We start from the raw sequence: 69,420 nt of genomic DNA on the forward strand, positions 1-69,420 counted from the left end.
TAGTCTCCTGATTTGTTCATTTTAGCCACTCTGACTGGCGTGAGGTGGTTTTGATTTGTATTTCCCTGATGAGGAGTGACGTTGAGCATCTATTCATGTGCCTGTTAGCCATCTGGATGTCTTCTTTGAATGAAGTGTCTATTCATGAATAGAAGGGTCTATTCACATCCTCTGCCCATTTCTTCACTGGATTGTTTGTTTTTCGGGTGTGGAGTTTGGTGAGTTCTTTATAGATTTTGGATACTAGCCCTTTGTCCAATATGTCACTTGCTTGATTCTCATTGGACTGGAGAGAGATACCCAGAAAGTCCACAGGGAGCCCCGTGAGAAGTCCACAAACCCAGCCTCCAAAGGGCTAGCAGTACAGTCTCGTCCTTGATGGGATTCTGAAATTGCCCTGGACTCCGAGATCTGAGACGCAGACAAGGAGGAGGGTGGGGGTGGCCCGCGGGTCCTGCCTCGAAGAACTCACAGTTAGGTTTGGAAATGAGACAGACGCACAGACAAGGGTTAGAGAATTACACTAGTACTAAGGGCTTGCCGGACACCTGTGGTTACCCAGAGGGAGTATGGCCCTCCGGATCCATCTGGATCTGGCCCTAAAGGGTTAGCGGCATTTAGGAAAGGCATTCAAGGTGGGGGTAGCAACCAGGGCAAAAGAGGAGGGAAGGAAAGGAGGAGCGTCCTGAAGTTGCAGGCAAAAGCTCATGAGGCCCCCGCTCCCAGAACTTCCTACACGATTTCTCCATTTCTCCGGGTTTGGTAGCCCCGTCTTGGGGACAGCCAGCAGAGGGCAGCGTGATGCCACAGCCCGGGGAGCACAAAGCCGCTAAACTGGGCAAGGGAGGCCGCGCCCACATCCACGTTCCAAAGTAAGTCTGGCCGCTTCTCTCTTGGGTTCAACTTGGAGCTGAGTCAAGTTCCAGAGAAGGGAGTCTGGCCACACATTTGCAGGGAGGACTGAGATTCAGTCATTCATTTGTTCATTCATTTGTTCGTTCAACGGCCACTGAATGTGTTTGCGGTTTCCAGCCCTTCCACAGGTCCTGGGACCGCAGGGGTGGATGATACGGTATTGCGACAGTCACAGTGGTGGCAAGAAGAAATGTTTGCGCGGTGCTGACTGCAGGCCAGGGCCTCCCTAAAGTGCCTTACTTGTATCAGGTCATTTATCCCTCACAGCAACTCTGTGAGCTGGATACTATTTTTATCCCGGTTTCACCAAGAAGAGGACTTAAAGGCACAGCATGTACGTGACTCGCCCAGGGTCACACGGCCACAGAGTGGTAGAGCCAGGGTTTGAATCCAGGCCATCTGGATCCAGAGTCTTCCTAATGGCTTTGCTGCACAGATATAACTTGAACAAGTACATGGCTGAGGTGAGTTCAGTGACTATGATTGGTAACAAGAAAATAAAAGGGAGCATTGTAATGGTGACGGGGGTTGAGGCAATCTTAGATTCAGTGGTCAGATAAGGACTTAGGTGGAGAGATAGTGGTGACAAAGGATCCAAGACCTGGCAGGGGAGGAGGATCATATTAGCATGTAGACAATCTCTGCTGAGTCCTAGGGGTCCCAGCACATAGCTCAGGGCCACTCGTGGACCATTTTTGTCCGGGACCAAGCACCCACACGCCTCAACCAGAGCCCTAGGAACCCCCAGAGCCAATGCTCCTCAGTGAGGGGTGTGCAGAGAGAGGCCTGGATGCAGGCTAGGGGGAGCCCCCTAACAGCTGGATGCTGGGTCTTTCAAGAACTGGGTCTGTTGGCTTCTATTTGATATTCACACACTCGCACAGGCACAAAAATACGTATAAATACCCCCAAATCCATGTACACACAATTCCCCATTCGGTCTCACCTGCCCAGTGCCTTGCCTTCTCTGAGCTCCCTAGAGCTGTTCCAGGCCCAGACCCACTCCCTAAAGTCACACCCTGGAAAGTGAGACCCTGGAAATGCATAGGGAAGGATTGGGGTCAGAAGTTGCTTTTCACTAGTGGGGCATCGATCACTGAAGGAGATTATTTGGACTCTGACAATATGCAGTTAAGCAGGACGTCTGTCACTTCATGAAGGGCCTGCAAGGAATGGAGAATCCCTGGCTTCCTGGCTCCAGCCCTCCGTGCAAAGTTGAGGTACAGGCAGAAAGCGCTGTAGTGATGATACTTCTTGGGCCAGTGAGTTTCATGCAGATCACCTAGGGATCTTGAGAAAATGACAGATGTCTGGAACTTTGATTCACCGGATCCAGAGTGGAGCTGAGATGCCATGATTTTGTCAAGCATTCCAGGCAGTTCCGCTGGTCACTACCCTGAAAAGCTGCACGAAGTGGCACGAACACTCTGTCTTGCAGGACAGGGCACGCTGGACCTTGGGTTGGCGCTGGCCAGCCTAGCCCAAGGCATTGGTTTAGCAAATAAATGGCTACTTGCATCCCACTTCTTTAGAGCATGACCCCTGTGTTTGGCTGGATAAAGCACTGTTCCACAGTTGGGGACACTGTCTCCTCCCCCACACAGGCTGCTACCGGGGTGGGGAGCCCTCCTTCCCAAACTCCTTGCCCGGAGCTCCTCCTACCTTTCCAGCACTTCACCAGCCACTCAGGGTCACAGGACAGCATCGCTTTGCAAAATCCACTTCCCAACATCTCCAGCTCAGGCCCCACAGTGACATTCAATCCTTCCTGGTTAATGAGAAAAAGGAAAAACAAAAAAACAAACAAAAAAAAAACCCGATTCCCGGCAGGCTCCAAACCACAGATCAGTTACACAATCATGAGCAAATAACCTTCCAGGTCAGAGGCTGTCTCCATGACATGTGGTCTGACTGACCCCTGGTGCTGGTCGATCTCTGACAGCCACAGAGAAGGGAGGCAGGCTGGTCCCAGGCAGGAAGGGGATTTGACGAATGTGAAAGCCTGGTCTTCGGCTGGTACCCCAAGTCCCCAGCTTTGGCTTGGGCGTGGCTAAAAGTGAGAACAGCAGAGCGGTAGGACTCTGAAGAAGGACTGTCCTACAGGCCCTGCAATTCCTGGATCTGGAACTCAGGCCGAAGCCTGGGCCTTGAATGTTGTGAACTTTTGTAGTTGTTTTCATTCTGGCCCAGGAAACAAGTCACAGTTACGTTGGTTGTGTCCAGTCTTCCACAGGAGACCATTGACTTACAGATGTAATTTAAATTCAAAGTTCCCGTCCTGAAAGCAAGGTGTATTTGTCCTTCTAACTTACTCAGACTGGCTTTCAATGGACTTGAGACATGGGTGGTAAGTGTTTAGGCTACAATTCCTTTGGACAAAATTGATTGACAGGTAGCAAAAGCTGAAAACAGTTCTCAGGCCCTACGGCTTTGAGCTCAAAATAGGCCCTGCAGATCTGAACCTCTGTGTAACCTTTGATTCATCCAACTTTCCAGGGAAGAAGCCATTACAGACCAATTTACAGATAGGAAGACTGAGGGCCACTCGATGCGTTAGTCAGGGAGCTGACCTCAAACCGCAAGCTCCCGGTTCCAAATCCTGAACCTCCCACCCACCAAGCGCCTCTCCTTTAGCCCTAACAGGGCACACAGAGAGTCAGGCCTCTTTCCTCCCCCAGGCGTGACCCCGGGGTCAGGGCCCCGGCTCCCCAGAGGTGTGAATACCAGCTTCGTTTCCAGGAACACTCTGATGTATGACCTTCAGGTTTGTGCTCCTGGCGTGAGTCAGCAAAGGAAGATTGCAGCTTGGAGAAGTCTCCCAGTTCCCTGGTCCAAAAAAACCCAGCCTGGGAAACGCGATGGCAGCGAACAGACATCAGAACCGACAACAGGGCTCGAGAGGAACGTGCTGCCTGAAGCCTGTAAGGTCTGTCCTTGGAGCGCCTCGGTTCATTCTGTCCCTCGTGTGAGAGAGATCAACGACTGCATGCTCCTTAGTAAAGGAGACTGCCTGTCCTCAGCCCTTGAATGAGAGAGACCGTCTGGCGAGTCACCGCAAATCCATAATTTCCCTCTTGTTCCAGGTCCTGGGAAGCCTGGAGAACTGCGGTTTCTATCTTTGGACTCTCATGAGAATCCTAGATCTTTTTTTTTTTTTTTTTTTTTTTTTATCAGTGTTTAAACGTTTATATCTTTTTGAGGGAGAGAGGCAGAGAGAGAGGGGAACAGAGGATCCGAGAATCAGGCTCTGTGCTGACAGCAGAGGGCCTGACCAGGGGCTCGAACTGACGGAACCTCGAGATCATGACCTGAGCCAAAGTTGGACGTTCAACCGACTGAGCCACCCAGGTGCCCTGAGAATCCTGTATCTTTAGACCAACTCCAACTCCTCTGAGCTAACTTGCACGGCACCCCGCTGCCAGCTGATGGGGTACAGGGAGCTGGGGCTTCAGTTCTAGATCAAGGGAAGCAGGGCAGCAAGGGGTTACCTTTAGAGAGGAGCTCTGAAGAGACGATCAGTTTCTAGATCAGGGAAGAACAGGCGAGGAAGAATCCTAAACGGGATGGAAGAATCTGAGCTTGTCCTGTAGATTTTTATTGCCTTTCCCTGAACTAAGGAGGCAATCAATCGGTAGACCCTGGGGAACAATCCGTGTGAAGTACGTGACTATACATTCTACCACTTTCCAGCTGGACACCACTGGCCTTTATGCACAGTGTAAACAAAGGGTAGACACGATCCCCACCCCCCTACATAAAATAGAAGGAATTACCTAATGGTTACCTGTCCGTTTTCTCATTTTTGTCTCAGCCATGAGAAAATCCGGGTGTGACTTTCATGCCTGCTGATGGGAATTCTCTTGTTTGGAGCTGTTCTATGCGTATCTTCTTTCCTTCTCAAAAGTTTCTGGTCTTTCCTTTTTCTAGTTGCCATACCTGTGGTTCCACATGTGCCTCTAAACTGTAAGCACTCCCCGTTCTTTTGGTAAGCAGTGTGGATTTGCACTGAAAATAGAGACCTTGTCTGCTCTACACCACGAGAATATTCTTCTCGGTGCCCCCGGGTACAGTGTCTGAAGAAGCGCCTTACTAAAAATTCAGTGAAGAGCTAACCCTTAGAGGCAAGGACCCAGGTCCTGCCACCCTCCCCCTGCCAGTGCCAATGAGGCAGTAAGTCCCCTCCCAGTGATCCCCCCTCCCCCCCCGCCCTGATGGTCCTGCTCGCCTGGGAGAGAACCCTACCCTCTATTCACTTCTCAGTGTCCAATCCTCTCATCTATTTGGTAATTCTTTGCTGTACCCGTTCAACAAATACTCATCCAACACTTACTAAATATGAAGTGCTCTCTCTTGGCAATTCAGATACAAAGAAAGCTCACTTTTACATAAATATTTCAGTAGGTTAAAGTGGCCCTTGGTCCATTCGTGAAATATTTTCTGATCTCATTTTGTGAATGGCATACATTGAAGCTGGAATTCGCTTTCCTTCCCCAGTTTGCTGCATGGGCTCCATATAACCTCAGCTCCACCTACCCCGAGGTTGCTGGAAACCAGTCCTGGTCATGAGCAGCGTTGCTGGCCAACAGGGCAACAGAACCCTGCTCGGAGGGGGGTTTTACTTGCTGACTGGGTGCCTCTGCATAATCCGACAGGGTGGCACCCGTGATCTGGATGACACTGCACAGTTTGACAGGGTGTGAAACTCACCTTTGGGGAGTTTTCCTCTTGTCTCCATAATAATGGATAGTGTGGACCCGTGTTAAGGCGAGGATGTCACAGAAGGAAGGGGGTGCTGAACATGAAGGGATTGAGACCTGCCCTGTGGAGAGGGACACAGCCTGCCTGGCCATCGCCTCCTCCGTGATGCTGGCATATGTCACAATGTCAAATCATTGTCCTAAAAGTAAACAGGGAGGGAAGGCTTCCCTTTGTCCTCAAGATCACCCTAGTGATGATAGGGAGGCCACGGCCAGTTGGGCAGGGTGAAGGGACTCCTGGTCTAATCCTTGTTACCGATGTGGGACACCGCCGGACATTACACTCTGGTGGTGAAAGATTTCCTGGTGCAACTCACGGTCAACTAAAAACAGCACCGGGGGCACCTGGGTGGTTCAGTCCGTTGAGCGTCCAACTTCAGCTCAGGTCATGATTTTGCAGTTCGTGGGTTCCAGCCCCGCATCAGGCTCTGTGCTGACACCTCAGAACCTGGAGCCTGCTTCGGATTCTGTGTCTCCCTCCCACTCTCTCTCTCTCTCAAAAATAAATAAACATTAAAAAATAAAAATAAAAACAGCACCCACGTCAGACGGGGCTGGCCTAGCCATGGGAAGGCACGTAGGGCAGGAGAGCTTGGCAACATGCCATAGTGGCAAGGTGTGGGGGAGAAGGAGCTGGGTCTCCCGGAGGCTGAGGTCTACTGCTCTGATGCAGACTGGCCTCCACTGGCCTCCCTGGGAGGCTGTGGTGTCCTCACTGCAGAAGGAAGGGTGTGATTTGGCCCTTTCCATGGCTGACTCTGACCCGATGCTGTGCTCTTAGGCAGGACAGAGGGTGTCCTTCACTACAGACTGGACCAGAAACCCTCGAGCCCGGCTGTCAACTTCTTGTCACTTCCTCATCCCCATAAGCACATCCCTTTATTTCCCTCCGTCCCCCTGAAGGAATGAGTCAACACCGTGGTGTGCAGTGGGGAAATGGGCCATGAATTCTCTTTCGGAGCAGCAGAGAGCTCAGTGGGAAGCCAAGGAGGCGACCTCCTCCTCAGGCTGGGAATTCACAGACGGCCAGGAAGGAGGAAGAGCAGGAAATGTCATTCCAGAGCCCGTCCTGGAGGAGGATCACACAATCCTCCCCTGAGCCGTGGTCGTTAGGCTCATCCCTCTTCCAGTTGCTGTAGGCAAGCCTCCCTCCCGTCACGTACATAAACCGGCCTTCAGTCACTTCGTCCGTGATGCCCAAGAAGGCAGGGCTGCCGGCCATATCCTGGATGGCTTTATTCTCCTCAGCGTTCTTCGGCGTGGCCACGGTGCCCTGGAGCTCGGCGCACTGGGCCTTCACTTTGAAAAAAGGCATTCTTCCACCGTTGGTCACGTAGAACTTCTTCCCAGGTGTTTTGCCCAAGGAGAAGGCTTGCACTGAAATCACAATGGAAGGGATGGGTTGACTGGGCTTGGAGCTCGGCCCGAGAAACTAGGCGAAAAGCCCTTCCCTGGGAACTCCGGACTCAGAGAAATAGTCCCGTGTTCAACCATGGAGTCAGATCCTAGTAAGGGAGCACTCCTCAGCTGCAGAGCAAGCCCCCGGCAGAAAGCTTGCACTCTCCCGGGACATCCCGCCCACGAGAGGAACGTCTGTATAAACCGTCCCAGTACAGGGGACATAGGGAAGGGTGTTTGGGCCACCCTGCCAGGCTCGGGCACCAGACGTGGATGGACTGCCATCTGAGACCAGGGATTGCTGGACAAAGAGCCAGGATTCTGGAGGCGCAGAACTTCACGTGCAATCCTTCCTCTGTTACTTCCTAGCTGTGTGACAGCGAGTGAATTACCTACACTTCCCGGACCTATTGTTCCTCACCTGTAAACAGAATGGGTATAATATGCACAAATAGGGCCACTGGGAGGATTGAATGAAACCATATTACGAGATAATGCTAACCTAGCGCAGGCCGCGGTGTGTGGTAAGTGTTCGTAAATGTTAGCTTTCGGGCGCCTGGGTGGCTCAGTCAGTTAATTGTCCCACTTCAGCTCAGGTCATGATGTCATGGTTTGTGGGTTCGAGCCCCGTATCAGGCTCTGGGATGCCAGCTCGGAGCCTGGAGCCTGCTTCGGATTCTGTGTCTCCCTCTCTCTCTCTGCCCCTCCCCTGCTCAAGCTCTTTTTCTCTCTCTCTCTGTCTCTCTCTCTCAAATATAAATAAAAACATTAAAAAAAAATTTAAAAAAAAAATTTTTTTTTTTCAACGTTTTTATTTATTTTTGGGGCAGAGAGAGACAGAGCATGAACGGGGGAGGGGCAGAGAGAGAGGGAGACACAGAATCGGAAACAGGCTCCAGGCTCCGAGCCATCAGCCCAGAGCCTGACGCGGGGCTCGAACTCACGGACCGCGAGATCGTGACCTGGCTGAAGTCGGACGCTTAACCGACTGCGCCACCCAGGGGCCCCCAAAATTTTTTTTTTTAAATGGTAGCTCTCGTCTACCCTCCCCGAAACCTAGGGCACTCTGAAGAAAAAGGTGACAGCCAAGAACACACGGGGGGCAGAAAACAAGCTTACGCTTTTTGACATGGTCCAGTTCCGATTTCAGTCTCCTCATCTCTGCCTCCAGGTTAGCCAGCTTAGTCTCCACAACTACAAAGCAATAGGGAGAAGGGTATTTATTGGGAAGAGGAACCCTAAATTGGAGAGGAGAGTATTTTGCCAAAGCGGAGTGGGGGAGGAGAAAGCTTTACTGAAGAGTATGCTTATTCTAAAAAATAAGAAAACAAAAAGAAGCAAAAAACCCCTGCATTCCTGCCTTCTGAGATATACTTAGTAGCTCTTGTAAACTGTGACTCAGAACAAACAATAGTAATAATAATAATAGTGATAATAATAATAATCAAAACTTGTAGGGCGCCTGGGTGGCTCAGTTGGTTAAGCCATCTGACTTTGGCCCAGGTCATGATCTCATGGTTCGTGGGTTCGAGCCCCGCGTTGGGCTCTGTGCTGACAGCTCGGAGCCTGGAGCTTGCTTCAGATTTTGTATCTCCCTCACTCTCTGCCCCTCCACCACTTATACTCTGTCTCTCAAAAATAAATAGACATTTAAAAAACCTTGTAAATTATTAGGGCTCTGGATCCTGTTGTTCACATATTGCTTAAAATGTTGCAGTATTATCGTTGTTTACAAGAAAAAACCCAACTCGTTATTCTCCTTTTTGATAACTTTTTCTTTTTTAAAAAAATTTTTTTTCAACGTTTATTTATTTTTGGGACAGAGAGAGACAGAGCATGAACGGGGGAGGGGCAGAGAGAGAGGGAGACACAGAATCGGAAACAGGCTCCAGGCTCTAAGCCATCAGCCCAGAGCCTGACGCGGGGCTCGAACTCACGGACCGCGAGATCGTGACCTGGCTGAAGTCGGACGCTTAACTGACTGCGCCACCCAGGCGCCCCTGATAACTTTTTCTTAATCATTCTCTTTCATTTCTTATTCTAGGCAAACTTCTTTTTTTTAATTTTTTTAAATATTTATTTATTTCTGAGAGAGAGAGAGAGAGAGAGAGAAAGAGAAAGACAGAGCATGAGTGGGGGAGGGGCAGAGACAGAGGGAGACACAGAATCCGAAGCAGGTTCCAGGCTCTGAGCTGTTAGCACAGAGCCCGATGCGGGGCCCGAACCCACAGACCGTGAGATCGTGACCCGAGCCAAAGTCCTACACTTAACCGACTGAGCTACCCAGGTGCCCCTAGGAAAACCTCTTAATACTTTTATAATTTTGATGGGCCAGCTGGCAGATATTAACAAGAGGTCATCATTTTACTTTTGTTGTCACCAAATTTACTTGATTTTACCCTGAACGGGGGTTGCCACCACATTCCCCGGGATTCAGGGGTCCTAGGATACCCACCGTTTCCACGCCACGCTTTTGACGATAGACATAAACCCCACTCTCGAGAGGACATTGTTCCTGCCTCTCAGCCTGGAGCTGCTTGCAGACTACATCCGCTGAGGAAGAGGCAGGCCCGTGTCCCACAGAGGCCTGGGGTTGGAGGGGGGTGACCCGGCAGGATTGGGAAGGCTGCACTCAGGCAGCACGTTCACAGAAACGCGTGTGCTGGATGGGCAGGAGTCGAGCGTCTTCCGATGGGGCAGCAGGAAATGGGCCACCTCCCACCTGGCCCAGGAGTCCCCAGGGTCTGGGGTTCCCTAGGCCCACACTGTGCTGGGGTGAGCTCCTTACCTGAATTGTCTCCACGGTCTCCTTTGGCGCCCTTTACTCCTGGAGCCCCAGGAGGCCCTGTGTTTCCTGGAGGCCCCATTTTCCCCGGAGGGCCCTGCAAGCCTCTGAGCCCCTGCCCTGTTGTAAGAGGAAAGAAAAGTGATCCAGGGGCTGTGGCTCATTCCCTTTTTCCAGAAGTTCAGTTCGATTTACAATGACCCCAGAAAACCTCCAGTGAACCAGTGGTGACCCAAGAAAAAAGATCTTCCTGCATTCCAGGGGACAGCCTGTCCTCCGGGCCAGCTCCCTGAACAGGCAGGACACCTGCTGTCTGCAAATAACCATGCATCACCCCATGGATTCTGGGGTGGAAACGTGGAATCCTAGAGAACCAGAGAAGCATCTTTGCTTTGGAGAGAATGACCTTTCACAGGAATGATTCTGAGTGAGTCACTACCCAGCAGGATGACAGGTGAGCCTCGTCCTGTCTCCGCTGGGTCCCTTACGGGGAACAGTCTGGTGTTGGGGGTAAAGATTTAAGCGGCCCGTCCTGTACCTGGTTCCCCCTTTTCTCCCTTGGGTCCATCTCGTCCATCTCTGCCTGGGATGCCACAGGCGATCGCTGAGCAGGTCTTCAGGGCATCCTCGGAGATTTTTATTTCTGAGCTGGATGCTGTCAGCATACACAGAAGGAGGACAGGAAGTGATGAAGACGGGAACATGGTCCTCACCTCAGAGTGGAGAAAGTCAAGGAAAATAATTCTGTCTCATCTTGTTCAGTCAACCTTTGCTATCACCTCTGGTGCGCTGGACCCTGTGTTGGGGGCAGCAGACCCAGAGGGGACTAGTATAGCCCTCGGCTCTGACTTACTCTCACACCACAGGGGAAACACACAAGTAAAAAGTCGTAGAGGTGCTAAAACAAAGGTAATGTGACAGAGTCATATACACAAGAGTAACACAACAGGGGCCCATTCTCCCTGGGGCTCCAGTGCCCCTGTGGGTTCAAGCCTGGGTAACTTAGGCCACCCTGTGCACGAGGGCCCATGGGATCTGGAAATCACAAACTAGCCCCGCTCCCAGTGGCCTGGCAAAGGCAGAGAGCTGATCGCCTGGCAGAGAGCTTTGACTCTCTTTCTTGACTCCCTTGAGGAGTCTTGAGGGCCAAGGGAACCTCAGTTTCCCTCTTCTTCCCCTTCCCATGGGCCCTAAAGTTAGACAAACTGCAGCAGATGACATGAGGCAGGACCCGGTTTATGACATCCGTTCTCTCATTTCATGTAAAAAGTCCGTCTTTCACTCCAGGCCCCATCCGCCCTCAGGATCGTGTACAGCTGTTTCCCCCACAGCTTGTCAATCATCTTGTAGCAAGTGTGTCTTTTGTGACAGGCACTTGGTGGGGGCTCAGGACCCAGAGTGCCCTGAGGCAGGGTTCTGACCCTCAGAACAGAACCTCTCTCGGTCCTCGATCCTGGCCAGATGAGACGGATTTTCTCCTTCCCTTGGCTTGAGGTTTTCCACTGAGAGGTCACGTTTGCCAGCCAGAACCCAGGCTCCTAAAATTTCTGTTGACGCTGGAGCTGGCATGCTGTCCGGTCTGTTCCTTCTCCTGGCAGGGTCCTCTGCATGCTGCCCAGACGCCTCCCCAGCTCTGTGCCCTGATCCCACCGCCAGATTCTCATCCAGCTTTTGCTCAAGCTGGCCCCCTTTCCAGGAAACCTTGGCAGCCGCTGGGCTGCCCATGGGCCTCTCGAGGCTCTAATCCCAGTGTCCCCGGGCCTTGTTCCCTAACTCCTGAATCTGCCCTTGCCTTCCCTGGCCTGTCAGCCGCCTTAACCCTTCCCTTCCTCCAGGACTCAGTGAGAAGTAATAAGTTGGAGGAGAACTTTTTTTTCTTTTTTTCTTTTAAATTTTTTTTAATGTTTTTATTTATTTTTGAGACAGAGAGAAACAGAGCATGAGCAGGGGAGGGGCAGAAGAGAGAGGGAGACACAGAACCCAAAGCAGGCTCCAGGCCATCAGCACAAAGCCTGACGCGGGGCTCGAACTCACGGAGGGTGAGATCATGACCTGAACTGAAGTCAGATGCTTAACCGACTGAGCCACCCAGGTGCCCCTGGAGGAGAACTTTCTTGATCATATTCTTCTCCTCCTTTCCGCTTTCTATCTTTTTTTCTTTCTTTCTTTTTTTTTTAACTTCCCCTAATTACGCTGGAGGCCAAAGTCAAGGCTTAAACATGTTGCTGGCGGACACACCCCACTTCCATTCTTCTCTTTGGCTGGAAAGACCACCCTTTAGTTCACAGAAGGTCAAGTGGACCCTGGAAGGATTCAAATGCCCCAGGTCAGCTGGAGATAGAGGCCCCGAGTGGACCTGAACCCCCCACCAAAGTCCCTGCCCGGACCTCACACGATCAAGTCGAGTGGCCAGACCCCTGGCCCGGGGCCTTTACCTCTGTCCTCCAGGAATGACTTACTAGGGCCTCCTCAAAGCACTGAGGCTATGGCAGGGAAGCAGGTCCTCCAGCCCAGGGACGTCAGGCCCAATTAACCTGGTGACCAGGGACAGTGCCGGACTGGCCTTCAACCCCAGATTAATAAACAACTGTCCTTAGAGCCGCTGTGCACTGGGCAGCTCTCCAGGGCTGCTGGTGGGGTCGGAGGCTCAGCACTGGACAGCTCACCATTTTAATACCCTAAAGTCCTCCCTCCGTTGCCCCCTCCCATGCGCCCACCCCCACAGCTCCACCACTCTGACTCTCCAGACTCAGAGTCTAGCCGCTGGTTTCCTCCAGATATTCATTTCTAGAAGAGACACCGTTAGACGCTCTACCAAGCATGTGACCTCACGCATATGCACACGCACGTACACACACACCTACGTGAACAGGCGCACACCTCTGTGTCAGCTGCTCTGACGAGTTCACCCTTCCATTTGTGTTAGGTTTACTGCGGTGGGGGGTGGGGGTAACCACTGAGTCCCCTCATGCCTCCCTTTAAATGTCATCTTTGGGGGCGCCTGGGTGGCTCAGTCGGTTAAGGGTCCAGCTTCGGCTCAGGTCATGATCTCACGGTCTGTGAGTTCGAGCCCCGCGTCGGGCTCTGGGCTGACAGCCCTGAGCCTGGATTCTGCTTCGGATTCTGTGTCTCCCTCTCTCTCTGCCCTTCCCCCTGTTCACACTCTCTCTCAAGTCTGAATAAACGTTAAAAAAAATTTTAAGAAAAAAAAAATGTCATCTTTGGATGAGGCACCCATGTCACAGAGGGAGCCACAGGGGAGGAAGCATTTGTAAATCACTCAAGTTCAAAGTTGAATGCGGGCACTTGCACTGCTGTTCCAGCCTAGGACACTTCCCTCTACCTCTGCATGACTGTTTGTTGTCATTCACATTTCAGATTAAATACTATCTCTGGAGCAAGGGCTTTCCTTTACCATTTAATTTTAAGTGGCCACTCTATCGTGTCTTCCTGGTTTAATTCTCTGTCTATAATTTCTCTCCCCGTAAAACTGTCTTGTTTGCTTAATTGTATACTCCTGGACCACCGCACTCCTTTAGAACAAGAACTTCTCCAGAACGGGGCTGTGGTTCTCAGCTGTTGTGGCCCCACCCAGAAGGGTGCCTGGGAGCAGAGAGAGTGCTGGATAAACAATTACAGATGAACGAGTCCTTCCGCATCACCTCCTCAAAGCAGCCTGCCCGACTGCTCTCCAGCCATGGCTCACGTCAGTGCCCACTTTCCCAGATACCTTCCTGGCTTGCCTCCCAGGGCGCATCCCAGGGCTGGGCACACAGGAAGAGTCCCCTGAGAGAGTCCCCTGGGAGGAGCAGAGACCCCTGAGCAGGAGCAGGCACCAGACCAATCCACGGTTCCTCCGTGCTTGGGTTTCCAGTAGCGTCAGCTTCTTATCTCCCGAGCCTGATCAAGTGGCCTTTTTCAAGTCCCTGACCTGACCTTTGATTCCCGCCCTCCCCGCAAACTTACACTCACTCTTTGAAACACTTAGCCTTACCAAACAGCTTGAGAGGTTTGCTTTTTCCCTGGTGAGGAGTCAGGGCGGGGCCACTTCCTTTTGACTCTGCCTTGTGATTGGTGTTCTGGCTTCTCAAGGGTCTTCAGCTCTGTGTACTCCCAGATTCCTGGGGCCCATTGTACAGAAGACCCCTCTCAGGGCTGTGTTTCCTGGTGCCATTGACACAACTTTGAAGGGCCCCGAGCTCAGAGGACAAAGACTATTCCACCCATGCAGCAAATGGGCAGACCTCCCAGCAAGGTGGGAATTTAAAACCGAGAGAATTACATAAAACCAGAACCCTACATGCTCCAGACTAGAGGAAAGGTGGCTTGGGAAGCAGGGGGAGAGAACACGAGTGGAGGAGGGAGGGATGAGCAGAGGGACAATGAGAAAGCCTTAACTCCGGTGGGGAAGGTCTTCCCTTGAAGATGCATATTCTTATGTCTGTCTTCTTGTAGGTCCGTGTTTTTTTTTTTAATTTTTTTTTCAACGTTTATTTATTTTTGGGACAGAGAGAGACAGAGCATGAACGGGGGAGGGCAGAGAGAGAAGGAAACACAGAATCGGAAACAGGCTCCAGGCTCCGAGCCATCAGCCCAGAGCCTGACGCGGGGCTCGAACTTGCAGACCGCGAGATGGTGACCTGGCTGACGTCGGACGCTTAACCGACTGCGCCACCCAGGCGCCCCTAGGTCCGTGTTTTAATGTATGCTATTATTATTATTCTGCTATGATGACGATGATGATTTTTTAAGGTTTATTTATTTTGGGGGGAAGAGAATGAGTGGGGGAGGGGCAGAGAGAGAGGTAGAGAGAGAATCCTAAGCAGAGCCCCACTCAAGGGCTCCAATCTCACAGCCTGAGCGGAAATCAAGAGTCGGACGCTTAACTGACTGAACCACCCAGGTGCCCCCATGATTATTATTGAATTTTGTTATTAAGGCCAAGACGAAACATAATTTTTCATCTTGAGTTTCAAGATGAGTTTCAGCTCATCACAACCTGGTGCACCATAGGGACGTGCATCCTGGGCACCTCAGGATTTTCTCAGTTGGAGATCAGGTAAGTTTGAGTTCACTTTGTGAAAATCACCCAACACAGTAGGAAATAAGCAGAAAGAAAGCTGCCTGGTACAACAAGCCTCAAAGCTAGTCCTCCAAGTATGGTTGACTCTGTGTTACAGATAAATTGATATTTTTCATTTTTTATTATTTTTAAGTTTTACTTATTTATTTTGAGAGAAAGAGCGAGCAAGGAAAGGACAGAGAGAGAAAGAGAGATTCCCAAGCAGGCTCTGCACTGTCGGCACAGGGCCCGATGTGGGGCTCGAACCCAAGAACCATGAGATCATGACCTGACCTGAAATCAAGAGTCGGACGTTCAACTGTCCGCGCTACCCAGGTGCCCTGATGAATTGATATTTTTAAAAAGATGGTGAAATAAAAGAAAAGAAGAAAAGAAAAGAAAAGAAAAGAAAGGAAGGGAAGGAAGGAAGGAAGGGAGGAAGGAAGGAGGAAGGAAGAAGGAAGGAAGAAGGAAGGAAGGAAGGAGAAGGAAGGAAGGAAAGAAGGAAGGAAGGAAGGAAGGAGGAAGGAAGAGGGAGGAAGAGGAAGGAAGGAAAGAAGGAAGGAAGGAAGGAAGGAAGGAAGGAGAAAGAAAAATTTAAATAATGAAATCAATGAAGTAGAATAAAGAAATCACTCTGAAGCTAATAATACAATTTTTAAAAACAATTCTTTGCAAAAACACAATAAATAATCTTGGCAAATCTGACCATGGTAGTTTGGATTATTGTTCCTGCTATTTTACTTCTCCGTGTCATAGAATTCTATATCCATGCCCTTGGCCATGGTATTTTGCAGAGCCTCCACTGGGGTATGTAGAGTCCCCTACATCCCAACCCCTGTGATATTTGGCTCGGCCGTGTGAGGGTGAGCAGACACAAAGGAGCGGTGCTTTAAATGCATGTGTAGGTTGAATACGGCCTCTTCTTGGCTTTTCCAATCATGGGAAGAATATGTCCCCGCTACCACTAATATCAGAATAATTAGGTGATGTGGAGCACACACAAACCCACCTGAAAGCCAGAAGTAAGTATTAAAGTCCAGCCCTGCATCACTGGTTAATAGCACAGTCTCTGGAATCTGACTTCCTGTATTCATGGCCCAGGTCCTCCTTGAACTGGCCGCATGACCTTTGGCAAAGCACTTTAACCTCTGTGTGCCCCAATATTCTTATTTGTAAATTGGGGATAACAACAGCATCTCCATAGTAGGGTCGATGAGGATTACATGAGTTAACCCAAGTGTAGAATCTGGCACCAAGTAAGTGTGATGAGAGTATCAGCCACTAATTTGACCAAGTAAGGTGTATCCCAGGAATGGAAGGATGGTTCAATATCAAAAAACAAATCCATGTAACTCACTAATTTAATATATAACAAGTTTGATTGAGAGTCTTAATGCAGACGTGTACAATCTGGAAGCTTGAAGCTCACCCTGTTCTCAAAACTAACACATGGTCGGGGCGCCTGGGTGGCGCAGTCGGTTAAGCGTCCGACTTCAGCCAGGTCACGATCTCGCGGTCCGTGAGTTCGAGCCCCGCGTCAGGCTCTGGGCTGATGGCTCGGAGCCTGGAGCCTGTTTCCAATTCTGTGTCTCCCTCTCTCTCTGCCCCTCCCCTGTTCATGCTCTGTCTCTCTCTGTCCCCCCCAAAAAAATAAATAAAAAAACGTTGAAAAAAAAAAAAAACAAAAAAAACTAACACATGGTCTTACAATTTTTCATACTTTTTTTCCCCTAGATGCCAGCAATGCAAACTTTCTAGGGCTGATTTATTTTATTTTATTTTATTTTACTTTATTTTATTTTATTTTATTTTATTTTGGGGGAGAGGGGAGAGAGAGAGAGAGAGAGAGAGAGAGAGAGAGAGAATCCCAAGCAGGCTCCACACTCAGTGTGGAGCCCGATGTGGGGCTTGATCCCACGACCTGGGGATCATGACCTGAGCCGAAATCAAGAGTCAGATGCTCAACCAACTGAGCAACCTAGGTGCCCTCATAGGGCTGATTTAAGACCCAGTCCAAATGATTATCGGCCTCCAGTTTTGTCACTGGGATCTCCATTTCACCTGTGATTCATCACCACGCTGGGCAGAGGGTGTTGGCCAGGCTTGAGGCTGGGGTTTCTTGAAGTGAAGGGTGGGCAGTGGCCTTCTCTCTTGCTTCTCTGAGCAGGTAGGAGGTGGAGAGAATGATGGTGCCAGAGGTGGTCAATAGCCACTCGCGGGAGGAACCACATGTCAGTGGGGACACTGCTGCTTCTTAGCCCGCCCCTGACTGCTTGTTAGATCCCTTTGTATGACTGATTCCCAATGACAGTTCCTCTCAGAAGCTGGGTCTTCAAGAAAGGACTCTGTGAGAGCCTCCAGCTGTGTGCTCCCTACCCTTAACATCAGGTCAGTGGATATTTCACTTCAGAGGTTCTTGTTCTTCGTGTTCCCAGGGGCAACCTGCTCATAAGTAGAGTTTAAACCTGGCTTGCTTCCATGACACTGACATTCATACAGGCCCTGGGAAACCCCATCCAGGTGGTGGCAATCCACATTGCCCTGGAACACTCCTGCTCACGGGTCCGTTCTCCCCTCCATCTCCCCGTGCCCCAGCCGGGTCAGCACATCAGCGACTGTAGAACCGGGAAATTTCCCCCTTCGCATTCCAGGGAAGGCGAAGCAATTTGGGCATCCCTACTCGCTAAGATTAGGACGCTAGGAGAGTCCCCTCCCCACGCCTATGGAAGGGATAGTTTCCACTATGGAAGTAGGTATGGCATCCAAGGTGGGTCGGCCTCCTTTCCCCTCTTTAGTCCTTCTTATACTGACCAAAAGGAGGAGAATCACCAAACCACCCATGGTGAGCCCTCTCAGGTTCCATGGTGCCATTCCTGGGATGTCTCTCCAACCTTAAATGGTGAGGCACGTAAAACCTCTTATTTTCATCTGTGGGCTCTAGATGCCAGTACCCAGGTGGTGTGGGAAATGACTTAACCGCAATAAATGACTTTCAATGTTAACAGATTAAGTGAACACATGCTATTATTAATGGTTTTCCGTATACACTTAGTGCCCCCAAAAGATATTTATCGTTGAGCATCTTCAACAATGTATGGGGGCTCTTGGCCCATACAGAAGATTAAAATGATGTTCAAGACATATAAATATTATAAGGAACAGGCAGAATTTCTGTCATCTGTAACAACATTCATAGAATTTACAAAATATAAGATAATTATATCAAAAATATTAAGGGCAAAATGAGAATCCAAAAAGATGTTTGTATATAAGATCAACAAAAAATCAATGGCTTCCTTATAAACCAGGGATACTTACTTTAAAGTGGTAAAAAATAATACAGTAACCATAGCAAATAAAACCATAAAGTAAATAAAAATAACACTAAGAAGAAAGGAGAAGACCTCAATTGCCAGAGGCTTAGATTGTTCGTCTATAACATAGCAAAAATACGCTTCCCTTTTTTGCTTTTTTGAATTTTGGGGAAGCCCCAATAATTCGTATGCTGGGCCCTAAGCCCACGTGGCAGGGTGGCCCGATGAAAACTTAACATTTAAGAAAGATGAGAAATATTTGTACTCATTTCCACCCGGGCTGGTGGGGTTTGATCCACAGCTCTCTTTTGCCCAAGAAAAGATGCAGTGAGCGAGAGCATTTGAAGATGTAAAGGTAGGAGAAGGGGGGACCTTTCTGGAGATGGGGCACATACGTGTCTCCTGCCCCCTCAAGCAAGTAGAGACGCAGTCTGATTCCCACACATCCCTGGGGCACGGGGACATGGTCCCTTTTCATGTAGACCTGAGGCTGAGGTGGCTCACAGAGGCTGGGACAGAGCCCCGAACGCCATCATCTTTGGGCTATGGAAAACATCCAGGTGGCTAAGCGGAAAATGGAAGGCATGATATTACCACCCACCAAGGGACCATGAGGACTCAGGTCCGGCATTATCTTGACACCAGCCCTCAATGATGATGCCCATATGTTCTTCCAGGTGTTTTTTTGTAGCTCACCATACGCTCGTACCATATGTGTGTACAACATATAGCTGCACCAGTTGGAAGCAGGTCACCTCTCCCATCCAACAAAGAAGGCATTTACCTGAGACCCCAACGGTCCATTTTTCAGGCAAGTGGGGGCTTGGAACCAGAGTTCATTTGATTTACAAAAATACAGAAATGTGTTGTTTCTTTTTCTTTCTTTCTTTCTTTCTTTCTTTCTTTTTTTTTTTTGAGAGAGAGAGAGGGCACAGGTGAGTGAGGGGCAGAGAGAGAGAAGGAAGGAGAGAGAGAGAAGCAGGGCTCACCTGAAATGGGGTTCATGTTCACCCAATTAAGGGCTCGAGCACACCCAGGGAGAGACTCTACGTCACCAACCGTGGGATCATGACCCGAGCTGAAGTAAGATGCTTAATGACAGAGCCACCCGAGCACCCGGAAACGTGTTATTTCTTGAAACCAAAGCAATGAAAACTCACATTAACGCAGTCATGATTTATTACACGGAAATCGCCTCTGTCCGGCAAGAGGTGACGTGGTTGTGAGCATAAACTTCAGGTCCAGGTAGATAGGTGTGAATCCAGCCTCTGCCACTTGCCCCAAGTAATAAAACTCAAAACACTTAACTTCTCTAAGTTTCAGGGTCCTTGTATAAAAATGGGGAAAATAAGGCTGGGCCTATGGTGTTGGGTAAAGATGAAATCATACTCCAAAAGATGTGTTAGAAGTGCTTGGCAAGTTTCTGGGTACCCAGACTCGGCACATACACTATTTACGTGCTCGATAAATAGCTCGTGGTGTGGGTGGTGTGAGCAACTTATGGAGACCCAAAACGGTGTGGGGATATGTTCGTCGGCAGGAAGGAGCTTGGATTATGTCTGGGGTCAGGGATGAGATCTTCCCTAGTGGTGTAAACCGGCTGCTTTTAGGTCAGGGAGTTGAGCAGGCAACCCAAGACTCAAGGAAGTGGATAATCCGTGCCAATCGTCAGGGTTAGGTTGGCCTCCACCACGCTGGGACACCACCTTGCCCTCTGACCTCACGGAGACAGAGACCGGATAATCCCAAATGGGTCCTTAGCTCCCGCATTTGGAATTCCCCAGAATTCCACCTGTCTCTATCATTATGCTTGACCAGAACTGCTAAATCTTGATGAGGCTGGGCAGGTGGTAGTCTGCAGAGTTAAGAGTAGGGGAAGCCAGGAAGCAGCCACCTTCTGTGTGATTTTGGAGGGAACTTCCATCCCGGGGCCTCACTGTTGCCATCTAGAAATGAAGGGACTGGACAAGAAGAGGAAGAAGGAGGTCTCCGTCTCTTCCAAAGGGCAAAGTTAGGAGTGGGGCCCAGAATGCATTACCGGGAAGGGCTCAGGGGGAGCGTCAGACTGATTCATGATGTGGGTGGGGATTCAGGGCCTGTCGGGGGAGTGGAGTGGCTAAGCATGCCTCCTGCCCTGACAGTCACAAATACAATTTTGTTGAAAAGGAGCATCTCAGAGATCAGGTGCATCTTCAGGATGGAGGCCGAAAGGCAAGGCCGGGCCCTATCTACTCTGTGGCCTGGGCGCCCGCTCAAAACTCACAGATGGCCAGGCGGTACTGCAGGCAGTTTTTGTTATTCCACTGCCCGTCTGTGTACATCTCCACGCACTTCTCTTTGCCCCCACCCCTGGGCTCCCCTGGGTACCAGTTGGTGTAATTCACGGGGGCCCCATCCAGGTAGCGGAAGTCTCCAGGGCTGGGGCCCTCCTCCAGGCCCAGGTAGGCGTAAGTGTTGTGCTTCCTCACGATGCTGGCGATGGCTTCGTTCTCTTCTGGGCTCGTCGGGACAGCAACGCGGCCACCTGCTCTGGCACATGACTCTCTAATGACATCAAAATTAACCGACTGCCCATTGGTGGAGAAGACCTTTTCTCCCACTACCAGCATGGACTCCTGCAAACTTAGGACTGGAGCAGAAGAACCGAGTCAGGCCACAGACCGCTCTGGATCTAAGTCCCTTCCCTCACTCGGGCTCTCGGCCTTCACGCCCTCTCTGCCTCTCCTCCCTCCACCAACCCCAGTCTTTCCAAATTCCCCTCCATGCTCTCATCATCCCATTCATTTGTTCACCCATTTAACACCTACTTATTTTCCACCCATTTAACAACTGCATTTTCCTGGGGCTCGACAGAAAGCAACATGGGCAGAGACCTTGCACTCCCCTGACATAGGGGACTGATCTGTGTCTACCTCTGGCTTTCTGAGTCATTCAAAGACATCAGGAAAGGGAAAGTTTCATTCTTTTCCCCCAAGACCTGCATATCCATGCCTGTTTGTCAAGTCTCTAGGGTCTGGGGGCACCTGGGTGGTTCCTTCTGTTAAGCCTCCAGCTCTTGATTTTGGCTCAGGTCATGATCTCACAGTTCGTGGGATCGAGCCCCGAGTTGGGCTCTGCACTGACAGCATGGAGCCTGCTTGGGATTCTCTCCCTCTCCCTCTCTCTCTCTGCCTCTTCCTTGCTTGCTCATGCATCCTCTCTCTGTCCCTCTCTCTCTCAAAATAAATAAATAAACTTAAAAAAAAGGCTCTAGGGTCTGGAGCCTGATGCTGGGCAGCAGAGGAACTTATGGGAGACCCTCTGTGCTAGAGTCCCTGGGGAGCCCCCTTACCTCCCATGGCCTGCTGGATCTGATGTCTCAAGTCACGGAGCGTGGTTTGGAGCTCCTCATCTAGAGAAGCTGGAAGCCCTGTCAAGAGATTCCCACCCAAGATGAGGGCGAGCCAACAAAGAGCCCCCCCCACTAGCTGCCAAGCAGGCACGCTGCCAGCTGCAAGCCTGGCATTCTGCCCTTTGCTTGTCCGTACCCACCACTCAGGCCCTGGAGTATGGGTCCACACACGCTGCATCCTTTGACGCAGCCCTGCACCTGCTGGACCCCTCCCTGCGCGTCTTTCCTGCCTGTCCTTTAATGGCTCTGTCTGCCCACTCCTATGGATTTTTCCGGTTTGGACGCAAGCTCCCTTCCCTCACCCTCCACCAAAAGCAAACCTGGCTCTTTCTGCGGCCTCCTGATTGACCTTGGTCACCGCTCTGAGCTTTGGAGTTCCGCTCTGTGTGGGGGGCTCCCATTCATTCACCTCATCTGCCTGGACCCCACCTGGCTCCCTACACCTTTCACAATGCCCCCCAGTGCCTCAGCCCTAGGAAGTGCCTTCCCTGCCTCCCATGCTGTCCCCACCCCACCCCTCACGCCCTGCCTGTCCCAATGTGTGGAGCGCTCTCGGCACCCACAGTCCCTCCCTGTGGCGCACTACTTAGGCATCTCTGGCTCCTCTCCTCGGCCTCATCTTCTCTTACTTAGGTTGAGCGCCATGACTTTCGGGGACCTCCACGGTTCTGTCTGATCCCCATCATCCCGCATGTAGCTGGTCACGTGGGCGCAGTGCCCGTGTGGATGCGGCCCGCTCACCTGGAGGGCCTCTCTCGCCAGGCTCCCCCTGTACTCCAGGCTCTCCAGCGACGCCAGGGGCTCCGGTCAGCCCATTAGGCCCGGAGCAGGCTGGTGTTCCTCCAGGCGGGCCCATCGGGCCTGGAAAGAGAAGGGGACACTGATCTGTCGTATCCACCACCCACAGCCGGGCTGGGGCTGATGTGAAGTGACCTCCCTTATCAGCCGAGCTGACTCACCTGTCACCTCATAGGCAGTTTGAGGGTAGACTCTTCAGGGCTGCTCTAGTCTAAGGCCCCCCAGGGACCGCCCACCATGCCCACCATCCGGCCCACCGTTGGACCCAGCCCAGAGCCCTGGACGGGTGGGCCTCCTGAAGGCAGGTCACTGTCCCTCGGCTGAGGCTCGGCCTCTCACTCAGTACCTGGAGGCCCAGGGTCTCCTTTGATGCCGTCTCTCCCATCTCTGCCTGGCAGGCCGTGGGATCCAGGAGTGCCAGGGATGCCAGGACTTCCGATACAGACCTCCTTCACCTTGTACTCAGTGCCGGAAGCCATCAGCAAGGCCAGAGTGAGGACCAAAGAGGACAGCAACATGGCTTCTGTTGCAGAAAGAAAGGGCCCCTGGCCCATCTGAAGCATTTGCAAAGGTTTCCCCTTTGCTGGGCTTTGTCAAGATTCAGGCACAGGGCCAGGCCCGAGGGCTCGGGCAGGTACAGACAGGACTTTGAGAAAGACCCCAACTATCCTTGGAAACCCCCGGCCTCCTCTGCAGTCTCATGCCTCACCTCTCGGGCTGGAGGCCGTGTGGCACCTGGGCTGGTGGGGAGGGCCTGGGCTGTCAGGGGGCCTGGCCTCTAATGCAATCTCCGGTCATACCTCGCTGTGTGACCGCAGGAACTCGTGTCACCTGTCTTGACTTCTGCTAAAACTTCTGTGCCCTGGAGACAATCCTGACCTGTCCCTCTCAGGCTTTGGGGTTCACTCCCTCTGTTCCTATACTCTCAGCTACCCTCTTGCGGGGTCTAAGGGGCCATGTTCCTGAGGATAAACAATAGATGACCAGTGTCGATGATAGGACATCCCATGCCCCCCCCCCGCCCCGCCGCTGCTGGGGAGTCCCCTTCTCCTTGGCAGGCTGCCCTCTCCCTCGCTGGCAGGGAGTTTCCAGGGACAGTGGATCTGGCCGAGGAGCATGGCAGAGTATAAGGATATTCTCAAGCCCATCTTCCTGCATCCACAGTTATGATTCTGGGAACAACTCCCCGTGGTGCATGCGGAGGCCCCCTTCTTCCCAGGCTGACCCTTAGTTACGCTTGTGATTGCTGGGCTGGCTCTCATGGCCTGTAACCCGTGCACTGGGTAAGACGGGATGGGGCTAAACTTACCCATCCAACAGAGCCCACGGGGATCTCTGCCTTCAGGTCAGAGTGGAGAGGTGGGCAGCACCATTTATACGGATGCAGGCTACCAGGCTTCCTCTCCACCCCAGAGAGGCTCCTGTCACAAGGGCCTCTATTTGGGGAAGGGCCAGTCAGGAAGCGGCCATCTTGTTTACACAGCAACATTCCCTCTCAGGGCACTCAGGCTGGAGGGGCACTTAGAAAACTGGCTAAAGAGAAACTTCAGGCCCGTAAGCAGGGAAATGTCTCATGGGGTGGGACTCTGACTTCCCCAGGAGTGAAAGGGGAGAACACTTACATAGGCACCGGCGGGGGCACGCGGCAAAGGGAGCCTTCTCCCTCCTGGGCCTCGGCCCCGTCCTGGCTGGTGACACATTCGTAGAATCACCACCACCATCCCCCAGATGCCCACCAGCAGGAGACGACATACGAGGGTTGTACTCTTTTCCCAGGGGAGCAAAGACCTACAGGAATGTCTCCATGTGACTCCTTCCCGGGGCCATTCTGGTTCCAAAGCCTCTTCAGCTCTTGGGAGGGGGCCATTTGGTTCCAGGCAGTACAGAGGCCATGGCTTAAGAAGAGGGTGGTCAGGTGGAGCTAGGACAAAGTGTATGTCATGGGACACGCCTCACCACCGAGCGGCCCATACACATCCCCTACTCCCCACCCCAGCCTCACAGCTCCTGCTTCTGGAGCCCATGGCTAAGTCAGTGGGCACATGGATCAGAGTCGCAGGCAAACCCTTTCCATGTTCCCCTTTCCTCTGTCCTGGCAGGCTCAGCTGTGGGGAGGCAGGGCCGTGCCTGGAAGTCACAGGAGAGCAGCAGTTTCTGGTTTTGGCCACGGGTGATGTCTGGTAACCTGCAATGGAGATTAAGTGATAGAGGAGCATATGAAGCCGTAAGTGATGAGATCCCCGATCCAAGGCACCCGATCAGCAGGGAATCTCTACCTGTAGGGGTGCTAACAATGGGGAGCCAAGGCAAGAAAAAAATCACCGTGCTTCCTTGTAAGCGGTTTGAGAAATCTCGGGGTCTTTGGGAAGAGTGCGAGAACAGCCGGAGCTCCCCCGGAGCCCTGCGGCTGCCTGCTGTGCGGTCCCACTGCGGGTGCTGGCTGGCGGGATGGGGGAGCTGGAGCCAGCACAGGGCTGGGAGGGGAAAACAGTTCAGTTCCGTCGAGAGGACCTCAACGCGGTTTGGGTGAGGCACGACTGTTCTGCAGGTGAAGGAACAGGAACAGGGGTCTTGTGGGGTAGAAATACAAGGACTTGGGGGAGGCAGCGGGGCTGTCCAGGGCCACGTCGGGGAGGGTGGGGATTTACAAGTCAGACGCACCTGCGTTGCAGTTTGGGCCAGCCACGTATCATCCATGTGGCCTTGGTCGTGTTACATAACTTTATCCATGTGGCCTTGGTCGTGTTACATAACTTTATCCACGTGGCCTTGGTCGTGTTATATAACTCTTTGAGCCTTGATTTGCTTTCTTAAATTATTATTTTGTCGCAATAGCAAGCTTACAGAAAAACTGCAGGGACTGTACTATTTTTTTTTTTTTTTTTTCCTGAGCCCATGAGAACAGGTTGCCAACAGGACACTCCATCATCCTGGTCTTTAATTTGCCTTTCACACAGACAGGTTTGCCTCTACAACCTCGATGTAGTCATCAAGGTCAAGAAATCCACACGGTTGCAAATACCGTTTTTAAAATATTTAAATATTATTTCATCCTTTAAGTCATTTGTGCCGCCTGATGCCGATATTTTAAAATGCGGCATCCAAAAGTCTCATAAAATGATCCGTCGTTACCTCATTCTTCGTCTCATTACCTGGGCCCTGACCCTTCCCCTTCTGCAACTTTCTGACAGAGAATGCTCCAAGTTCCCCAAACTGGGGGTGCTTTTCCTGTGTCTCTTTGATCATGATTTCTCTCCTGTCTGGAGCGTTCTGAATGCCTTTCTGCCACAAAAAAAAGAGAGAGAGGCAGAGAGAGAGAAGAAGGGAGGAAGGGAGGGAGGGAGGGAGGGAGGGAGGGAGGAAGGGAGGGAAGGAGGAAGGGAAGAAGGGAGGAAGGGAGGGAAGAAGGGAGGAAGGGAAGAAGGGAGGAAGGGAGGGAGGGAGGGAGGGAGGAAGGGAAGAAGGGAGGGAAGAAGGGAGGAAGGGAAGAAGGGAGGGGGGAGTAAGGGAGGGAGGGAGGGAAGAAGGGAGGCAGGGAGGAAGGGAGGGAGGGAGGGAAGAAGGAAAAGAAAAATTAACACTGATAACCATAACTCCACATAACCTTCAGGCCCTGCACAAAATTTGCCAAATGTGCCCCAGTAGTGTCCTTTATGGCAAAAGTTTCCAGTTTGAGATTGCGTGTTCCATTTAGTATTCATGTCTCATCTCCTGAAATCTGAAACAGTGTCAAAATCTTTCCTTAACTTCCAGGACCTTGACACTTTTTGGTGATAACAGGTTAGTTGAGGATGTCTCTCGGTTTCTGTTTTTCTGATGTATTGCCTCAGGATTAGAGTCAGGTCCTGCAACACCGGCAGGAACATCAGAAAACGATGCTGTGTTCTAGCAAGTGCCCCGGTTTCAACTCAGCTCGGTAACGACAACGTCACTCGGATCATGTGGTTAAGATGGTGTGGGCCAGACTTTCCCCCCATACCGTTAGCTCTGTCTCTCTTTTTTTTAATTTTTTTTTTAACGTTTATTTATTTTTGAGACAGAGAGAGACAGAGCATGAACGGGGGAGGGGCAGAGAGAGAGGGAGACACAGAATCGGAAACAGGCTCCAGGCTCTGAGCCATCAGCCCAGAGCCCAATGCGGGGCTCGAACTCACGGACCGTGAAATCGTGACCTGAGCTGAAGTCGGAGGCTTAACCGACTGAGCCACTAATACCCCTTTTGTGGAAACTACTCCAGTACTGCGTAAAGATCCCACTCCTCAAACTTGCCCGTTTTATTTCACGTATGTATTCATCTCAGCGTGGAGTCATGCTTGAGGCACACCAAACACAGGCCAGACGGAGGAGGATGGGGAGGCTGTCACCTCAGGACCCAGGTGATAGGGGGGTGCGTTATCCGTAGAGAATTTAAAAACATTATTTACCGAGAATGTGTCAGCACGTTGCTAATAATGATGTCATCACCCAAACTGTCCTCCCCCTTAAAACACATTTGTTTCTCTTGGTTCTGAGCCCTGTTCCGGGACCCCCTCTTTGTGAGGACACTCTCTTCACCCTGCCGGGGCCTGGCGGCCCATACGAAGCCACCTTCACTCCACCCTGTCCTCCCCGTGACAGGACACCTTCCTGTGCGGTCATCTCCTCACTCACCGTGGTTGGAGCCAGAAAGTGAACTCTTCCGGAAGGATGAGCCAACCCCTGAGGTCTGGGCGAGCAGTTCCAGGCAGATGTGACACCTCTACTGACTTACTGCTCAGGAAACTCCTCACCACCCCGTCCTCTCCCGCTGCCTGGGTTCTAGTTGAGTAAGGAGTCCGTAGGGCTGCCTGGAGCCAGCTATCATTTTGGATCATCCATCACTAAAGTTCTCTGAGATGTACAGAAGTAAATCCTCACTTGAGAATTCCTTCAGCTGAGGCTGAAGGAGGTTTTGTGAATTTTCTAGGTCTGTTTTTTTTTTTTTTAATGTTTTACTTATTTTTGAGAGAGAGCATGAGTGGAGGAGGAGCAGAGAGATTGGGAGACAGAGGATCAAAGGCAGGCTCTGCACTGACAGCAGAGAGTCTGATGCGGGGTTTGAACTCAAGGGGAACCATCATAAGGTGACCTGAGCCAAAGTCGGATGCTTACTAACTGAGCCACCCAGGCGCCCCCTAGCGGTCAGTCTGGATCATCACAAAAAGTCTCTGAGATCTACAGGAAGTAAATCCTCACTTGAGAATTAAGTCAGCTGAGGTTGAAGGAGGTTTCCTGAATTTCCTGGGGCACCCCCACAGGGTTATTACCCACCTCTCTTTTCATCCATTTTAAATCCTCTGCCATAATATTCTCACAGAGGGATGGGCTTATTTTCCTTGTACCTACAGGCAAAGAGATCGAGAAGCTAATTTACTAGCTAACCATATAGGTCAAGGTCTAATCTCAGGAATCCAGGGGACAGCTCAACAACATGAAGGAAAAGAGAATTCAGGCTATTGTTTCCTGAGATCGTCAACCCATCGCACACACGCACACACACAAACACACACACACACACACACACACACACATTGGTGCCTTGCCAATAAATGTCATTTCATTTAAAAAAAGAATTTACATAATAAATGAATCTATTTCTATCACCTAAAAATTCCACTTTGTTTAAAAATTCACATTACTTGTTTTTTTTCTTCACACTCTGTCAGCATAGCCTTTCATCCTCCTCTCCACCATCAGCATTTTTAATACAATTTTGTGTGCCTTCTGAACTCTGGAGAAGCACATCATGTTTTAGGCTTTTTTTTTTTTTTTTGGCCTTTATTGGAATATACTTGACATATAACCTTGTGCGAGCTTAGGTGTTGAGACACTCACATGTTGTGAAATGATTGCCCCTGTAGCCCGGGCTAACACCTTCATCCCCTCACATATTTGCCATTTCTTTTTTGTGGTGACAACATTTTTTAAAACATTTATTTATTTTTGAGAGACAGAGCATGAACAGGGGAGGGGCAGAGAGAGAGGGAAACACAGAATCTGAAGCAGGCTCCAGGCTCCGAGCTGTCAGCACAGAGCCCAACGCGTGGCTCGAACCCACGAACCATGAGATCGTGACCTGAGCTGATGTCAAACGCTTAACCAGCCGAGCCACCCAGGCACCCTGGAGACATATAACTTTTTAATATAAGTGTGTCACATGCAACATTTGGGACTTAGACTAAGAAATTATTTGTGTTTATCTGACGTTTCCGTTTAATTGGGCATCCTGTGTTGTACCTGGCAAACCCTGCCTGTAGAAGCTTGGGTGTGATCCACCTTCTGTGGGCGTGTCCCGATTCAGCATGCGATCAAGAGTCCTTATCATCCCCCAGGACACACAGCCAAGAGGGGTCTGCTGCTGAAAGAGAGAGAGAGAGACAGGGAGAAATGCTGATGATTGACTCTTTCCTTCTAAACGATGAACTGAGCCCCTCGTGGGATCCAGGTCTGGCACTGAATACCTGTCATCTGCAGTGGACAGAAAGGGGCACGCTTGGGGTCCCTTGGAGAGGGCAGGGTACACACGGACACAGGCTGCCCTGTACGAATTCCACCCTTTGTAACTGCTGGAAAGGAAACCCCTATTATGTCAACAGCAAGAGATAGGACTGGGCTTAATATATTAGTATGTTCAAGATCTAAGAAGTGACTTTAGGCTGACTTGGAAGGGCGAGGGGCCCCATGCAAAGAGGCCTGGGTCTTGGGAGGGGCGGCTGTGGGCAGGCTAAGCGGGCGGATATGCGACACGCGTGTGGGCCACACAGGAGGAAGCTAAGTGTCCGGAGGAAGAAGATAGCATTAGGGGACCCACTTTAGGAGGGGTGTCTGGAAAGGAGTCCCCTCAGAACAGGTGACACTTCAGCTGAAGCCTGCGGGGCGAGAGGCAGGTGGCCATTTGAATGGAGCGCAAGAGCATCCCTGGCAAAAAACAACGTGCGGGGCGCCTGGCTGGCTCAGTCCATTAAGCAGCCAACTTGATTTCAGCTCAGGTCATGATCCCGGGGTCATGGGATCAAGCTCCACATCGGGCTCTGTACTGAGCATGGAGCCTGCTTAGAATTCTTTCTAAATAAGTAAATAAATAAATAAGAAAGAAAGAAAGAGAAAGAAAGAAAGAAAGAAAGAGAATGATATATGCAAAGGACCTAGAACAGGAATAAGGAATTCCTAGAACAGGAATAAGCGTGGCTGGGGTGTGGTGGGAGAGGGGAAGAAGAACCCAGAATGAAGGCAGAGAGAGAGATGGGCACTGGCCAGTGCAGGGGGGGCCTTGGATTTTATTCAGAAGGAGAACTGAGTTTACTGTGTCAGATATGAGAGCAATCAGATTCATGCTTCTTTTATTTTTATTCATTTAAAAAAATAATGTTTTATTTATTTGTTAGAGACAGAGAGAGACAGACAGAATACGAGTGGGGGACAGGGGCGTCGAGAGAGAGGGAGACACAGAATCTGAAGCAGGCTCCAGGCTCTAAGCTGTCAGCACAGAGCCCAACGCGGGGCTTGAACTCACGAACCATGAGATCATGACCCGAGCCGAAGTCAGACGCTTAACCGACTGAGCCACCCAGGCGCCCTCCTCCATGCTTATTTAAGAAAAAAATTTTTGGAGGGGGGCACCTGGGTGGCTCAGTCGGTTACACATCCGACTTCAGCTCAGGGCATGATCTCGCGGTCTGTGAGTTGGAGCCCCTCGTCGGGCTCTGTGCTGACAGCGCAGACCCTGGAACCTGTTTCAGATTCTGTGTCTCCCTCTCTCTCTCTGACCCTCCCCCACTCATGCTCTGTCTCTCTCTGTCTCAAAAATAAATAAATGTTTAAAAAAATTAAAAAAATTTTTTTCACATTTATTTATTTTCGAGAGACAGAGTGAGAGAAAGCGTGAGTGGGGTAGGGGCAGAGAGAGAAGGAGACACAGAAGCAGGCTCCAAGCTCTGAGCAAGAGGTCAGCACAGAGCCTGATGCGGGGCTCGAACCCACAAACCGTGAGATCGTGACCTGAGCCGGAGTCGGACGCTCAACCGACTGAGCCACCCAGGCACCCCTACATGCTTATTTTAAATTACTCTGCCTCTATCCGGTTCATCCGAGACCTCCCGAGGACGAATCAGGGGGCCGTGCCCCTGCCTCCTGTCGTGGGCCTTCGGCATCACCTCACGTCAGGCCGTGCCCCCTTTCCTGGAAGCTCTGCCCTCACCTCACTCCTGGGCACAGACTCCTCACACCTGGCCACCACTCAGGATGTTCACGGGGGTGGGTCTGACGCCCGGCCGGAGGCCCCTCCTCCACTGCCACCCTCCGGAGCCCGCTGGCCGCAGTGACAGGTGGTTAGCATCTCGTGGCTGCTCTGGCCACACCCTTGGGGTCGCGTCCCAAGGACCTACTTTCAAGGATATCACCTCTCTTTTTGCTGTACTCGCAGTTCAAGGAACTGTAGGAAACTGTCAAGCGAGGGCCACACAGTGGATTTCGAGAAGGCTTGACCATTTCCGCCATTCGCATCCCAGGCCCGTGCCACCCCTCCTCCTAGACCAGATGGACTTCACCGGTATTTCCCGAGTGCCTGCCTGGTACCAGCCTGGGTGCGAATGCCCACGGTGAGGAAGGGGCGGCAGAACAGGACACGGGCAAGGACTCAGGAGGCAGGTGCACAGGGCAGGGCAGGCTCTGGAGGAGACAGGGGCCCTTCGGCAGGACCCTAAGCCTCATGGAGACGCAGACTCTCACCTATAAAGTGGCGATAGCAAGCCTACCCATCTCATTGGGCTGAAGAGGTGATAAGTGGTGGTAATTCACACCGAGGCCTGGCGGAAGGACCGGTGTGGGGACATCTGCCCGCACCTACAAGGTGTCAGGGACCCACACACCGGCTCAGGGTTCACCTTCCTCCGGGGGGAAGCAGGGCTTTCTTGGCGTCTGTATTATCCCTAACGAGGATCTTCTGGGACCATGCTGTGTGTCATGCCAGAGGGCCTTGGGGTCGGGGCCAGAGCCGGCAGTCAGTGACCCAGGGGTTCTACAAACAAACAAAGACTCCAGCCTCCGATCAGCACTTACCCGAAGCAACTTTAAGCGAAGACATCTTGGTTTTCTGGGGAATGGTGTTAATATAAAAAGTATGAATAAGAATATAAATAGAAAAAACTGGATTTGTGCTTCACAGGTGGCCGGAGCCAGAGGAACTGAGCCCCCCCCCCCCCCCCCCCCGCCACACACACACACCGAGGGCAGGCCTGGTCTCTGCTAGAACCGGGACTCTAATTCCGAGCTACATGGCCGTGCTCCCACCTGAGACCTGAGGGGACGCGCTGGGCCCTGGGCCCCACACTGCCCGAGGCCGGGGGCCAGGCCTGGAGGGACTTTCAGCGTGGGCCTTCAGGACAACGATGGCTGGGGACTACTGCAGGGACATCGACCTCTAGCCACGTGTGCTTCCACTGAGAAGCCTTGTCCAGGCAATTCAGCAGCACTGTCCCTAAGCCATGTCCTGAGGACATGTCTGTGTGTCTGTGTGACTTTTGTGTCTGGGGAGTTAGGGGTTGCGTGGAGAACACACATGTCATATCAACTGTGTGTTTGTCCATGTGTGTCTCTGCCTGTGTCAGTACAGGAGTGTCTGAGTCGGGTTGTGTGTGTGTGTGTGTGTGTGTGTGTGTAAAATGGCCAATTCCCCAGGGAGGGGCCACCAGCCCTGGAGAAAAGGATGCCACCGGCTCCCTCTGAGTCTCCTTCTTGCTCGGGAGGAGTAGAGAGCCTCGGTCGCCTCAGTGGATGTGTCCCGGGGCCCACGGCCACCTACATGCCCACTGTGGTCAAGGTGGACAGGTCAATCCTGAACAGGGGATTATAGAGCTCCACGAGTGACAGGTTAGGCCGTGGTGGGGACATGGGCTTGTGTCCTCAAGCGGCAGGGTCCTGGGGGCTTCATGCAAGGATTGCTTTCCAACCCTGCAGCCCTCCCCCAGTAAGAGGAAGAAGTATTTTAGACCCAGCCATCACCTTTCCCAGTTCAGCAGAGCCTGATGCCAGCCGCCTCTTCTCCCTGCCCCTGAGTGCCCGGCCATCCTTCCCCATCTCCCATCAAGGACATCGGCCATTATCACACCAAGGTGGGGTGGGGAGGGGGCGCGTGGAGAATGCACACACAAGATGAATTCCACCCCACGCTCAACTGGGGCTCTGGTCTCATTGATAACGATGACCTTGCAATGGGACTCAGTTTTTATACCTTTAAAATGGGCATAAAGACACCTCCTGGCTGAGAGACCCTGGTTGCAAGCCCTGCGTGGGATAGGATTCACGCGCATGATCCTTCACCCCTGAGAAAAGTACTTTCCTAACAAAGAAGAAATGGGGAGCACTCCCTGGGCAAAGACGGGGCACAGGCACACCAAAGCCCTGAGATACCTGGTCAGACTGATATATGAATATCTGTCTCATCTGGACTGTCCTGTTCTAGAGAGATGGAATATTGGGGAGGGAGTCCTGACCTCTCAGGGGCTCTGAATGGCCTCTTGTTGCCATGGTGAAGGAGGGAGGTCCCTGAGTCCTGAGGCTCATCATCCCCCATGGAGCACTCAGAACTCCCAACAGGAAGCCCGTTTGCCAGCCCACAGGGTATGTGCAAGTCAGCTCTGTCCTCTGGTGGCTGCATGAAGAACTGCAGCCAATGGAAAGGCCGGTCAAACGTCACTCATTACCCCACCCTCTCTGTTCATTCATTCCACCCTCACAGAGGGCTACTTTGTTCAGGTGCCGTGAGAGAACAGGAGACGCAGTTTAATGCTCTGACTCTCCCAGGCTATAACCCTGAGAATCCTCCCCTGCTTCCCCCGCTTTTCTCATGTCCTAGTCTGATAGATCCAGAGAATTTGCCCTGAGTTGCCTCCCTGTGTCAGGGTTCTCCTGGCTAATTGTCCCACCTCTATTTGTCCACAGAGGCTGACTCAGTACTCTGTCCCTGGAGAAGCCTAATGTCAACTGCTGCTGTTTCCTGAGCAACCGCCAGGTACCAGACGCTAGCTGGACCCTTTACATCGACTCTCTGGCAGGAGAGGGTCTGTCTTTATTCCCTTATAAGGGGAGGAAGCGGGCCCAGTGACCTGCCATAACTTACTGCAAGTGGCACGGCCTGGAGGTTCTAGAACCTGGTTCAAACATTGTTCCAGCTGACCCCAGAGCATCTTAAGCATGGTGTCCCTGAAGAACCCAGTGCGTTCTCTGCCCACAATACCCACAGCCGTGGATTAAGCCCTGGACAGCCTCTGCCAGGACTATCACTCTGCACGGCGGATCTTGTCCAAGCATCGGGTCCCAGGACTGCTTACTGTATCACCCAGAGGCTCCAGCTTTGCTTTGGCCATAACCCGCATCCAGCCCTGGACACGCTTGATCCTGGCTCAGCCGGGCTGCCGGGCACAGCAACTCACATCCAACCCCCAGTCCCGAGGCTATAGATGCCCCAGAGCTTGGCACAGGCTGCCCCCAAGGTCCCTGGCATATGCATTATACAGGTGGCGGTGACACTGGGGCAGGCTCTTCAGTCTCGATGAAAAGACTGAGGGCCCCAATGGCCCAGATGCCTCTCCACCTGAACAGAGCTGGGAATCCCAGCCTGTACTTACCTTCTATTACCTTGAGTAGCTGAGCTCAGTTCAACCCTGGCCCAGGGCCCCGATATCAAGAAGGCAGTAGCCCTGCTGGGCCCAGACCACCAGGAGTACCCTGGGCCCCTCACTCCACACACGTGCCTTCCATGCAGTCAGCAGGGTCTGGCCATTCTTTTTTTTTTTTTTTTAATGTTCACTTATTTATTTTGAGAGGGTGTGAGAGCATGTGTGTGAGTGGGGGAAGGGCAGAGAGCGAGCAAGAGAGAATCCCAAGTTGGCTCTGCACTGCCAGCCTGGACCCCGACATGGGGCTCGATCTCATGAAGTGTGAGATCATGACCTGAGCCGAAATCAAGAGCCGGACTCTTAACCGACTGAGCCACCCAGATGCCCCAAGAGTTAAAAAAATAAATAAATAAAAACAGATACAGATAATTTTTTTAAAAAACGCATTTGAACAAAAGAAAGAGATTTCATGGTGATTCGGGGTTTGCACCAGCAGACTCGTGTTGCAGGCCCAGGGAAGCCAGGAGGTAACTCATTTCCATTTTCTGGATGAAGGTGTCCCGGGAAGCCCCTGAGGGAGGGCGAGGAGGATGGCGACCCCTCGTGGTGAGGAGGAGAACAAAGTCAAGAGAAAGGCAGCTGAAATTAAAGCTTACAACTTGCAGCCCATTGATAAATCCCTGAGGTGTGCAGAATATGACATTCTTAAGGACCTCACGGCTGCCTTAGTGTTGATGTTTCTTTAGAGACTAAAGGCAACCTTCTCTTGACAACAGCCAGACCTCCAAGGTCCCATAGACCCTCGTTTCAGCACCCAGAAATTCCTTAGAGACGTACATTAATCCCTAACACCTGCTAACAAAGAAGTTTATCATCAGTCACTCCTCACCAGCCCAGCGCACCTCTTTCTGCCCACAGGTCCTGTCCCTGTGTTATAAAAGGCATCTTTTTGCACCGTGCAATGTCTCAAGAATTCTCTCTTGACCATCTTGCTCGACAACCTGCATCAGTGGGAAGCCAGCTCCGGATTCCCTCAGGGTTCCTGGAGGCAAGGCATGGAAGAAAACATCCTTCTGCCATGACCTCCACATGTGAGCTCACTGGAAACACAGCCTTCGGGAATGGAGGAAGGACAGGGGCCAGGGGACCGCCTGGTGGCCAAAGAAGGACTAAGTGACAGGGAGCAGGTGCTCCCAAGGTGTTCTTGGTCTCAAGTCCGCACCTCCTGTCTGGAGGTGACGTGGCTTCTCTCAGCCTCCTGCTCTCTGAGCCAAACCATCATGAGTTTTCAGCGCAAGAGACGGAATCTGACTCTTACAAGAAGAAAGAGTTCTTTCCACTTTTCTTCAAGATCTTTGAATCACTTTTGGTAGCTCCGGCCTATTTGGGACACGTCCAGGACACCAGGTACTTCTGGGCTCTCATCTTCTTCTAGGGCAAGACATTTTTCTGGAACTCACGCAGAACTGCTATGGGCATGTTCCTCGTCCCTCTGTGCACAATGTCTTTCTTTCACTGGTAGAACAAGTCTCTCAAAAACAAGAGAACTCTTATCGGGGCACCTACTACAACACCCCCCGCCATCTCCCACAGAAATTCAGGGAGACTTAGTCTCACATCATAAAGTTCTCCTGCCACAAAACTCCACGGCATCTCCCGGGTCCACTGCTCTAATAGCCCAGTTCCCGGGCTGATGAAGAGTCCCTATGGCCCCTACGGCCAGCTGGGCCACGACAGTGAGGAGACAGAGGACTTCCACCAGAGCCACCCTTGAGCCTGGCCACTAGGACAGACCATCATTACGGGGCGGGGGGGACAGCAACAATAAAGTCACACACCCTCAAACCCGCCCCGTATACGGTCCCAGTGGACCCACCTCATCCTGTGCCCACACTGTTCCCTCTGCCTGGAAAACCCTTCCTCTCACTGGCCATGTGGTGAGCACCTACCCACACGTCACCCCTGGGCTCCTCGGTCCATGTCCCCGACGCCCTCCGCAGGGGGCTCAGTGCTCCACAACTGTCTCCGGAAGGCAAGAAGGAAGGAAAAGAGGAAGGGAAGGAAGAAGGCAGGAAGGCAGAAAGACAGGAAGGCAGGAAGGCAGGCAGGAAGGAAAGACAAAGCCGTAATTTGCTATTGCATTTTTCTCCTCTCTTGCCAGCCGCTCCTAAGGAAAGCTTAAAATTCGTGTCCATAGAAATACCTAAACGACAGAATGTAAACTATAAATACATTCTGTAATTTAAAAATATTTAACATATTGGTATAAATGAAAATCTACATCCTGATAACGCCAGGTGACAACATAACGCTAAAGTTCACCATTTTGGCCTGCAATGAAAACCTCAAACTCTTTTGAGAAAGTACAAATGACAGATTATTCTAATTGCCTATCACTGAAACTAGACACAAGTGAAAAAATTGAAGGACAAACAACCACATGGAACTTTTACAGCTCCCTCTCGAGTAAAGTTTGGATCTAGAAGCTGCACTGGACCCAACGTGCAGCTCAGAAAGTTAGAAATGGGACATGGGGGGGGCGCCTGGGTGGCTCGGTCGGTTGGGCGTCTGACCCCGGCTCAGGTCATGATCTCACGGTCCGTGAGTTCGAGCCCCACATCGGGCTCTGTGCTGACAGCTCGGAGCCTGGAGCCTGCTTCGGATTCTGTGTCTCCCTCTCTCTCTGCCCCGCCCCTGCTCACACTCTGCTGGGGTCCCAAGGCTGGTCCTGCTGCTGGAGCTCATAACTGAAGGGGAGGCTGGACCTCGGGATCGTCACAACCCTGGGAACCGTCCCTCGGGAGCAGCAGGTGTCCCTCGGGAGCCCCAGTACCAAGTGGGGCTCAATCCAGCTGCTTCCCTCAGTGAAGTGGAAGGGAATCGTGCCGGCCACGCCTGAGGTCCCCGTCCTGCCCTGGGACAGGGTCTGCCCTTTCCTGAGTGGGGCTCCTCAGAAGTGGCCTCGCCTGCCTGGGCCTCAGCTTCCTGTTCTGTAACCTGGGGATCTCAATGGGCCTCTCAGGCTGCCATGATTGCCTCTGCATTTGCAGCCCCTGCTTCCCGGGGCCATCCCATGGGGGCTCCTGCAAACACCCCAGAGGGAGCCCCTTCAACTTGGCAAAAAGAGGGGGGCCCCGCTTTTCTGTGGCCAAGAACAGACCTGGGCTTTCCCAAGAGTCTCCCCTCCACCTCTTTACCTCGATTCGGCACACACTGGCCTCACCTCCTGCCCTCCTCAGGCCGGGGCATGACACCTGACCCACTCTATCTTGATGGAACCTCTGACCCAAACCAGGCAAACATGATATTCAAATTTTTTTAATGTTTATTTATTTTTGAGAGAGAGAGAGAGAGAGAGAGAGAGAGACAGAGCGTGAGTGGGGGAGGGGCAGAGGGAGAGGGAGACACAGAATCCGAAGCAGGCTCCACACTCTGAGCTGTCAGCACAGAGACCCACACGGGACTTGAACTCACGAACCATGAGGTCATGACCTGAGCCGCAGTTGGACACTTAACCGACTGAGCCACCCAGGGGCCCCTAAATTTTCAGAATAAAGAGCCAAAGTTCCGTCCAGAAAGTTCATTCCAAGTCACCTGTATTTGGGAATGCCCACTCTCTTACCTCATGGCCAGCTCTGGATTTTAAGAACTTTTTAATGTTCAGCCATCTGTTTGCCAAAATACAATATTGCATTTTTTAAAGTGTGTATTTCTTGAGACGTGTAGTTGAGCAGTTCTCATTTCTTGCGGTTTGTCCCATTCCTTTCCTTCCGTCTGTGTACCCCTGTCCTCGTACCTTTTCCATTTACTCCGGGCATTCTGTTGCGTCTCATTGATCTGATTCCATTAAATGGAAATTGCAAACAGTTCTTCGTTCGTCCCTTCTTTTGCCTTCGCGTTTTTTCTCCAGTGCACGGAAGTTTCATTTTTATGAAATCAGATTTGGCGAGTTTATTTCCTTTGCAACTTCTGAGTTTCATACTGTCCTGTGAGAGCCACATCACATGGGTCCAATGCAGCCTCCTTCTGCTAGGGGACGTCCACTACCCTCCTTGATGCAGATGTTGGGGCTGTGAAGTCCCCCGTTTCCCATGGCGAATTGTTCACATTTTTCTGCATCTGGGGCTCCATGAACCAAACCCGGAACGCAGGGCCTTTTCCTTATTTCTTCTAAATCTCTCTCATGAAGGCGTCATGGTAAGAAGGCAGAAGACCTCACAGCCCAGGGACCAGGTGTCTGTCACACTGCCTTTCCCCCGCCCCCCAGCTTTAGTCAGATATAATTGACAGGTATCATTGTGTAAGTTTAAGGGGGGGGCAACATGCTGATTTGATACTTATGTACTGCAAAATGAATGACGCCTCTAACACATCCATAATTACCGTTTCCGTGATTGTGTTGACAACATTTAAGATTTAGTCTCTTAGCCACTTCCAAGTCCATGATACGGTATCACCAGCTATAACCATCGTGCTGCACAATAGATCCCTGGAACTTATTCATTTTTCAACTGGAAGTTTGTCCCATGTGACTAAGATCTCCCCTTTTCCCTCACCCCACAACCCCTGGTAATGACTGTTCCGTGTCTGTGGGTTTGGTTTTTTAAGATTCCACATTAAGTGATATCGAAGAGCATTTGTCTCTCTCTGCCCGGCTTATCTTAGCATAATGCCCTCAAGATTCATCCCAATTGTTGCAAATGGTAGGATGTCCTTTCTCATGGCTCAATAATATTCCCATTGCACATCTGTACCCCATCTTCTTTATCCAGTCGTCTGTTGATGAACACTTGGGTTGTTTCTACCATACCTTGGCTGTCATGTCCACTGCTTCTTACATTATGCCTGGGTCCCGCCTACTCTGGGGAATTTGTCACAGGCAGAAATTTCCTCTAAAGTTCCCACCCCAAGCCTCTCACCCCAACCAACCACTGCTGAGATGCTAATTCTTTCTAATTCTCATTTCCTCCCTCCTCCATCCTTTGTCGACTCCAAAACACCTTTCGGACCAAGCTCCCTCCTCCCCATCCTCAATACCTGCCACAGGAGTGTCCCGGGTGCCTCCCGCCTGATGTCACCTTCCTCTGGCATCTCCGTGGGAAATGGGGTTTGTCATCTTGTTTTCACCCCACGTCCACATCTAGTGTCAACATGCTAAAATGCCGAGTGACTGTTGTAGAAGTCGTCACAGTCACAGAGCTATACTCTTATAAGCAATGCTTTGAAAAAATTCTGTTGAATGATTGTAATTTCTATCTCTGGGCACCTGGGCCTGGCACGGACCCTGCCGGAGGGCAAGTAGGAACCTCATCTCTTACAAAACCTCTTTGCTAAGGGGAGCTCAGGGGGCAAGAGCGATGGACACATCTAGAATCCATTCTCCGCTATGATCACATTGAGCACCTACCCCGGGCCGAGCCCTGCACGGGACCCAGGTATGAAATGGCAAACAGAGCGGACGAGGTAAGACCCCAACAATTCTGAGTCCTATGGGGACAACAGGCATGAACAATCAAGCACTATCATCCATAAAGAATCATAGCTTTTCATAGCCCAGCGGCAGGTAAAGATGGTGGGCATAATTTATGGAGGATGTTTGAGAGAGTTTTTTTTTTTTTAATGTTTATTTATGAGGAAGAGACAGAGCATGAGCGGGGGAGGGGCAGAGAGAGAGGGAGACACAGAATCCGAAGCAGGCTCTAGGCTCCGAGCCGTGAGCACAGAGCCCAATGCGGGGCTCGAACTCACAAACCATGAGATCATGATCAGAGCCGAGGTTGGATGTTTAACTGGCTGAGCCACCCAGGCGCCCTGAGAGTGTCTTTCTGGAGTGTCTTTCTTGAGGTTGGAAGGACTCAGAGGAACCACGATGGGAAGAGAAGGAAGGGTGGTAGGTATGGAAGGAGTCATGGGGGGGGGGGGGTGGGCCCCAAGGAGGTTAAAGAAGGAAACACATATTTGCACATTGTGTTAAACACTGAACAAGAAACTAAAAATGGGAGTACAGATGGGAGGTTATCAAGGAAGGGGCTTTTCAGAAAGACAGAAGTTTCATCTGAAACCTACGGGATGAGATGGAGCATCCATTCGAAGACAGAAGAGTATCATAAAAGAATGGCGTGTGCAAAGGGCCTGAGGCAAGAAGGAGCTGGGCCTGTTTGGGGAAGCCATACCAGCTAGGGAGTCTGGAGTGTGGTGGTGAGGAGTGGAGTCCGGAACAAGAGCAGACAGACGGACACTGGGCAGGCACGTAGGGCAGTACAGCTTAGTTAGTACTCTAAACTTTATTCAGAATGCATCAGGGGTACCAAAGGCTTACAATTGAGGTGGGGAATACGGCCATATTTACATCTTCTTAATGACTCTCCTTCCTTTTCCCAGCCACCACCCACCTCCACAGGGTGATGTCCGCAGACCCTCCAGGCCTCTTGTCATCGAACCCATCAGTGTTTCACACGGGTGAGCCCTCCCTGGTCCCAAACCCACCATCCTCACTTGGCTTCCAAGAACACTACACTGTCCTGCCTTCCTTCTACCCACTGGCCGCCCCTCCCCACCCCCAATTCACCACTGCCACGTTTCCACGACACTATGACACTTGAGGGCTTTGTGGCCCAGAAGTGGCTTCTCCTTGCTCTCACTATTCGACCTCTGGAGCCAATAAAGCCCAGTCCTTCACCACCTCCCCTCTCAGGCAAGCATTCCGATGTTTCTCGTGCCTTTTTGTGTTCTGACAAAATGTGGATGACGTTCTAGGAAAAATATGTCGCGGAACGGCCCATGTAGTGACTGCTCACGTCACAGACGGTCTCAGAGAAGACAGTGGCTTTGACTTTCTCCTCTCCGCCACATCCGAGGTCTCTGCTGCTCTTCTGCCCTTCCTGGCACCCGGGACCAGCCCGTCTCAAAGCCTCCTCACGTGGCTGTCCCCTCAGCCTGGACCCGGATGTCTCTCCAGAGCAGATTCCTTTCCCCGCGGCCTGCTTGGAGCAGGAAGTCCCGCCCCTGCTCTCACCAACCCTCAGGACTGCCTTTGCAGGGCCTTCCTTCTGCTCCGACGGTCTTCTAATAAAAATTCCATCTGTGAATTCTCCTCACACAACGTGTGAGAAGGAAATGTGCCCATTTACACTCACTTAAAGGCTTGGCTCGTCTCTCTGCAGGCCAAACCCCTCATTCACTCACTTCCTCTGACTTCGGTTATTCAGTCATTGAACAACGATGGCCGCAGTGCCCCCCTCACGATGGTCTGACTGCAGCTGACTCCCACGCAGGGAGGGCAGACGAGGCCCTGGGCGGCAGCACGTGGTGATGGAGAGAGCACACTCAGGAGACCGGGGCGCCACTTCCCAGACAGGTGCCCTCAGTCACATCCCTAACCCTCTGGGCCTCAGGTTCTCTCCGTGAAACTCAGCAGAGTGCGGTAGGGAATAAGTAGGGAAATGCCGTGACTTAACACAGTAGCTGGTGGATGAGGAAAGCTTAGTGCATGCTGGAGAAGCCCACCCGGACGAGAACAGAGGGCTCCAGTGGTGGTGGGGGGGGGGGCACAGAACAGAGGGCACCTCTATGCTGGGGGGATAGAGATGCTCCTGGTGAGGTACGTCTGAAGGTTTGCAGACAAAAACCCAAGCACAGAGTAGTTGTTTATTCACTGTCCCAGCAGGAACTATTAACACATAAAGGTTCGAGTTTCATATCAACAATGTCCAAAAAAAGGTATTTTATCTCCGGGGGGGAGGGGCAACCATGCAATTCTGAATTTTCACTGTGAATAGGGCTTGAGTGGGAGGCATTGACGGCCTGCAAGCTTGTGCCTCCCTCTCCTGGAGGGAGCTTGAGACTTGCTGGGAGCGGACACGAGCTCTAGGTCTCTGTGGTAAATCGGCCTTCTTTTTCTCCCCTGAAGAGCTGCCTTTTCCCTGACGTAAGGAGAAAAGCTTGGGGTCTTTGTGCGTCAGGCCTGGAGCCCAGATGCAGGCCGTCTGTTCCCCAGATGAGGGTTCTTGGGCTGCCTGGTTCAGCCAGAACCAGCGCCAGGGACCCTGGACCAAAGCCCAGGCCTCAGTGCTCTATGTGACCCTTGGGGGCCCCTACCTGAGCCTGTGGTCTGGGCAGCTAGGGAGAAGGCAGAGACACTGCTGTCAGCGGCCCAGGCTGACAGGTGGGGGAGGCAGGGCTGGCCAGGGATGGAAAGGCAGGTGAACGTGCAGCTTCCAAGACCTTAGCGCACCGAGGACCACTCAGGCCCCTTGAGGGCTGTGCCCCGGGAGCCACCTGGCAAAGGCAGAATCTCCTCATGACACCTCAGCCAACTTGTCTACCGCTAGGAGTTCAGCTCCGCCACCTGGGGTCACTACTTAACATTAGATATTCGGCCCTTACGAGTGGCCTCTCTGGAAGGGGCGTCTGAGGGGCTCACACACTTATTCCAACAGCATTCAGACCAAGAGGCCAAAGAGAGAAGGGCTGGAAGCTATGGGGTTCCGGACCCATCTAAGGGGCTGGCCACCTGAGCTGGGACAAGCTGCTTCTCTGTCCTGACTTCGCATATCCCTGCCCAGGGCTCACCAAGAGGAGAGCAGCAAGCTCAGGTCTTCAGGACAGAGGCCACAGAGCTGCTGGTCATTGCTCAAGCCTCCGTCCAGCATGAGATGGGAACAGGGTTGGGGGCTGCGTACGGGCTCCCGAGTCAAAGCCCCTGGATCACGTGTGGGTCCTGACACATGTGGCTGTAGGACCTTGGGAAAGTTACCTAGGCGGTCTGCGACTCAGTTTCCCCATATGGAAAGTGGGAATGAGGTGTCACCTCACCGTGTTGCGGTGAAGAAGAAACGAGGTCGGTAATTGGCTTGGGCCCTCGAACACCATAGCTGCTCAGCAGGTGTCAGCCCCTGTTCCTGTCCCCGCCGGATGCCTAGCCTGAGATGCCTCTATGAAGGCCCTTGGCTCAGGGCACAGGCCACAGATGGGAAGGGCACAGCCAGCACACCCAGGATCCCTGAGATCTGTGAGGGAGGAGGGGACCAGCCATGGGGGAGGCGTGGGGGGATTTACTCTTCACAGGGGTGGTTTTTCCACTAAATTAACATCGCCTCAGTCTGAGGGAAAAGCAGGGGGACAGTGTGACTACCGCCATGAGGAGGTCTGACCCCAGGCACCAGCAAGCCCCCTGCCATTCACAGTGACGACAGCACAGGGCTAGCCCTAGGGGTGCAGCTTGGTCCAGGAGGGGGCAGTGGGTGGGGAAGGCACTCCATGCAGTGGCGGGGGTGGGGGGGAGCGGTCAGGGCCCTGGTTCTGGGACATCTGAGAGTTGGGGTCCTGGACAAGAGGTGCCAATCCAGAAGCTTCCAGGGCGAGGCAAGCCCTGCGCCCACCAGCTCTAAAACACGAGCTTCTTGGGAATTTCCCATGGGAACTCGTTTCTTCCAAAATGGCCGTAGCACGCCGTCTTCTGGTAGATGGGCTTCTTCAAATCCAAGTCCCTGCACAGTCAGCAGAGGAAAGGGTCATTTTCAGTGGAAAAGGAGCAGAGTTTCTCTGAATTTTGAGCACAGGAGTAACAAACAGAGTGTGGACTGTCACTGCTCAGAGCAATACCCCATACATTTCCTGTCTACGCCATACCACATCTCATGAGGTGAGTCACTGGCCCCTGGGAAACAGGCTCAGAGATTCGGGGACAGCCTGGTTACACAGACACACCCAGGACTCAGAATCTGAACTCTGGCCTTGCTGTGCCTTCCTCCTCTTCTCTCCTCTCCACTCTACTGGCCTGGTGCAGACCAACCACACGGCCAAGCTCCACAAGGCAAAAGCGGCCTCAGAAACACGGGCCGATGGGACCAGACCCGCCAGCTCAATTCTCAGCATTCAGCCTTGTGATTACTTTCCTACAACCCCCCACCTGCTCAAAGATGGCCCCCCTGGATGGTCAGCGTCTCTGGGCCAGCAGGGACCTTAAACATCCCCTTCAACCTGAAAAGCAGACATCTTGCACTTAGGGTGTGCATTGAGCTGGGCTAGGAGCTTGGAGGCCCTCCTGCTCCGGGGAGGATGAAAGTCCTTTTTTTCCCTTTCTCTTTCAGAGGAGCCAGACATCTGGGGGAGGGGGGGAGGAAGGGCCCATCTGGCAGCGATGGGGCCGTGATTTACCTGACGATGACCCCGGGCCGAAGGTCGAAATTCTTGTTGACCACATCTAGCAGCTCTCTCTCTGTCTTCTGAGAGGTTCCATAGGTGAAGATGGAAATGGACAGTGGCTCAGCCACACCGATGGCGTAGGAAACCTTCCAGAAGAGACGAGGGTCAGGGACAAAAGCCTCTGTGCAGGGGGTCTGCCCTTCACAGAGATCTCGATGCCCTCAGAAAGGGGCAGCTGGAACCACCCATCCCTGGCCCGACGTGCTCCCCCACCTCGTCTGTCTAGGAATCTCCACCATCTTCACAGCGAGCAGATTCAGTATGTGTCCCTCTCCCTGAACATTTTTTCCCTCCCTGAGGTTTTCAGGGTACATGCCCCGGTGCCCCATGCAACACACAGTCACAGCCTTTGGCAAGGAGTGTGGCCCCCCCGCCCCCCGCAGGCCAGCACGGCCTCAGCCGGGGCAGAGGTGGGGTGGTCGGAGTGGGGCTGACCCACCTGCACGAGCACTCTCCGGCAGAGTCCCGCTTTCACCAGGGACTTGGCCACCCAGCGGGCAGCATAAGCTGCCGAGCGGTCCACCTTGGTGTAGTCCTTCCCGGAGAAGGCCCCTCCACCGTGCGCCCCCCAACCTCCATAGGTGTCCACGATAATTTTGCGGCCAGTGACGCCCGCATCCCCCTGCAGACAGAAAGGAAGAAATGGAGGGGGGGTATGAGAACCAGGGTCCCCACAGGGCAGGGCGGACGGGCGGCTGCCGCACCGTGATGGCCACCGCACTAACGGGGAAGGGGGGCCCTGAAGCTGCCCGTGGGCACTTTTCAAAGACCCGCCTCCCCCCACTCCCCACCCCCAAACACCCCAGTTCAGTCACTGACCCATTACAGCACCCAGGTAACCTGCCAGAGCCTCATCAGAAAGTGCAAACAAGGGGGCGCCTGGGTGGCGCAGTCGGTTAAGCGTCCGACTTCAGCCAGGTCACGATCTCGTGGTCCGTGAGTTCGAGCCCCGCGTCAGGCTCTGGGCTGATGGCTCAGAGCCTGGAGCCTGCTTCTGATTCTGTGTCTCCATCTCTCTCTGCCCCTCCCCCGTTCATGCTCTGTCTCTCTCTGTCTCAAAAATAAATGTTAAAAAAAAAAATTAAAAAAAAAAAAAAAGAAAAGTGCAAACAAGGGGACAGAGGTTCCCTGGAATCCTAGCCAGCTCCTACTTCAGCCTGTTTTTATGAGTCAGTTGTGATGGGGAAATCCGAGCTGCAGGAGGGCCCTGAGCCTCGACACACACACCCTGGGCCGTGGCCCTGGCTGGCGTTTCCTCGAGTGTCTGCTCTGTGCGACATTGGGCAGTAATGATGGTTTGTTTTTTGTTTTTTGGAAGGGGGGGAGGGGCAGAGGAAGAAGAAGAGAGAGAAAGAGACAAAGAGACAGACAGAGACAGAGAGAGAGAGAGAGAGTGGGGGAGGGCAGAGAGGAGCGGGGAGGACAGAGGATCCAAAGCAGGCTCCACACTGACAGCAGAAAGCCTGATGTGGGGCTTGAACTCACCAACCACCAGGTCATGACATTAAGCCAAAGTCGGCTGCTTAACAGACTGAGCTACCCATGCCCCGGGAGAGACAGAATCCCAGGCTTGGAGCCTGACTCAGGGCTCGATCCCATGATCCTGGGGCCTTGACCTGAGCTGAAATCAAGAGTCAGATACTCAACCAACAGAGCCACCCGGGGGTCCCAGTAATGATGTTTTAAAAGGGCAGGGGCTCCATGTCGAGTACTTTGGGGAAAGACCACGTACTCTATCCCTCTGCTTAGAGATCCACACTTCCCACTAGCACATCTAGGCTTTGGGAAGTCCTGCAGTCCTGCAAGAAATGACAGTAAGCTTTGCCTTTCTTTCCCCCTGTGTTTCTGCACTACATTTGGTCACGGAACCCGTTACGGGGGCTCCGCTCTGAGTAACGCATCCCCTCTGAGGCGCCCCTGGCAGAGGTCAGCAGCCTCTCAGACGTGCTCTGCCGATCTCTACATCCTCTCTCCTGCCATACAGGAGGAAGGGGACAGCAGGGGTCCCCACCTAAAACCTGCCCCAACACGAGTTGAACATAACCTGTGGCAAAGACCCAGTGATGCCACCTGGGAAAGGCCAGTCATCCGCAAAGGTGAGCTGGCATCTCAGCAGGGCAAGGCGGCAGCATGGGGCAGTATGACATGTCTGGAGAGGGAGGGCCAGGCTGCACGAGGTGGGAGAGTCCTGGGGACATGTCCACAATTCCTCCTGCACTGACACATGGAGAGCAGGCCCCACAGAGTGTGAGCTGACCTCATGTTGTGTCCAGGGCCGGACGTGGCTGAGTCACACAAAGCCACCTCCTCCTTTGCTCCCAGGGAGGTGAGCAACCCCAGTAACAAAGACGAATCAGGAGAGATCTGCTCTGAGGCAAGGGCGCACCTGGGGACCTCCGATGACAAACCGCCCGCTGGGCTGCAGGTGGTAAACGGTGTCTTCGTCCAGGTATTTGGCTGGCACCACGGCCTCGATCACCTGCTCCTTCAGGGCCTGGCGCATGTCTTCCAGCGTTATGTCTTCATTGTGCTGCACGGAGATGACGATGGTGTGGATGCGCACGGGGATGACCGCACCGTTGTCCTGTATGTACTGAACTGTCACCTGTCGGGTCACAAGGGCAGGGGAGACGTTGTGAGGCCCTGCCCTGAACTGAGGACACACTGTGGCCAGGCACAGACACTCAGACGGCAGGCGGGGCTCCCAGGATCCAAACAAAGGTGGGGGGGGGGCTCCTGTCCTCCAAGGACCTCCAGAAAAGTTAATCTGACACATCCTTGTATTTGAGTAGCTGCCCAGTGCCAGGGGGTGACTGGGCATGAGGCATAAGCTATTCCCAGCTATGGCCACAATTCGTGCCACTTAGAGACTCAGGGTTGCAGAGTTTCCTCTCTATTTGTGACCCAGCTAGCCTCCTCCCCTTCTATCTCAGCGGGTTCTGGGTGCCACGAATCCCCCTGGCCAAAGCCCTTTTCTGACCCTCCGTGGCGCAGAGCCAAGGTATCCTGGCTCCTGCCAAGGAGCACAGGTGACCATGAGCCACGCCGGCTGCCCCAGTCCCTCAGTAGAGGAGCTCTGGAAGTGTGTGGGGCCAGAGGACTGGCCTGCTGTAGGGACAGGGTGAGAAGGGCTCAAGTCAGGCTGGCAGAAATGGAGCAGCAAGCTTGGGAAGGCCAGCCTCCGGGTGTTTGAGCAAGAGAAAGGAAAAAAAGCTGAGAGCACATTGGAGGGAAGGAACCCGCCTGCGGTGCCCTTGCAGGTCGAGCCACGGGGGCAGTTCTAATGCTCGCTTCTACCCCGGTGGGCCCATCTGCGCATGATCAATTCACATTTCAGCCATCCCGGCGAGACAGGCATTATCATCTCCACTTCACAAGTGAGAAAAAAACCAGGCCAGGAGAATCGAAGCAATTCATCTGAAGTTACACAGCAGTCAGCGGAAAGCCAAAGAGCCAGACCCGGTTCTGCCTGATCCCAAAGCTGGTGTCATTCCCGTAGCAGCACAGACAAAATCCTTCCTCAGAGACCCTGTGCTATAGTGACACGTCAGTGAGTGTGAGAACCCGATGCCACAGCCTGGTCTGACTGGTAACAGAGGACTGCGGTCTGCGCACCCGGGCTTGCGGAGTGAAAGGGAAGGGGACAGTGAGGATGGCGGATGAGGCTGGAGGGAAACCAGCTCAGACTGCAGTGCTCTGTATGCGGGAAGCCACGCCAGAAGCTGTGAGAAGCTGCTGGCAGCCCTGTGTTAAAGACGGGAGAGCTGGGGCTTCAGAGCATGAACACCTCGGTCGAGACCACACAGCCAGCAGAGCCGGGCTCTGACCTGGAGAGTCAGGTATGGCCTGGTACCAGGTATGGCCTGGTAGCCGGGGCTCTGCCCAGCAGAAGGCTGTCACTCAAGACCCCGAGGGACACATGGGAGCCCCAGGCCTGAGTGCCACCGGGGCCGTGTGGACCCACAAGAGCAGTGCCCAGAGGAGGCCTGGGGGTGTGTGGGGCCTGTGGGAACGCGGCTACGCCAGGTGTCCCTGGCTGGCAGCCTTACTTCCTACCCCAGGGCCTTGAGAGGACCACGGGACAGCAAACAGTGCCTCCCTGGGGACGTGCCTGCAGCAGGGTCTCTGTCTGCCCGAGGCCCCTCGGATATCCGCCAAACACTGGGCCTGCCTCAAACTCCCGCTCTGTGCCCTGCCTGGTTCAAAGAGCAAGAGGGTGGGATCCGGAAGAAGGAAGGGAGAGAGCCCTTCCCATGTGATGTCTGACCCTCGTTCGAGGGGCAGGTGCACAGTGACATCTGTGTCCCGAGACCAACCTTTAAATCCTGGGCTACGTGCACACAGCTGTGACAGGCTGCTGGAGTCGGGGCGGGGGCCCCCAAGAGGGGAGGCCCTGTGACCGGCTCTGGGACCAGATCCACGGCATCAGCATCAGGCCCTGGGAGAAGGCCCGCCTCCTCTGCTCCCCCACTGCCAGCCGTGAGCCCAGGCAGCGTTCCTTCCACGCAGAACCACAGGGCTGTGGCCGAGCAGAGGGTTCTGAGCATGCCTCTTCGCTCATCATGTCAGCAAGATGGGGGGGGGGGGGGCACACCACGGAAAACACAACTCTGACCAGGTACAAAAATAGCCATCCGTACTGCCGCTCGGTTCTCAATATCAGCAGCCAGAATTTGCTCGGGTGGAAAGACTCGTCCTGTTCACAGTTAACACTCTGGTCAGATGATGAGAGTCCTTCACAAACAGGCCATGGAGCCGGCCTAGAAACCGGTCCTGGCACGGTGCCACTCACCTGCAGGCAGCTGTGTGCAGGGGCCCTCGGGCGGTGGGGCCAGACCCGCACCCCTGCCCCTGAGATGCCCGGGGCTTGGCCCCCCCGCGGCAGGGGAGTGAGGCGGACTTTGGTATCCAAAGTAGCATTAAGAGAATTCCATGTATCCCTGCAGGAGGAGAAACCCTGGAGGAGCACACCCCCGCCCCCACCCCTCCACTGCTGAGCGGGATGACACGGGCCTTCCCTCTTCAGCCGGCCCCACGGCGGTGCCTCTGGGTCTCACTGCCACACGAGGAAAAGGAGAGCCCCAGCGCTCTCCTTCCTCCAGCCTCTGTTCTAGGCTTCCGTTTTCTGCAGACGTGCCTCCCGCCTCCCGACACAGCGCAGCTCTGGCGCACGATGGAGCCAGGCACGCCAGCCGCCGTGCACCCCGTTCCTTTGATACCACTGCAGTCTTCGTATTTGAGCTCTCCCGCCCCGGGACCTCGAAGAGCAGCCGAGGAATGCTGATGATGGAGGCATGTGGAGAACACCAGGAAAGGTCGGCTGTGGGCCACAAATGCAAGTCCTTGTCCCGGGTTCAGACAGTTGCAACCTGTGCCCCGCGTGGCCTCGCACCTGCGGTCAGGTGGACGCGCCTCTGTGCAACGGGGGCGACGGGACGGTCACGGTCACGGTCAGCCATGCTGAGCTACACAACCGCACGTGCCAAATTCCAAGTACGGGGGCAAGAGAAGGCCCCGTCTGGTGGTGGCCACCGGGGAAACCACGGGAGGTGGGAGCTTCCTGGCCACTGACGGACAGGAGGGAACCGAGCAGATCCCAGGAGAGGCGAAGGGCGGGAGCAGAGGCACAAAGCACTAAGGAGTGAAGTAACTCAGACTAAGTAAGGACTGGGGTGGGGAGGTAGAGGATGGTAAAACTGGAAGACCATAAGGGGTTTCAATGCCAACATAACAAGCGGGGGGTTCTCCCCCTGCGGGAAGCAGAAAACTGTAAAGGATTCCGAGCCAGTATTAGGAAATTAAAAGTCCAAAGGGAGTTAAGTGGAGTTTCCAGGCAGGGAAAGTCCTTGGGAGGGCACGGCGCAGATCCCTGCTGTGGCCTGGGAACCAGGCTGAGCAGAAAAGGTGCTCTCTAGGCAAAACACGGAGTGAGGCTGGGTGGAGACAGAGGGGGTGCTGAGCAGGATGGGGGGGGGCACCATGGCCCTCCCTGGAGCCGAGGAGGAGGTGACCGTGAGGCTGCACACGATGGCTCTCCGGCACACATGTGCATAGGGGGAATGAGAAGCAGGGCTGCTGGTCCAGACACCCTACAGGTGAAAGCTTTGGGTGCTGAGTGTGACAAAGTAGGAATTGGGCGCAAGCATGGGTGGAAGGGGATAGGGTGTGCAAAAGTGCCAAGGACCCGTTGGGGGGTGGGAGACGAGCCAGGGGAAGAAGCCCCGGGAAAGGGGCCAACAGGGCCGCCAGGGTGACACGGGGCAGGGACGTGGAGAGGGGAGGTGGACGGGGCGCCTCCACCCACATGCGCTAACATTTGCATCACCGCCGGCCTTCACATGTGGACTCCGGTGAGGATTTCCCCACGGTCCAGAGCAGAGAGGTCAGGGCCCATGGGAACAGAGAGTCCAAAACAGCAACGGGAAAGCCTTTTTGCGAGAAACAGTGATAAAGGGCCACAGCGAGGCACGGATGGCCCTTGTCAACTCGGCGTTCAGACCTTGCTCAAGGTGTGGAGACCTGTGGGTGTGGACGGGCAGTGACCTAAAGTGTGAAGCCAATTAAGAAGTAAATGTGTGGCAGGAACCAGGGAACCACATTGCCAGAGTCAACATATGCTAAGAAGGCAAAAAAAAAAAAAAAAAAAAAAATCCAGAACCTTTCTTTCCATTTTTCTGTATTTTTGAGACTTTTCACAATAAACATTAGGGGAGAAAACATGTAGACCTGAAGAGTTTTCAGATAAATAGTTCTTTTCAGAACCAACAATATTTTGAGTGCCCGGACTGACCATTTTGATGCCAACAATGACAAGTACCAAGAGGACCCAGAGGGGTGTCTGGGTCCCCAGTGTGTGTCTGGGGCTCCACGGGAGGGGGGCAGGAGGAGGCTCACCTGGGTCTTGGAATCAGGCCTCAGCCAGGGGAGGACCCCGGAGCGTCTGAGTTCCGCCATTCGGGCATTGAGTTTGTGGGCGAGGATAATAGTGAGGGGCATACACTCTTCTGTCTCGTCGGTGGCATAGCCGAACATCAGACCCTGGAGGAGAGCGTCAACGGAGCAATATGCATTTTATCTTCTCATCTAAAGCGTGGCTGTATTGGGTGCCCTGTGCATGTATAACATCTGCACGGGGAGGCGGGGGCACTTGTGGACAGGAAGACAAGACAATGCTCTGGGAGGGGGGGACAAGCCCAAATTGGGCATCGGCGACCACAGTCTTCCACAAGCAGGCCGTGCCCTCAAGTCGCTGCCCTGAAGCAGGGGTGTCCTAATTTATTCCAGGCGCACGGACCCCTCCCCCCGGGAGCTCCTGCTAGGATCGGGGCGGGGGGGGTCCAGCCCACAGCGTGTCCAATCCATTACTCATGAACTTCCCAGCTGTCAACTCAGCGCGGGTCAGAGCCAGGGCTGACACAGACAATGCTATCCTGACCCCTGACCCTGCACTCCACGTGTGGTCACCTGGTCTCCGGCCCCGACGTCTTCTTCGTTTCTGTCCAAATGTACACACTGGGCAATATCCGGGGACTGCTGCTCCAGAGCTACCAGCACATTGCAGGTCTTGAAGTCAAAGCCTAAGCAGAAGGGAAAGCAGGCCTTCGTGGGGACACGTGTCAGACAGAGGGTGGCTTCCAGAGTCCTGGCAGACCGCTCAGCTCCCGACACGGCATTTCATGTGGGGGGTGGGCGGTCTCTAACCAGCTGGGATCTGTCTGGGACCTGTTGGGCGGAGCTGAGGCCCAGGATGGGGAAGGCCATGTGTCCATCCCATGTTATCATCTGGAAGGCTGGTCGAAGAAAATCCTCCACAGTGCATTTTACTACATTAAATTATACCTAGATTAGAAATCTATATCCTACACAGAACGGCAAGATGAAAATCAGATCACGGCTGCGGCTGCGCTGGGTGACTCGTGGCCCTGCCCCCTTACCCTTCTGGAGGCACGTTCCAAGACCCAGGCTGAAAATCACCTTCCAGCACTGCTGTTCGGAAGCCCAGGCGTAATCCACGTTATGAAACACACTGAACAAAGACAGTGCACGTGAACTATCCAGAGAGGCTCCCAGAGCTAGAGTCCTCTGATCCCAAGCTCTGCACAGGGCCTGAAGCCAAATGGAAAAGCCACACCTCTGGAGGCCGCGGCCACGTCTGCCCACCCCCAAAGTTCAGGCACACACGTGGAAGCTGTTCTTCCCAGCCCCTGGGAAGAACTCGTTGTGGAAGCTGTTCTTCCCAGGCTCCCTGCCACAGGCTCAGAACTGGTTGGCGTGGGGAGTGGGGGGGGGGGTTGCTGGTGAGTGGCAGCCCCGCCCCCGGAGCCCCAGAAGGGGCCGCTGGGCACCGACAGCGCCATCTTCTCCCTGTGGGCCCTCGGGCCTTGCTGGGCCCGGCCGTGGGCACTGCGTGACTGAGGGGCTGAAACTCACAGAGGCTCTACTACCAGGCCAAGTATTGGTGACGAGCCGAGTAACCGTCCCTCTCTTTCCAGTCTATTCTACCTACGCTGCCAGTGTGAGCTTTACTAAAACCAACCAACTGACCCAGATCCAGGCTGCTGTCTATGTCCATGCTTCACGTGGGGCCTGCTGCCTGGTGAAGGAGAACTGAGACGCCTCGGGTCCACCCAGCCCCTCCCAGCTGAACTGCCCCAGCCAACACACGCTCGCTCGGGGCTAGCCTTCCGCGTGGCACACTTCCCTACCTCCGCTAGGTCTCTGTCTAGAATGCTCTTCCTCCGGCTCCCCATCTCCACACGTCCAAATCTGATCAGCTCTCAGTAAACGTCCCTGGACCTTCCCCCCTCCCTCCCTCCCACCGACTCGCCGCTGGGCACCCCATACTGCGCCATTTAATGCCAGGCAGTGCCCCCACTCCGGAAGCACCAGGATGCCTTTGTCCTCTGAAGGTTCCTGTGCCCAGCGAATGTTTTTGAACACACACACCAATGAGCCATCTTTAGAGGCCTACCAAGGACTCACCGATTGTGCATTAAACATTTTGCATTTTCCCGAATCGCTCTCTGGACAGTGAAGCTTCTCAGCCCTGAGAATCCATCAAGGGCTCCAAGCGATTTGGAAAAACAGAATTCAGGGGACCAAGGGGAGAGGAGCAGCGACTGTGCAGCCAAGAGCAGTGCGGGGCGGTTAGCCCGGGGCCCTCTTAGTGCAGCCACCGCGCTGTGTCGCTGTGTGGGGCCCTCTGGGTGCAGGCACAGCGACAAGCTGGGCGTGCCGAGATGTAGCCAGCAGCAGAGCTGGGCTCTCTCTCGCTCTCTCCTGCCAGCACACATTGCCTCCTGGGAAGTTTCCCTTCCACCTAGTGCAGAACAAGGCTTGCTCTTGAATAAGGTCTACACGTCTTAAACAACCGCCTTTTCCTGGTAGAACAGGTGTAGCTGTGCATGGTGACATGTTGGGAAGCTGCTGGTCCGGGACAATGTGTTTCCTCCAGAACACTGTGCCGACTGGCAGAATGAGCCTGTGCTTGGTTCTGTGTCCACTTCCGTGTGCTGAGTGAGTACTCTAGGCGGGTCAGAAGGTGGCTGCACGGAGCTTGTGTGTCTGCACCCTCAGCGGCGAGGGATTCTCACTCACACACATGCAGCACATCGTTCCAGCCTGCCCCGACCCACAGAGGTGGCACATGTCACCCTCAAGAACCCATAAGTGGCAAGCCCGTGTGCACAGGCCCTCAGCATCTGACTCTTGCACCCTGTCCTCTGGTGCCTCTCCAAACCGGACCCTTTCCCACCCTGCCCTGTCTTAGATGTTGGACTCTGCTGCTAGTCCCCTGGTCCCCCATTCTTTCCAGCTGTCACCCCGGCCTGATCACGGCGCTCCTCCTTGATTCCTGCCAGGGCCTGGGTCCCTTCCCTGGGATACAAGCTCCCACACTGCCTGCCACTGGGGCCAACCTCGGCCAGCCTGTCTCCTTCCACCTGCCACGAGTACCAGTTCTGGACTGAGTCACTTTGTTTTTCCTGGTCTAGAACGAGAAGCAGCATCTTGAAGCAGCAAGCGCAGGAATCTGCAAAGGGCCGCCTACTACTGGCTGTCACCTCGTGCAAATTATTTACGACTCCAAGCCTCAGTTGCCTCGTCTGCAGGAGTACGGCAGAGGGCCTCAAACGATGAAGAGGACAAACAAATACAAAGACCAGGGCCCACGCCCAGCAGAGAACATCTCCCCAGCGGAGGGTGGCTCCCTTTACTCGGTGCTTCTCTCTTCCAAAGCCTTTGCCAGCACCAAGACCAGAGGCGACAACAGATGGACACGGGCTAGTTCAACCGGGTGCCATCCCGTGGGCCGCCATGCTATGGCCAGAGACCGTGACTCCTGACCTGCCAGGCGGGCCAAGGAATGTTCTTTTCTCCCAGTTGGTATCTGCACTGGCAGAGGACAGAGAGCCTCGGATCTGACACGGCGGCGGGGACACCCACACATTTCAGACCCGGGGGCCCGCCTCACCCTTGGCGGAGTCGTCATAGCCGATGTGCCTGATGGTGCTTCTCACCACCCGCTGGTAGTCCACTGTGGCCGTGGAGGTGATCTCTCCGCAGAGTAGCACCATGCCCGTCTTACACACCGTCTCTGCGAGAGAGGGGGCAAGGTCAGCGGCCACGGGCCAGCCGAGGGGAGCGCCACTCCTGGACCCCCGCACAGTGCTGATAAAGGGACTCACGAAGAGTCTTACGAGGCGTGGGTGCCGGAAATGAAGGAACAATGCTAACAAGCAGAGAAAATCCCGGCAGAAGTGCTGACCGTGTGTGAATGCTGCCCGGAGAGCTACGCTTTGGACAGACCCGGTCACACCTTGCTTTCACAGTGACCCCGTCCTTCTCACATGGTCTTGGATCGCTTATTTAGCCTGAATCGGCTTCCCCAACTGTACATGAAGACAACGTTACGACTGCCGCGTGGCTCAAAGTGAGACAACGGTGGCAGGTGGTTGTCATAAAGAATGCTGTCAACATGACTCCGGGAGGCCTCTCCCGCCCCTTGTTGCTAATATTCCACCACAGGCTGAGGTCCTGAGATCAAGGAGGGCCAACCTTCTCACTGGCCGTTCACAAAAATATATCTCAGGGTGAAGTGTACCCTCAGAAGGCACAGGTCCCAGTGGTGCTCAATGCAGGGGCTAGGGAGGCACTGGAGAGGGAAGGAGCCGTCTGTGCAGCACACAGTGAGGACAGAGGGGCTCTGGTCTCCCTTCTGGGCACCCCTGCCCCATGACCTTGGTCAAGGCCCTGATTCGGCTGCAACCGTGATCACCTCGGGGGTCCTCCAGGCACTGGAGCCCCTGGCTCTCTGTTGTTCCGAGGGCCTCAGCACAGGCAAAGACCTCGAGCCCAGCCCACTGAGGTCTTTAGCAGGGAGTAGACATCTCTTACCACAGGCCACCTTGGCATTGGGGTCCTGCCTCAGATGGGCATCCAGCACGGCATCACTGATCTGGTCGCAGATCTTGTCTGGAGGAGAAGGAACATGTATAAGAATCACAGAGATAGTGGGTCTAACAGACTGAAGTATCAAAATAATCAGGTATTTGGTAAGCTTACATATGAAATCTATCTACCAAAGAGGACACTTCTTTAAATATACATAATTAGGAAATTTTGAAATTTTTATTTCATCCCATTTCTGCCTAATTTTGGATGATGTATATTACATGAAGTCGTAGCATTCCCCCCAAAAAGACACACGTTCCAAAATCAGTTCTAAAAGACTATAGCAATTTACACAGACACACACACACACACACACACACACACACACACATTCTCCTACTAAAAAGTCTCTCATTCTTTAAGATATTCCCTTTAAGTCTAAAATCTAGAAAACTCCTAGAAATAGAAGTTAAATAGCTGGGGCGACTGGGTGGCTCAGTGGTTGAGTGTCTGACTTCAGCTCAGGTCATGATCCCGTGGTTCCTGAGTTCTAGCCCCACATCGGGCTCTCTGCTGTCAGTGAGAAGCCTGCTTCAGATCCTCTGTCTCCCTCTCTCTCTGCTCCACCCCTGACTCCCACACTCTCTCTCTCTCAAAAATAAATAAACATATGTATATATATACATAGATAGATACATAGATAGATAGATATAGATATCAAAATATTTAACAAGTGGATATGATCATTAAAATGTATAATTATAAAAAAAAAGAAGTTAAAATAGCTAATGATGTCAGTAAGATTAGGTGCCAACACGTAAAATCAGATGGGACAGATACATTTCTCTGCAGATTCCATGAGCTGAAATATACTGTGTACACAACACCAAGCCCGAATCCACCACCCCAGCTGTAGAAATTCCATAGGAGAACCTCTACACATCATTGCTGTTCTACTGAACATTTCCACAGGCAGCTCTCAGATCATCCCCACTGCCACTCAGCCCCCTGAAGGCTAGATGTTCTAGCTGGGTTTGACCTCAGTCAAGGTGGGGCTGACCACAGCTCAACAGAAGCAGGGATTTGACCTTATTTTTCCACCACTTGCCTTAAGAATTCCACATGGTTGAGCATGCAGACCCCTCAGTGGCACTCTGGAAAAGTCTGCTCTTGCTTTGGGGTTGTGCAAACAGTCAATGTTCACAGATTCAGAAATAAAAGCGACACCTATTTATACATATTACATCTCATTTAATGTTCAAAATACCTGCAGAGTTGACTTTTTTAATGTTTAGTTACTTATTTTTGAGAGAGAGAGCAAGCTAGAGGCTGAGAGAGAGAGAGGGAGGGAGAGAATCCCAAGCAGGCTCTGCACTGACAGAGTGCACGGGGCTCGAACCCACAAACCATGACATCATGACCTGAGCCAAAGTTAGACACTCAACCAACTGAGCCACCCAGGGGTCTCCAGAGTTGGCTGTTAATAAATTAATACAGTTTTTCCCAGTTTTATTGAGGTATAATTGGTGTACAAAACTTATCTGCATAAAATTAAAGTATATAATTTGAGGAGTTTGGACATGTGAGTACTCTTACGTTATCATCACCATAAACAAGGTAAGAAACATATCTGTCACCTCCAAAAGTTTCCTTGTGTCCTCCTATTCTGTTTTTGTTTTTTGGTTTTTATATGAAGAATCTAGATCCAGAATCAAGCGCTCTGCTGTCCTAAGCGCATCATTTAAAACATTCACGTGAATGTAACTTAAAATGTTAATCTGCCATTAAAGGTGAATTCTCTAATCTTTCCTTGAGAAACTGCCACTAAACTTTCGGGCTTTCTAGGCACCCCACTCCAGTGGCAGATCCCTGCTGTAAATCCAGGTTTGTCTGATGCCACGGCCTCTGCACACCCCTACCAATGAAAGCCTGCTACTAAAATATCTCCATCAGGACTCCTAGGGTTACTCACATGCTGACCGCAGATGACTCTGCTTGTTTCAAGGACGCAGGTCACATGTCCCCAGTCCACACGGGGGACTGGGATAAGGGGTATTAGGGATAAAGCCGAGATGAGCAAGGGTGTTGAGACAGCTCCGCAGACTGAAATAACGTGTAAGGAGGCTCTTTCTGAACTGTTTCTTTAGGCTTTCAAAATTTCTATTAGTATCACTCAGTGGCTGTAAGATAGCTCATAGGTGGTTTTCTTGGAAGTTGAAAAAGCATTCATTTTATCCTGCTGGTGGAAGAATTCAGCACTGGAATGACAAGCAACAAGTCCTCAAGCTTAGAGGAAGCTGACTTACGTGGACAGTTAATTGATTGTGGCAACCGAAAGGAGAGTCAGACAGACCAATCATTAAATAGACAACACGGCCATTTGATTGGCTAGAATTTTTCTTCTGTCCACTGAGCACACCGCGGTGTGTACTATGGAACCTCTGGCCACTGCGTGCCCAAGCACCCGGAGACTTTATAAAGTTACACACAATGAAAGGGGCTATTTGTTTCGAACTGAGCTAAGTCACATACAAAACTGAGTTTAAACCAAGGTTTCTTAACAGCGGTAAGAAACTGTTACTGACATTGGGAGCCAGAAAATTCTTTGCTGCAGGGGGGATGGTCTTGTGCATTCAGGATGTTTAGAAGCACACGTGGCCTCTATCCACTAAATGCCAGTGGCACCCCCAACCCCTCACAGCAGAGTTATGACAGACAACCAAAAATGTTTTCAGACGTTACAAAATGTTCTTGGGGGAAGGGGGCAAACCGCCCCCAGTTGAGAACCACCAGCTAAAGCATATGGAAGGAGATGTCTACAGCTGAATTACAAGCTCTGAAATAACATGGATGAGGCAGATGAAAAGAAGGTAGCCTTGGTGATAAGTTACCAAAACTTTAACTTCTCAGATGAATTTTGAAAAAGTGCATAGAGAATAAGTCAGTGTGCCCAGCCCCCAAGATTCTTCTTGAGCAGTTCACAAAGTGTGGCTCCCACAGCAGCAGCAGCAAAAGCATCTCCTGAGAACTCAGTAAAAATGCAAACCTTGAGCCTCACCCAAGATGTACGAAATCAGAAAAGTCTGGGGGTGGGGTCCGGCACTCTGCCTTAACAAGCCTACTGGGTGATGCTGATGCTCCCTGATGTCTGAGAACCACTGACCTACAGCCTGAGGCTCTGATCATGGTCCTCACGTTCGCACACGAGCCTCTCCCATTTCCCCACAGCACCAGAAAATACTCAAATGTTCTTCCTCTTCAGGAGGTCATTTGTACTTCTCATAGATAATATACCTGAGGCTTTCAGGACCTGGAGATCTGTCTCAGAGACTACTGGAATGTGCTGTTCGTTCCTAGACTATACACGCTTTACGTGCAACACTTAGCAACCACAGTCTTGTTGGAGGGAACACTGGAACATTCTCTGTTGATTTAAGTCGCTCAATGATAAAGCTTTGTCTTGCCCCCCAATATATAAAGCTGATATCCGATACATGTTAGACGTGTAATATGTTTAGTCAACCCAACGCGTGTTCCCTGTAGCGGCCTCATCGTGCAGAGATGCTGGCTGTGGGTGGCAGCATGAACCCTTGGCTTCATTAACTGACAACTTCTCATTTCCTAATCAGTGACTGTTTTCCAAAACTAGTAAATTAGTAAATCAATAGAATTAAAAGACGCCTCCAATGGTGCCTCCAGAGACCCCTCACGGTAACGAACACGGATTGGTTTTAAGGCCCCGGGGAAAATGGCTCCCCCGGCACAGGCTGTCCTCGGTCCACAGCCACCTACTTACCCGGGTGTCCCTCTCCTACAGACTCCGAGGTGAACATGAAGGCTCCTTCCTCACTTAGAGAGTGGTCACACAAGCCGTCCACCGGGCCATTCATCTTTGCACACTTCTCCACTGGGTTTCTTCAAGGTAACGATTTCAACGCTGTTGACTTTGCCTGAAGTGGTTTTGTGTGGTTGCCTTTTTTTTTTTTTTTTTTTCTCCCCCGGGAACCCAACAGGCTTGTCTTTGGCAGAACTACAGGGCTCGCTTCTGGGGAACTGCCTGTGCGCACGTGAGGGGAAGGTGGGGAAGGTGAGGATGGTGAGGAGGGCGGGCCTGAGTACCGACGTGTCACTCTCTCCGGCTGGTCACGGCTCGCTCCTGAGTGACTCCTATATATGGAAAAGTGAAAGGGCCTGAATAATCATGTGAGAAAACTGGAGGAGTCCATTTCCTGGGGGGGGGGGGGGGGGTGTCTTCTTACCTTGAGGAATTCCGGTCCTCAGCTCGGATTTCCCGAGCCCCAACGTCTGGTCAGTGCACAGCGAAGAAGGCTGTACAGATTCTGTAGAACCGAAGCTCCTTTGGCACTCTGCTTCGGCTCTGCAGCTAATCTCCATATTGGGCCGAGGTTAACATCCCACGTTGGAGGGTGGGGGTCTGTGGTGACTCAGGGATCCAAACAGGCAGCAAGGAGCCCTTTCCCAGAGATGCGGTTTCGGCTAAGGCTGCGGCACAGGGTGGCCTTTGCTACCGGGTGCTCCCTCTCCTCCCCCACACCTTGTCTGGGCTGGGCTCTCCCCCTTCTTCTACCTTCTCAGAGCAAGAGCACGCACCTGTATTCTGAGTCAGCGTGGACGTTGCACAACACGTTCGTTTAGGGGACAAGCTTTCGAGCCCACATTTCTCTGCTGATAGAAAGCACCTAAGCTGTCAGCTTCTCTAAGACACCGGCGGTCACATTAAAAAGTATCTGGACAGGTTACAGAAGACAATGCTTTTTTATTTTTTGTTTTTGGAAAAAGACTCTTGGGAGATGGATTCGTTACAGGGAAATTATCCGAGTCCAGCTTCCATAAGATACATTAAACTTCGACCTATTCAGTCCTGTACACTTGATCAACATTCTGATCACATGACTCCCGCACTTTTTTTTTTTTTTTTTTTTTGCTTTGACCAAGAAAAGAAGTGGACTGGGTTACATCTGTAGCCAAATTCATGCTCTACATGACAGCGCCTCTCTCTTCCTTCTCTCCCACTCTCAGACCTCAGGCTGCAGGAAGAGTGGGGAACTGAGATCACAGACAGTGAGAATGGGTGGAGGAACCAGTTCCCACTAGAAAGCAATAAAACGTAAGCAGCCAAAAGCTCATGCATCAAAAATATTGGACCATGGGAAGCAAAAGGTAGGATGCGGTGGCCCCAAATCCCCTCTCTACTTAGAATGTGAGCATTACAGTTCTCTTCCTGGTGCTCTAAACTTTGAGTTTTGCCACCTGGTCAGTAGCAGCAGCACCAACTATCCAGGGAATTTAAACTATATTAAAGTGACCTCCTCACAGGATAAAGTAAGAGGTTTTATATACACCTATTTCATCATTTAACAAACAGCGAGCTGGACCGCTCAGGCACAAGACTGCTGAAGGTTCGAAGAGAAAAAGCCACCGGGAAGGGATGGAAACATGAGGATCAAACAAGGACTTTAGACAACATAGCCTTGTCCTTGTCAGCACACAGGCGTCCTCCTGTTTGCACTTAAAATATTTCAACATCGCTGTCCCTTTGTAAATTTCTTCTGGGTACACTGGTTTCAAACCTGGAGGCAATATGAGCTAATGTTTAATGTGAACTGTAGACCTAGGTTAGCCTAGCAGCTACAACTATAGCCATTACGTTCTAACTCTGCTTTAAGAGCGAGATGGGGTTTAAGTAGCAAGTACTCAACAGGGTCCTAGAGCTGGCAGTAAGTCAGAGAGCAAAGCCCAACTGCCCTCTGAGTTCCGGAATGACTCAAAGCATGGAGTGGAGGGGCATGTCCTACACAGAGAAGTGGTGTTTCCAGAAACATATGCAGGAGGCTTCTGTAGCCTGGACACAAATTCAGAGTGAGGGAAGGATCTGGAAGCACGGAGTTCAGTCCCCATCTTATGTGTGAGTCTCGTATGACATCCCCACGAAATCTAGGCCACCTTATATTCTTTCAGCAGACAGAGGTTAGTTAACAAGCAGCACACAGAACACCGTGGATGAGAGTGTGGGCTTCAGGGCTGGAGTCCTGTGTGACCTCTAACCCACTGTCCACCGTGGGGCAGGCTTCCTAACCTCCCTCATCTGTAAAGCAGGTTAAGTAAGCATCATTGTGAGAAACAGATGTGGCCATTGCGGTAGGATGAGTATTGAGCACAGAGCTGGTGCACGATAAGACTTCGATAAAGTATTCCTTAAGCACCTTCCATGTACGTAATACGTGCTCTTCTTTTTTTTTTAATTTTAATGTTTATTTATTATTTTGAGAGAGACAGAGACAGAGGGTGAATGGGGGAGGGGCAGAGAGAGAGAGAGAGAGACAGAGATACAGAATCCGAAGCAGGCTTTAGGCTCTGAATCGTCAGCACACAGCCCAACGTGGGGCTTAAACCCACAAACCGTGAGATCATGACCTGAGCCAAAGTCGGACGCTTAACTGACTGAGCCACCCAGGCGACCCAATATGTGATCTTCTTATGTAAAAAGATAAAATGCAAGGCCCTAATAGTGCTGAATCAGTCGAAAGATATCCCTTTTGTACTAAATGTTACCTGATTTTGTACTAAATGTACTAAAAGAAATAGCACTTGAACCGAGAGTTAAAATAGTGGTTTCAATCTGCTCCCTTTAGAGAGAACTGGCAGACCTTGGCCAAGATCTAATACTTAGAAAACTGAATCTATGGGGACTTTGTATCCCTAATTTGCCATCATAAACTCAAATTAAAACCTCCGTGGCGCACAGGCTGTCCCGCTCTCCCTTACGCATGAGTTGTCCTAATGTCCCCCCACCCCCACTGATTACCTAAGTCCAATTGAAGGTGTCAAAGGCCCACAGTTGATTTCACTTCTATGCAGCAACCTTCAACTCTGAAGCTTTGCTGACAAGCCTGTGAAGAAACTTGGCTTTGAAAACAAATAACGTTTTGGTCAGATTTACCCCTGATACTAAAATATAAAATACCAAATGAATATAAAATACCAAGCAAACGGCTGTGTTTCCAACGAGCAGTCTGTGTAAGCCACACTGACCAGTTTCATGAAGGGGCTTGGAGGGCACCCGACCCCCAGGTAACTAGTGGAGAGCACCCGGTCTGATAGTGCCTTTGGCCAGCTCCTACACTGTCATGCCTGATGGCTCTGCCACAGTGCGGAGCCTGATGCAGGGCTCGATCCCACGAACTGTGCGATCATGACCTGAGCCAAAATCAAGACTCGGACACTTAACCGACTGAACCACCCAAGTGCAAACATTTCTGAACCTTGGTGAGAAACTCCCTTAAACATCAATGACATAATAACCACATGGGATATTTTCAAAGGACTTACTACTTTTGCCCTCATTAATTTAAACACAAAGTCTTCCCACATACATCATCCGGAACGTGAATAACTTATTTACGAGAGAGAGATAAATAGATTCAGACTGTATATATATTTTTTTTAATTTTAGGTAATTTCAACACCATATGACTTTGGTTCAGTAAAAAAATCCACATATGCACTCCGTATACAACAGCTCTTCTGAAAAGGAAGAAAGAAATGTAGAAAGGTTTCATGGAAAAAGCAGAACTTGAGCTGGACCCCAAGGCAGCAGGGAGGCAGTAAGGACCTGGGGGCTTTACCAGCCAAGAAGCCACAGTGTGGGTTAGAGCTGGTGCAGCGGGGCATTGACCCAACTTTACCTGGGGGGGGGGGGTAACTGGGCAGGGAAGGGGAGGGCCGGGAAAGCCAGGAGCTGGGCTTCAGGGCAGGAAGTAGCCATGCAGAGAGGCAAGGGAACGGGAGTTTCTATCTGACAGGAATGAAAGCTAGATTACAGAGGAAAAGGATTCCAAGATCAGAGAGAAGAGGTAAAACTCCTGCCTGGATCCAGGAGTAAACTAAAGAGGAACAAATGCTCAGACATTCATATAATGTGAATCTTGCTATGCATTGTCATTGTTCAAAAACCCTGTTGCTTTTCTAACTGGAATCATCCCCTCCCCCAAACACATACACCCCAGCTTCTGAGACTTGTGATCCTGACAGCTTATTTCAATTTCCGATCCTTTATCATCTGTATCCAATTTCCCACAGAGCTTGCCAACGATTCTTTCTCAGTGGTGTTTTTGGAATTCTCCCCTTCCATTTTCATGTCCACAAACAGTCACCTCTACGCCCATTGTTGACATCTCACATTTGAGTTAGGCACCAGCTGGGCCCACCCTCCCGTACCAACATACCCTTCAGTGGTGGTACCATGCTACACATAGTAGGTGCCTTAAAGCAGCCTGCCAATTGGTACCTAGAAAAAATGAGCAGTCTCGTACACTACCTCACCTCAGTTAAGCTGTGCAAACAAAATATTTACACAAGAAGAGCTAGACAATCTCCCAGAAATACTCCTATGCTAGGATACCACTCAGCTGTCAAAACATTAACCACGATGTCACCTGCAAAAATATGGATGAATTGAAATAATATTCAGTGAAGCAGGGGCCAAAAGAGAATATACAATATCCCTTTTAACAAAAATAAAACAAGGTTTGTAACATTTACTTTTTAGGAATAGGTAAAGGTTCAATAAAGGATTCAAAAAGGAAAAGCAGGAAGTGATATCACTGAAAATGGTGGAGAAGAGAACCCAAAGCTTCCATCCTGTCACCAAGATCAACTAATAATGTGGGGGAAAAAAAACTGTTTGAATCAACTTTTGCAAAATTCTGGAATCCAGTCAAGAATTTATAGGAAGCTTGCTAAAGAAAGAGGCTGTCACACTTACTGTGATACTTTGTATTGTCACACTGTAGTTAAGAGAATGCTGTTGTATTTTAAATTTCCCACCTTGTCCCTCACTCCCCAGATTGATGGTATCCATGAAGATGGTAACCCATACCCCCAATGCAGGTTGCTAGTACAAAGGGAGCAAAACAAACCTTATTCTCAAATAACTGAGGTTGTGTTTTCTGTTTGTTTGCCTTTTTACCTGTCTAGCAGCTCCCTAAAGGACTGGTATAAGGGCTGGCTTTTGTTTTGTTCCAACCCAGAACATTCCCAAGCGAGAGGCAGCTTCCCAGCTGTCATCTGCAGAAAGCATTTCAAGGCAAAAGTGTTGGCCACAAGCGACTGAGGCAATGGATAATACATGGACAAGTAATAAAAAGACCAAAAAGCCTGGAAAGAAAGAGGTTGGAAAGAGATACATGGGGAAAGTACAGGATTTTCTTTTAAGCTACCATGGATACCAGGGAATTAAGAAAGAAGATTAAATTATTAAAATCAGAAGTAGGGGTGATGGCATTACTACAGACCTTACAGAAATAAAAAGGATTATACTATGAACAGCTGCATGCCAATATCCATCTAGATAACCTAGATGGAATGAATTTCTAGAAGAACACGAACTACAACTGACTCAAGTGGCAATAGAAAATCTAAATGTAACTATAACAGGTCAAGAGATTGAATCAGCAATTAAAATACGTTCTAACAAAAAGCTCAGGACCAGATGGCTTCACCAGTTCATTCTCCCAAACACTTAATTAAAGAAGAATTAACACCAGTCTTATCAAACTCTTCCAAAAAATAAGAGGAGGCAACATTTCCTAATTCATTCTACTTGGCCAACATTATAATGATACCAAAGTCAGACAAAGATATCAGAAGAAAACTATACACCCATATCCCTTCTGAATATAGATGAAATAATCCTCCATGAAATGCTGGCAAACAAATTTCAGGAATATATTAAAAGGATTATGCATCATGACCAAAGAGGATTTATCCCAAGAATGCAAGGCTGGTTAAAAATAAGAAAATCAATGTAATATGCCATAGTGATAAAATGAAGGGGGAAAAACACACCTCTCATTTGATGCAGAAAAAGCATTTGAAAAATCTGATTCTCTTATATGGTAAAAATATTCAACAAACTTGGGCTAGAAGGAAACTTGCTCAACATGACAAAGGACATTTATGAAAAATGTACAGTTAACATCATACTCGATGGTAAATAATGGAAAGCTTTCCCCCTAAGATCAGGAACAAAACAAGTATGCCTACTTTCATGACTCTTATTCAATACTGTACCGGAAGTTCTAGCCAGAGCAAATCAGCAAGAAAAGAAAAAAAAACACTGAAATTCGAAAGGAAGAAGTAAAACTATTTATTTGCAGATAACATCATCTTGTATAAAGAAAATCCTAAGGAATCCACACAAAATAAACTATTAGAGCTTATAAACTAATCCAGCAAAGTTTCAGGGTACATAATTAACGCACAAAAAAATAAGTTGATGTCCATACACTATCAATGAACAATTTGAGAAGGAAATTAAGAAAATTCCATTTATAAGAGTATCAGAAAGAATAAAATACTTAGGAAAAAATTAACTAAGGAGGTTCAAGACTTGTACACTGGACCCCACAAAACACTGCTGAAATGAATAAAACCAAAGTAAATGAAAAGACATTCCATATTCATGGATTAGAAGACAATATTGTTAAAATTACATATCACTGAAAGTGATCTACAGATTCAGTGCAATCTCTATGACGATCTCAGTGGCCTCTTTTCCAAATATGTAGAAGTTTATCCTAAAATTAATATGGAATTATAAAGGATCTCAAATAGCCAGAACAATCTTGAAAAGGAAAAATAAAGTTGGAGGACTCATATTTTCCAACTTCAAAACTTACTACAAAGCTCTGTAGGATACCTGCATAAGCAAAATGTTATCCAAATTGGGAAAGCAATTAAACATCCCGAAACCTCTGGGCTTTCTGAGGCTGGTTCCTAAAATAAATATGAAAGTAAAATGTTTTGTGTTAACTGGTGCTGAGAGCTTCTAACTACAACATTCAATTGTATTGGGCTTCTTTTAAAAAACAACATTTATTGGGTCTAATGCTGGTGTAATCTATGGTAACTGTGGAAAAATTTGGAAAATGGAAGAAAAAAATACTATGGTCCTTCCATTCATAGGTTGGTAAGCATAATTAACATGGTGTATTTTCCTCTTGAAGGAAACAGATTCATATGTTTATATAGGGATAGGCCCCGTGTGTATTATTTAGATAAAAATTTTATTTTTTTTAATTTTTTTTATAAATACCACATTTGTTGGTTGTTTTGTTTTGTTTTGTTTTAATTTTTTTTTCAACGTTTGTTTATTTTTGGGACAGAGAGAGACAGAGCATGAATGGGGGAGGGGCAGAGAGAGAGGGAGACACAGAATCGGAAACAGGCTCCAGGCTCTGAGCCATCAGCCCAGAGCCTGACGCGGGGCTCGAACTCACGGACCGCGAGATTGTGACCTGGCTGAAGTCGGACGCTTAACCGACTGCGCCACCCAGGCGCCCCTAGATAAAAATTTTAAAGTTAATGAAACATTTAGAGTTCCAGTTCCAGGTGGGATAGAATAAGCACAACATATTCCACCTCGACTCTGCCACTGAATACAGCCATAAAACCTGGACGGAATGCATGGAGTAACTATTTGCAGACTCTGAAAAGTAAACAGTCGTAAGCAAATAGGGGGGGTGACCAAAAATGCAAAGTGACACTGAAAAGGCAGTGAGGGTCCCACTGTTTTCCTCCCATATCCTGGATCCAAGGGCATGCCACCCCAGAAGTGCGCATCTGACCACACAAAGAAAGTTGCAGGAGAGGCTCCCTTTCTCTGACCGCAGGGAGTGGAGGGAAATCCTCTGTATTTCTTTTTCTTTCTTCTATTCTCTTGAGCCCCAGCTCCCAGACAATTCCTTGGTGACAAAATTGGCAGTGGGGGTCTGCAAGCAACTAAAATTCTGAGGGAGGGGGAATTCTCTCATCAGAGGAGCTGTGATTCTCAAGAAAGTGGTGACAATCCCTACCGCTCTTCTCCATGCGTCTCCCGCCACTTGGCCACGGATGCAGGCATGGTCGTGGAAGGTGCGCAGCAGAGGAGAGTAACTGAAACCCAGCCTCTGGACAAAGGACCAAAAAGGGGGAGGCCCAGAGTGGGAAAAAGGTGGGAAGCCCACAGAGAGATAGAGCTCAGGAAAAGCATCTCATGACTATAGTTATACCATACTAACGTAAGACGTTAATGATAAGGGAAACTGGGTCCAGGGTATACAGAAACTCTGTGCTATCATTGTAATAATTCTGCAAATTTAAAACTGTTCTACATTTTTTCTTTTATTTGAAAAAAAAATTTTTTTAATGTTTATTTTGAGAGAGAGAGAGAGAGAGAGTGAGCAGGGGAGGGGCAGAGAGAGAGGGAGACACAGAATCCGAAGCAGGCTCCAGGCTCTGAGCTGTCAACACAGATCCCAACACGAAGCTCGAACCCACGACCCATGAGATCATGGCCTTAGTTGAAGCCGGACACTCAACCGGCTGAGCCACCCAGGCACCCCTAAATTTTTTCTTTTAAAAAACGAAATATTTGCCTTGGCTCATTCATTCCTGTATTCATTCATGTAACTCACTGAACTATGGACTGAGCACCTACCATGTCCCAGGCACTGCTCTAGTCTCTGGAAATACAAACAGCAAACAAAACCCACCAGGCTTCTTGCCATCAAGGAGCTTACAGTGCAGTGGAAAATGAAACAAACAACATTAAGGGGTTGAAGGAAGAAGTCTCTACTTTCAAAGTTAAAAATTATCTTCTCGAATCATTATAGAAGAACAATCTTTGAGAAGTTAAAAACCTGAGCTGAAGACTATACAGTCCGGCAATTCGACAACCAAGGAGCAGGGTATCCAAGGAGGGGCAAAAGGCTTGGCTCTGGAGCCAAATAAGGCCAATCCCTAGCAGGAGACCCGGCTTCCTGGCGGGAGCAAGAATATCTACCCTGAGTCTAGGCTTATGGCACAGAGCCAGGTTACCTGTCGGCTCCCCGGAAGGCAGAGCAGTGCCGGGAGAGAGATGTGACTAGAAAGCACTGTGCCCTGCTGGGTGCTATCTCAGCGGTAGCTGCACACATAGGACAGGCTGTGCTCCACTCACACAGGGCTCCACACATCCACCCACCCTCCCATCCTCACATTCCACTCATCCATTCTCTGGACACGAATTAAACACCTACTGTAGGCCGAGAACAGGGAAGGCCCTCTGCAGTGTTGACAAAAACAAATATGCCAGGCGATACGGGGAGAAGATGTTCCAGGCAACCGAAAGAACATTTACCGAGGCCCACGAGCTAGCAAGGGCATGAAGCCTTCATGACACTTTAATTTTTTTATAATGTTTATGTACTTTTGAAAGAGAGACAGAGCGCAAGCAGGGGAAGGGTAGAGAGAGAAAGAGACACAGAATCTGAAGCAGGCTCTGGGCTCTGAGCGGATAGCACAGAGCCCGACGTAGGGCTTGAACCCACGAACAGTGAGATCGTGACCTGAGCTCAAGTCAGACACTTAATCGACTGAGCCACCCAGGGGCCCGCTTCATGACACTTTAAGTTGTTAGTGAGGCTGGGGCATGGAGCCTGGGTGGAAGGACGGCAAGAGGGAAGACTGGAGGTGGTGGCCGAGGCCAGATCATGAAGGGCTCGGAGGGTCCTGCAAGGAGTTTAGACTTTTTGCTAATGGCAAAGGGAAGCCAAGGAAGAGTTTCAAAAGCAAATGATGTGCACAGATGGGGCATGTGATCAGATGTAGACTTTTACCGAAACCAGTTTGCAAGGTACTGCTGTCGTGTGGAGACCGGACTAGATTAGATCCACCCTGGAGTCCCGGAGTACATGACACAGTCAGAAGGTGGAGGCGGGACCTGAG

General features: G+C 51.4%; 3 protein-coding genes across 5 annotated transcripts; all 3 read right to left on the minus strand.

Annotated features, from left to right (window-relative positions):
* Nucleotides 1-6,596: 6,596 nt before the first annotated feature.
* Nucleotides 6,597-12,436, minus strand: MBL2 (mannose binding lectin 2). Of its 2 annotated transcripts, none has more exons than XM_043596714.1 (5): nucleotides 12,316-12,436; nucleotides 10,394-10,570; nucleotides 9,859-9,975; nucleotides 8,190-8,264; nucleotides 6,597-7,049 (listed from the first exon to the last, which is right to left on the minus strand). In XM_043596714.1, the coding sequence occupies exons 2-5, from the start codon at nucleotides 10,557-10,559 to the stop codon at nucleotides 6,676-6,678; spliced, it is 732 nt and encodes a 243-aa protein (XP_043452649.1). In that variant the 5' UTR covers nucleotides 10,560-10,570; nucleotides 12,316-12,436; the 3' UTR covers nucleotides 6,597-6,675. The 2 variants fall into 2 exon arrangements, with proteins under 2 accessions (XP_043452649.1, XP_043452650.1); XM_043596715.1 differs by having other exon boundaries at nucleotides 10,394-10,569; nucleotides 12,291-12,401.
* A 6,959-nt stretch (nucleotides 12,437-19,395) lies between these two features.
* LOC122492914 (pulmonary surfactant-associated protein A-like) lies at nucleotides 19,396-23,820 on the minus strand. The gene is made up of 5 exons (XM_043596717.1): nucleotides 23,733-23,820; nucleotides 22,770-22,968; nucleotides 22,367-22,486; nucleotides 21,566-21,643; nucleotides 19,396-20,863 (listed from the first exon to the last, which is right to left on the minus strand). The coding sequence occupies exons 2-5, from the start codon at nucleotides 22,939-22,941 to the stop codon at nucleotides 20,487-20,489; spliced, it is 747 nt and encodes a 248-aa protein (XP_043452652.1). The 5' UTR covers nucleotides 22,942-22,968; nucleotides 23,733-23,820; the 3' UTR covers nucleotides 19,396-20,486.
* A 17,864-nt stretch (nucleotides 23,821-41,684) lies between these two features.
* On the minus strand, nucleotides 41,685-60,521 carry MAT1A (methionine adenosyltransferase 1A). 2 transcript variants are annotated; one of them, XM_043596718.1, is made up of 10 exons: nucleotides 59,913-60,521; nucleotides 59,450-59,820; nucleotides 55,657-55,734; nucleotides 54,734-54,856; nucleotides 51,727-51,839; nucleotides 51,157-51,300; nucleotides 46,649-46,867; nucleotides 44,702-44,884; nucleotides 44,215-44,348; nucleotides 41,685-43,544 (listed from the first exon to the last, which is right to left on the minus strand). In XM_043596718.1, the coding sequence occupies exons 2-10, from the start codon at nucleotides 59,541-59,543 to the stop codon at nucleotides 43,442-43,444; spliced, it is 1,191 nt and encodes a 396-aa protein (XP_043452653.1). In that variant the 5' UTR covers nucleotides 59,544-59,820; nucleotides 59,913-60,521; the 3' UTR covers nucleotides 41,685-43,441. The 2 variants fall into 2 exon arrangements, with proteins under 2 accessions (XP_043452653.1, XP_043452654.1); XM_043596719.1 differs by lacking the exons at nucleotides 59,450-59,820; nucleotides 59,913-60,521 and adding an exon at nucleotides 57,626-59,423.
* Nucleotides 60,522-69,420: the final 8,899 nt, after the last annotated feature.

Source organism: Prionailurus bengalensis, chromosome D2 (genome assembly GCF_016509475.1).
Source record: "Prionailurus bengalensis isolate Pbe53 chromosome D2, Fcat_Pben_1.1_paternal_pri, whole genome shotgun sequence".
NCBI classification, from domain to species: domain Eukaryota; kingdom Metazoa; phylum Chordata; class Mammalia; order Carnivora; family Felidae; genus Prionailurus; species Prionailurus bengalensis.

What these genes read in the sequence shown, in the direction of transcription:
- LOC122492914 (XM_043596717.1), bottom strand. Translation starts at nt 22,941, where the DNA reads ATGTTGCTGTCCTCTTTGGTCCTCACTCTGGCCTTGCTGATGGCTTCC. An exon ending in AGGAGACCCTGGGCCTCCAG is followed by an intron (nt 22,487 to 22,769) that starts GTACTGAGTGAG and finishes TTCTCTTTCCAG; the next exon opens with GCCCGATGGGCCCGCCTGGA. An exon ending in TGGCGAGAGAGGCCCTCCAG is followed by an intron (nt 21,644 to 22,366) that starts GTGAGCGGGCCG and finishes ATCTCTTGACAG; the next exon opens with GGCTTCCAGCTTCTCTAGAT.
- MBL2 (XM_043596714.1), bottom strand. Translation starts at nt 10,559, where the DNA reads ATGTTCCCGTCTTCATCACTTCCTGTCCTCCTTCTGTGTATGCTGACA. An exon ending in GGGAGAAAAGGGGGAACCAG is followed by an intron (nt 9,976 to 10,393) that starts GTACAGGACGGG and finishes CTCTTACAACAG; the next exon opens with GGCAGGGGCTCAGAGGCTTG. An exon ending in AGACCGTGGAGACAATTCAG is followed by an intron (nt 8,265 to 9,858) that starts GTAAGGAGCTCA and finishes ATTGCTTTGTAG; the next exon opens with TTGTGGAGACTAAGCTGGCT.
- MAT1A (XM_043596718.1), bottom strand. Translation starts at nt 59,543, where the DNA reads ATGAATGGCCCGGTGGACGGCTTGTGTGACCACTCTCTAAGTGAGGAA. An exon ending in CTATGACGACTCCGCCAAGG is followed by an intron (nt 51,840 to 54,733) that starts GTGAGGCGGGCC and finishes CCTTCTGCTTAG; the next exon opens with GCTTTGACTTCAAGACCTGC. An exon ending in GGCCTGATTCCAAGACCCAG is followed by an intron (nt 46,868 to 51,156) that starts GTGAGCCTCCTC and finishes GTGACCCGACAG; the next exon opens with GTGACAGTTCAGTACATACA.